The sequence below is a fragment of the Antechinus flavipes genome, chromosome 4 (assembly GCF_016432865.1).
Source record: "Antechinus flavipes isolate AdamAnt ecotype Samford, QLD, Australia chromosome 4, AdamAnt_v2, whole genome shotgun sequence".
Lineage (NCBI taxonomy): Eukaryota > Metazoa > Chordata > Mammalia > Dasyuromorphia > Dasyuridae > Antechinus > Antechinus flavipes.
The window spans coordinates 74,716,431-74,788,519 of NC_067401.1; the positions used below are offsets into that span (position 1 = coordinate 74,716,431).

Here is a 72,089-nt window from a genome sequence, read left to right on the forward strand (position 1 = left end):
AACACCACACCACAATTGTTAGTGCTTATACTCTGCTCCCCCCCATCTTGTGACAAACTCTGTTGAAGTTGAAGAAAAATTTTATGGGACCTGGAGACCCTTATCTTCAATGTGGGCCAGTTTATAATTCTGGATGACTTTATTGCTAGATTAGGCTCAGACTACCAGACATGGCAGGGAGTCTGTGGAAGGAATGGAGTCAGAAATAGCAATACCAATGATCATTAATTCAATCTCATGACCTTTTCATCCCAATCCCCAAATGCAATAAAACTTTGTTGCAGCAAATATTGGCATTGAAGAGATGATGGAATTGTAAAGAGAAGAAACAGAAGGGGTGTAAGAGTGACAAAAGCAACGTGTGGTGCTGAGTGCTGGAATGATCATAGACTTATCTTCTCCAAGATAAACAGTTGCATTTTCCAAAAGCAGTGGCTCCAAGCAAAATGATTGCCAGAAGAATTAATGTCAACATAATAGAGCACTTTCCTGAGCAGAACAGTTTGTTGTCAAATTGAAGGGAAAGTTGAGACAACACACAGTTAGCAACAGTGGAGCACAAACGGAGTGGACAACTTTCAGATATCTGGTGTACAGTTTTACATTTGCTCATCTGGGTTAGAATATTCACAAACGTTAAGGTTTGTTTGATGAAAATGATGGGGAAATTCAGAAACTGTTAAATGAAAAACAAGAACTCTACAGTGTTTACCAGAAGGATACTTCATCCACCTCTAAGAAGGAAGCATTTAATTTAATTAAAGTGCAAACAAAACTTAGAAAGATACAGGATTCTTGGTTCAGTTAAAAAAAAAAATCTCAACAGATGAGATTTTAAGCAGATAGTAACAACCCAAAGTGCTTTTATGATACATTGAAGACTATTTATGGGCCAAAGACCTATAATGCATTTTAACTATTCAGTGCTGATTACATTGATTAGTGATAGATGATCCTAGAAAGATAGGCTGAATAATTCCATTGTGTTCTCAAAAGACTGTCATCAATCAAGTTGAAGTCAATCCCTCCCTAGCTGAAGTTCCAACTGAAAAAAGGTTTTGAATACCATTAAACTCTGTTAGTGTGGCAAAGAACCTGGGGCTGATTCTATTCCAGATGAGATTTACAAAGTGTGTGTATATAGGGTTGGAGGTCCATTGCTCAAACAAAAGCTGACTGAACTTTTCTTTGGTAAGAGGAGGTTATCCCCTAGCAGTTCAAAGACACCTCCACTGTAGTTCAAAGACACTCCACTGTCCATTTCCATAAAGATAAAGGAAATAGATTGTCCTGTGACTATCACAGGAAGGTCTTGAGATCTCTTAGTATCCACTGGCAAGATTCTTGCCAGAGTCCTTCTTAATAGATTAATCCTTCACCTGGAAAATGGTTAGCTATCTGAGAACTAGGGTGACTGCAGAAAGGGCCGAGAAACAATTGTTACTCCGTTTGCTACTCAACAGTTCCAGGAGAAATGCCAGGAGCAGAATAAGATCTGTACACTAAAATTTGTAGACCTGACCAAGACCTTTGATACTGTCAGTTGTGAATGTTTATGGAAAATTATGTCAAAATTTGGCTAGTTGGACAAATTCATCTCATTTGGCTAGTTGGATCTCAATTTCATGATGGTATGCTTGCCTGGGTTCTGAATAATGGATAATGTTCTCACACTTTTCCAGTCACTAATGGAGTGAAACAAGGCTATATGCTTGCTCCCATTCTTTTAAGCACGATGTTTTCAGCCATGTTGCTAAACTTCTACACTGACTCCAAACATGACATTCTTATAAATGCTTCAACTTGAAAATGCTACAAGTCAAGACTAAAGTGGAAGGAGTGTTGTGTGTGATTTTTTTGTTTGTAGTTGATTGTGCAGCCTCTGAAGCTGAGATGCAACAAAGTATAGATCGATTTTCTGCTGCTTGTGCTAATTTTGGCCCAAAAATTAACACCAAGAAAATACAAGTGTTCTATCAGCTAGCCCTATACCATCCACATATGGAATCATTAGTTACGCAAATGGAGAAGTTTTGAATACTGTGGATAAGTTCACTTGCTTTGGCAGTATATCTTCCAAGGATGTACACACTGATAAGGAGGTTGACATATGCAGTTTTGGAAGGCTCCAAAGGAAAGTGTGGGAGAGGAGAGGTACTAGAATAACTACCAAACTGAAGGTCTGCAGAACCATTGTGCTGACTTCATTGTTGTATGCGCATGAAACCTGGACAGTATACCAGCACCATGCCAGGAAACTGAATCCCTTATATTTGAATTATCTTTAGGAAGATTCTGAAAATCACCTGGCAGGATAAGATACCATTCACTGAGGTTAATTTTCAAACTAAATTGCCAAGCATTCAAACTCTACTGCAGCGAGTGCATCTCTTATGGACTGGACATATTGTTTGAATGCCAAATGTATACTTGTTAAAAAAAAAAAAACTATTTTATGAAGATCTTACAAAGATCAAGTGCTCACTTGCCATGGTTGGAAAAAGTGATACAAGGACTCTCTTGAGGTCTCTCTTAAGAACTTTGGAATTGATTGTATCAGGTGAGAGACAGTGGCACAGGACTGCCCAATATATTGAGCATTCATCACAGAAGGTGCCTTATGAACAAAGCAAAATTGAAGTAGCTGAAAAAAACAAACAAACCCAAATCATGATGTGCAAAGTTAGAGAATCCACTCCAAATATTTGTGCCCAACCTCTGGTGAAACATTCTGAGCTTATATTGGTCTGATCAGCTACAGTCAGACACACTGTAACTTGACTCTAACATATTGATATCATTTTGGTCCTCTGATAATGAAAGACAACAACCAGCCAATCAACCTATTAAGCACAGTGAGTGGTACTTAAGTGCTTAATAATGCTTACTGACTGTTAACTGCCTGGTTATGTCTAAGCTTTCTGTCACTATAAGGTGGTGGTATTTATTGTCCAAGGATATGAGGTTCTACCTAATCAAAACTAGTTTCCATCTTCTGACTAAAAATCTCCTTTTCAATCTTTTGTATTTTAATGAGCCTTAGAAGAGTGACATATAAAAGGCATTGGTCCCTTCCTGAAACAGATAGACATTAGATATGAAAATGTTAGTAAAATTAGTAATTATGTTATTTATTGTTTTTTTGTAATAGTATTCCTAAAACTGATATCATCACTAGGGTAATTTGAAAGAAAGGTTGATGAGATGAATCTAAAAAATAAAATTGGGTAGAAAGAGTTTAAAAGGAGAAATCATCTCATAAGAATGAGGCTCAAAAAGAAGAACTAATAGACGAAGTGGGTGGTAGGGGGTGAAAGGCTGGTAATATTGGACCATTATTTTCATCTGGATTGAAGAGGAAATGTATATATCTGAAGAGGTTTAGAAGTCTCCGAACTTTTAGAGAGGTAAGAAAACCAGGGATGTGATAGGAGAGGGACTTTTAGAAGGAGATATTTCTTAAGATAAGGAGGGTAGGGAAAACAGATAAGGGAAAGACTCTTAGAGGGGAGGGTAAAATATGGAATAAGATGCTAAGGGAAGAAGATAAGGTAATAGGGATAGAGTAGAAAAGTTGAAAAGGAAATAGTGGATAAAATTAAGATAGAAGAAAATTCACAAATAGTAATCATAACTTTGAATATCAATGGGATAAACTCATCCATAGAATGGAAACAGCAGAAGGGATTACAAACCAGAACTCAACAATTTGTTGTTTAAATTTAAAATGAGAGAGCTATAAAGAGTTAACAGGGAGGGTTGGAAGAGAATTTGTTATGCTTCAGCTGATGCAAAAAAGGCAGGAGTAGCAATAATGATCTCAAACAAAATTATGACTAAAATAGACATAATTAAAAGGGACTTTAATACCAAAGGTTATTAGGGGAAGTGGAAAAGAACTTAATATGTTCTAGAATACTTATAGAAGTTCTCTTTATGGTGGTAAAGAACTGGACTTTGCAGGAATGCCTATTAATTGGAAAATGGCTAAACAAGTTGCAATATATGGTTGTGATGTAATACTACTGTGTTATAAGAAATGATGAGCTCAATGATTTTTGAAAAACATGGAAAGATTTACATGAAATAATGAAGAGCAAAATTAGCAGAATCATGAGAACAGTGTATACAATAACAACAATATTGTTTTAAGAATGACTTTGAATGAATAAATTATTTTGTCTATTATAAACACTTAAATGAACTATAATGGACATATGAAGAAAGATACTATCTGCACCTAGAGAAAGAACTGATAAATAGAAGCATATATAAAATAATTGTGTATATACACACACACACACACACACACATACCTATTTATGTTTAATGGTAGCCATCTTTAGCGTGGGGAAGAGAGGAAGGAAGAAAAAAGGGAAAAATTTACAAGATAATTTTTGTTGTATTCAAGTATACATTCAAGTATAAGTACTTGAATACCATGTTATGCGTAGTAGATTTGCAGTTTCATGTACAATCACTTTTTTATTGTACTGTTATGGAATGCTTGTTTTATCCCTTAAATTAAAAAGAAAAGAAAAGAAAGTGATGGGGAAAATGCTAATAATACAGATTGAACTTAAAAGTGTGTCCTGCATACATTTTTAAAAAAACCTGGTTGTCAAACATTTACCAGTATATTTTTGGCTGTATCAATCACAGATTAATAATGTCTGGAGTTAAAGTCTTTAATCACTTGTGATACAGGTACTGCAACATGGGATCTCGTATGAACTGAAACTTGGGAGGGTTAGTGTGACCCCATATGAACTATTTTTGTCTTTGTGGAGGGGATCTCTGTTTAGATTCTTTGCCAACTATTTAAGGTATCTTATTTCTCCAACTTGATTATAAAATCCTTGAGAGTGAGGTCCATTCTTATTTCCCTTTCCTATTGGGGAAAAAACTCTTTTGTCCTTTTGCCAAAGAGATTATAAACTCCTTGAGGGAAGGAACTCTCTTTTGCCTCTTATTGTGTCCCTATTGTTCAGTGCCTGGCACATAGTTGGTTCTTAGTAAATTTTTATTGTTGCTCACTACTTGGTAGGAGTCAAAGTTATTACTCTATGGGCAATTCCCATGTATTTTTGGGACTGGATCTGAGAGTTTTATTAGTATAAAGATTACAGATGAGGACACTCCCTTTAACAGAGCAGATGGGCACCTGCTCTACAATTTATGGTCTTAGAGAGTTATCCTTGGAAACTAATTGATTGAGTGACTTATTTAGGCACTATAAGTTACTTATGGTATCAGCTCATTATTGACACTGGACAAATGTGTGGAACCAATTTCAGACCCGAGGAAAGGCTGGAATTTTTCATAGTTCCTGGTTAATATCATTTTGATATTCTTGCTAATATGAAAGGATAATGTTAACTAGAAGCAAGATAAGAAGCAGCTTGATGTAATGGATAAGAGCTAAGAAGGCTTGAGTTTATGTCCAGTTTCTGATCCTTGTGAACTGTACAACCATGAGCAAGACAGGAGCATAGACAATTTTCTAAGATTATCAATGACAGACAACTGTCTTTTTTTATAGGGAATTTCTATACCAGGAAATTCCTGCACAGATGAAATCATAGGTCTCCATCAAAGAAAGTTGACACTGACATTGGAAGTTTGGTGACAAGAATTAGAGGAAGTCGGCTTTGAAGAGAAAATGAATCATAAAGCTGAGTTTAAGTCAAAGACAAGGAGGTCCTATTCAAGATCTTTTCTCGATATATCAGCATAGTCGACTACAAGGATAGGCTAGATCTAGATGCTAAGTGAGTGGGAATGGGACCAGTTAACCCAAGAAGCTATGGCAATAATAACTGGCTAGATCAGGGAATTTAGATTTTTAGATTCTCATGCTATGTAATTCAACAATACTCCATGTTTTTTTTAAAAATCATTTCAAATGTAATTTTGTTGTTGTTGTTTACTCCTGCCATAATTTTCATGATCCCATTTAGGCTTTCCTAGCAAAGACATTGGAGTGCTTTGCTATGTCCTTCTCTAGCTCATTTTACAGGTGAAGAACTGAGATAAATAAGGTTAGATGACCTGCCCAGGGTCACACGGCTTCTAAGGCAAGATTTGAACTCACGAAGAAAAATCTTGCTGACTCCAAACCCAGTTCTCTATCTACTATGCCACCAAGCAAATTTCTAATTTGATAATTAAGTCAATTTGTCTTGTTTTCTTTTCCTTAGTTCCCTCTAAAGTCTTTTTTTGGAGAAAAAAATCTTTTGTCTTGTTTGTCCCAACAAAAATAAAAGAAAAAATCTTATTGAAGCTTGGGAAACTGAAAGATAGAATGGGGAGTTGGCAAATTTAGAATCCCTGTAGCCCAAGTATAGCCAAGTGACAGTAGTAGAGGGACTGGAGGTGCTATAACACCAATAGCCCTGGGATTTTGTGACCTGAATTAAAGAAAGAATAAAGGGAAAATCCCAAATATGATTGAGATAATGTATGGCTGGAGAGAAGCTCCCTTTTTTAGGGTTTCATTTGTTATGTTTAGTTCATTTTAATTCAAAGAACACATATTAAGGACCTACTATATGGAAGGCAAAGCTAAGAAACAACACAGTCTGTGCCCTTAAGGAACTTACATTTGAAAAAATGCAACAGATACAGAAATAAATATTTAAGTCAGTGTAAGATGGAGGCCAAGGAAAGCCAGGTTGAATGCTCTGAGAATGAGATGCCAGTTTTAGCCAGGGGAGAGAAAATTTTTTTTTTGTAAACATGGAAATAAATACACACATTTAAGGAGACCTCAAATGGTTAAAAAGTCACAAAATAGCTTCAGAGAGGTCTTTAGGATGGGAGATATCACAGATTGGATCAGTTAATTTGCCCCGGATCTTGAGAAGCCATGTATACATATGCCTAAATCCTTGGGTCCCCACCTATTTGATGAATGTTGTTACAGTCTAATAGGAGATCAAGTGAATTTTCAGCTGTCTACTGTGCTATGACTTTAATGGATAAGATGGGTCTCATGTGTCTAGCTAATATAAGGAAAATTAGCAGAGATGCTGGCAGTTACATCAATGCCCTTCCCTAACTCCTTTATGTTATATAATGACATAGAACTAGGAATTTTGGTGTCGGGAAAATTCTCAGGGATTTACTCCATTTATTTTGTCCTGTGTTCATATTTACAAGACCATGCCACAGGTAGATAGTATTCTTCTGCTTTGATAGTGCTTCACAATTTATGAAACACTTTTATGTAATGAACATTAAAGAGGTTGTGTGGAAGAATGGAAGGATTATTTATTGGCTCTGGGCTTAGAAGACCTGTGTTCAAATCCTACCTCTTATTCTTACTACTGTTGGACTATGAAAAAGTCACTTAGGTTTTCTTGGTCTATTTCCTATTCTATAAAATGAAAGAGTTGGACAGATAGCCCCTGAAATGCCCTACATTTATGATCTCACAAGAATTCTATGCTGTGAGGACAGATGTTCTTTGCACGTTGCTCAGATGAGAAAATCAAGAATTAAAAATTACATAGAAGCATCAGTTCAGGCAACAAAGAAATCTAGATTTTAATTCAAGTTCTATTGATTACTATCTTGGATAAATCACTTAAACCCTTTATGCTTCACTTTCCTAATATATAAAATGAAGGGGGTGGACTAGATGATCTCTTAGGTTGTGTTCAATTCTAACATTCTAGGAGCCAATGAAACTTGGGTCAGACAGCCATTAAGTGGCAGAGTCAGGACTCACACTCAGATCTTTCTGAGTCTGATAGTCTTTTGTAGAATATCTGGCTTCTACACTACAGGTCTAAATGTAGGTAGGTCCATTGCTAAATTGTATAATTTTAGGTACAGATATTTTATCTGTCCCAAACAACAACTCCATCAACCTCTTCTGTGGCCAAAAATTCTTACCATTAGAAATTCATTTCTTTTGCTATAGACATATCGAAAAGGAAGATGGGAAAACACAAAAGATATAATTATTTCCCAGTATTTCCCAAATATATCTAAAATCTTCCTGCCTCCACTACCTTCTTGTAACAATAACTGCAAACTATGAAAAAATGCTAACATCTCAAATGAGAAAATGGGACAAGACTGACTTCAAGCAAAAGATGTGATATCTAGAAACAATGGACACAATAGTGCTTAAGTAGCAGCTGCTCCGCTTGCAATTCTGTAATTACTGAAGGCACTAATAACTTTTATGTTATGTATGAGCATACAAGATTTGGCTTGGTTTCAAGTCCAAACAGAATCTTATCAGGTGTTTGCAACCCACTAACAATCACTAAATTTACAATGTTGGTCAGATGTACTTCATAATATTAACTGAGACTTTAATAACTCACCATATTTTTCAAAGAAATAGTGGTTCTTCCATGATTCTGAATTCAGAGTGTAGATTGGTAATGGATCACAGGAAAAAAAATGATACTGAGTTTAATTCCCAGTGATGGGAAGGCATGTGAAATTTCTTTAAGAAGTCTATGGAGGGTTTCTTTGAGCCTGCAATGTACTCTTTTGAACAAGCTGCCCCACCTCCAACACATACATATATCCAGGAAGGTGATGAAAGACATGTCTGTTGAAAAGCTAGACTAGCCCATCTGCCCGAGAACACAATTGTAGTCTCTGAATGAAGCAAAGCAGAGAACATCTCAAAACTCATATTGGTTGCCCATCATCCAGCTCATTAAAAAAAAAAAAAAACATAAATTGTACAATATAGAGCTAAACCTAGTAAAGATCATATAGACTGAGTATTTTTATCCAAACTCCCAGTTACAGTTATGACTCAGATTCCCAGAGTAAGGTTCATGGTTAAGATTCCTATTGATAGTTTTAAGGATTCCTTGCAGAATTCTTCAATTTTCTTTATCATCTTGAGTCCCCATTGTAGTGTGTCCTCTCTAATACCAATTACTATCTCCTTTATATCATGGATTGACCCAGCACTTAGTGCCCCAGAATCATTTAAACAATTAATATCAATTAGTTTTTTACAAATGACTATATATTTTCTCTCAATGGGAAGACCAAGCAAAAACAGAAAAATAGCTGTTTCCCTCAACAGAGGTAAGCTCTCTCCTCTATCACCTTTGTATTCAGGAAGAGAAGCCTTTCTGACTCCAGAACAGTGCTCTATCCACTGGACCACTTAGCTTCCCACCTTTCAACTAGGTCATCTCTCTCTAAGCTTTCAAGTTCTAAATCTTTTGAATTTATAATTAAAATTTTGTCTCCAAAATACTTCTTGGTTTATTATGTCCTTCTTAATCTACCATTCTTCCAGCCTTCCAAGTTTATAACTTTGCTTTTCTTTTCAACTCTTCCCTTTCTCTTTCATCCTATATAACCAATCATTCTACTTCAACAGTATCTCTAAAATCTAACCTCATTTCTACATACATACAGGAGAGAGGCAGAAAAGTGTATTTGTACAGTACTACTCTGTGCCAGATACTATTACACTACAGTAGGTATATTTAAGTTCTATTATTAGCTTCTTTTTACAGTTGAGAAAACTGTGGCAAACAAAGGTTGAGTGTCTTGCCCAAAGGAATGGATTTTAACATTCTATTAACAGCCTGTTCTAGGCTCAATTCTCCATCTACTCACACAACCCACGATCTATATCCTACCATTTTAGTTCAGGTATTTGGCTTATCTGGAGTATTACGATATCCTCCTGATTGTTCTTCCCAATTCAAGTGTCTCCTTTCTCTAGTTCATCTTCCACATTGCTGCAGAGATGATTTTTTCCTAAGTGAAGATCTGATCATGTCACTCCCTTGTTCAATAAACTACCGCAGCTTTCTGGTATTAGTGCTTTCAGCACTTTTTACCTTTTAAAGTTCTTTATGACATAGTCCCAAGTATTTTCTTCAGTTTCAGTAGATATTTGCCTCCTCCCTGCCCTCCTCAATGTAAGGGTCAGGCACACACATACACAGACTTTCTCTCTCTCTCTCTCTCTCTCTCTCTCTCTCTCTCTCTCTCTCACACACACACACACACACACACACACACACACACAAGGCAGTCCAAATGGCTTTCTGTTCCTCACTCATAACATTCCATCTTTCATCTGTCTTTTACAACTGTCTTTCTCCTACCCATGTGTGAATTGCTCACATCAATTTCCAAAAAATCCCCATCTTCTTTCAATATGCAGCTCAAGTGTCACATCCTGTCTAAAATTTTTCCCCCTGATCTCCACAATTACTAATGCTCTCTCTCCCTAACACCCTTCTCCTTTTCAAAAACTATTTTGTATTTATTTGTAATTATTCTCGATATTTATTTTGCATATATGTATCTCTCTATATATACATATCCTTTCGTACTTCTTTTGAGAACATCCAAACATAATAGACTCATATCCAAAGATATCTGAGTAGATTTTGAGTAGATTCCCTCTTACTGTCCCAGAGTTGACTAAGTTCTTAGGGATTTCTTGAAAAATGATGTTTAAGCTCTTTTTCGTTGTTCTTCATGGTTTTCAGGTAGTGTAATATTTCTCAAATTGTCTCTCCTTAATTTATTTTCCAAGTCAGTTGTTTTTCCTATGAAATATTTTACCATTTTCTTTTTTCTTCAGTTTTATTTTATTTTGTTTTATTGTTTCTTGATGTCTCATGGAGACATTACTCTCCACTTGACTAATTCTAACTTTTAAGAAGTTATTTTCTTCAATTAAGTTTTGTACTTCTTTTGCAATTTGGTCAATTATGATTTTAATGCTCTTTTTATCTTTCAGCCAAATTTACTTTTTAAGGAATTGTTTTTCAATATTTTTGATGCTTTTTGTACTTATCTTTTCATTTTTAATAGCTCTCATTTCTTTCCTATCTTCCTCCTACCACTCTTGTTTTATTTTAAAAATAATTTTGTTGCCTCTTAAAATGTTTTCTTTAAATCTTCTAGAATTTTTATCAGGCTTGTGTCAAATTCGCAATTTACTTTCAGGCTTTTCTTTTAAATGTTTTAAAGTAATTGTCTTCATCTAAGTTGTGTCTTGAGCTTCTTTGTCACTATAGTAGATTTTATGGTCATGGTCTTTTATTTATTTGCTCACTTTTTCAGCTTAATTCTTAACTTTGGATTTTATGATAGATTTTTCTCACCTCTGGAAGGAGGAATGACCCGGATAAGTTTCTGTCTTAATGTTATTGTTGTTGTTGTTTTTGCTGCTTTCATAGCTCAGTTTGGGGGTCTGTAAGTTTTCATTATTTACAATGTGATGGATCTGATTACTTCCCTCTTCTAACGTTCTGTTTTTCATGCAAGTAGGATCTCTGTTCCCTCATGACCATAACCACTCTTCTCATTCCTGGAACTATGATCTGGAATTGGGAGGCGGGCAACAGAGCTGCTAGATGACACTTATTTTTGCTCCTTGACTCTCTTTCTGACTAGGTGTTCAGTTTTCTTAGCATCCTGGGTGCTGGGCTTCTCTATATTGCTGTTACTGCTGCCACAGCTTAGTGCAACTTGTGCTGATGTATTATACTTCTGATCAGTCCTCATCCATGTGTCTGCAGATCCCTCTATCTATCTTTCTAAACTGCTCTGTGTTGGAAAAAATGACATGCTGTGACTGTTTCTTAGTTTTGCCACTCAGAATTCAGTTTGATAGTTTTTGCTAAGTCATTGTGCAAGAGGTTTTTGGGGAACTTGGTCAAAGTTGCTATTTCTCACTTCACCATCTTGACTCTGCTCTCCCTTTTCCTTATTTATAAGCTTAAAATAGTTCACACACATTTTGCCACTTTTGTTAACCAACAACTTTTTATATTATCTAAATTGAAAGTAACACATTCAGAACAAAAGCAAACATGCAGAGTATGCTTTTTCTGGAAGATTGGAAAGTGACCTTAGGAGGAAATAGAAGAGGTCCTCAAGTTAGTCCAGTCCCCTCAATGAGCTTTCACTGCTTTGGAACTCTATGTCTCTGGCATTGTTCTTCCAGATCTCACTGCTTAAGGTCAATTCAGATTTTCTAATACTTTCCTCATAGTTTATCTCTTAGCATACCAATCATTTTCATGTTAGTCATAGAGTTCATTCTTCCTTCTGATCCCTATACTTGAGTCTTCTCTTCCCATTTGCAAGCCAAAATTGTCTCTTCCTCAAATGTCACTATGACCCCAAAGGCAAACTAAAAAGTTATATCTTCTCCCCACCCCAACTAAGTTGTAGCAGATAGTGGGTAAGAACTGTAAATCCCTTTTATCCTGACATACTCACATATAACTTTGCATGTACTATCAAGGTTAAGACACACTGGTATTGGAGGATCTAATGTCTTGCTCCATTTTCACTGATCCAGGAACTAGACTGGTAATAATTAAACTCTATCAGCTTACATCACGCTGGAAGAATATCAATATAGACCTAGCTCTGAACTATTTATTTGAGGAGCAGCTGGCTAAACTTGGAGCTCTTCAGCAAAGATTAACCAGGTGATGAATTTTTTTTTGGAAATAGCAATCCATTATACCATCTACTAATAGATGAGGGAGCATTGTTTTGTGGGCAAAGATGCACACTGATGACATCACTAATGTTTTAAACTATTTAAAGTTTTTGGAAGAGGAGAAACTCAAGTATTATAGAAAAAAAAGTATCAATGAAATTTAGATAGATGTCCAAGATGTCTGTTAGTAAAAATTATAAGGGATTTATACTGAGTGAATAACACACTGGAGAGAATATAGTGGCCTCCTTCTCTCTCTTTATTATTTTCACTGGGGAAATATCCACTGTTAAACAAAATCCTGAGAGTTTCTTGTGAAAACGTTAAGTAAAATACACAGTGGTCAGAATGGTAAATACTTAGGCTGAGCTGACTGTAATATTGAAAGAAGCAAGAAAATGTTCCCACAACACACTGGACTCTTCAATCTGATTAGGTTCTTTAGCCAGTTATAAAATTTGCCTAACTGGATATTAGACTGATTTTTCTCCCTGATGACACACAGAAAATTATCAGTGAAAATTCACAGATTTTCAAACTTCACTTTGAAGATGTGATGCTGCATATAGGAATGACTTCACTTCAGGCAAAAGCAGGTGAGATTGGAAGAGGGCACTGGTGGTGGCAGGAAGCAATTGCATGGAAAACAGTCCAAGTATAGGTATCTGATATCGAGTTATTGGACCTGTGAGTATCAACCTGATTAGTAGCTATGCAATATGGTAGCATGGGCTGATGGGGAACCATAAGGAAAAGCCTGAGACTGGTGATCACAGGGAGGAGGCATGCTTCTTGGAATATTGGCATCCTGGGATAAAGCTCCATTTGTCCTGTACTATTCACAGAACTCCTTCTGTTTCATTAAATAATGATTTTCAAGAATTGATGCATTGTGCCATGAGATTGTAAACTCCTTGAGAGTGTTTTTATTTAGAAAAATTTCAATGCCCATAGCAATAGTTAATACATGTCTTTTGGATTGAATTGAATATGAATTCTTTGATACCCTATTTAAAAAATAAAGAATGAATCTGTGTTGTCAGATGAGGAAACAACTACTGGTCACAATTAATTTTAGATTCTCTTCTCTCTCCCCCTCCCCCTCCCCCTCCTATCTCCACAATTTTTACAGAAGGAAAAGTGAGTTTTCATTATCTTCTGGGAAAGGGTATTCCTGAAGGATGTTTTAGAAAGCAACCAGCAGATGTCGCTCAAGAATCAATTTCAGTCATAGACGACCTCTTTCTTAGTCCTCAGCTGGATGAAGAAAGACAGATGAGATGGGCAGACCCCTGCTGTTGGTTCCAGAGAAGTACAAACCTGACCCCATTCCCAGACTTAATGGGGCCAGGGGCCCCTTTGGGAATCTAACAAACTCCCCCTAACAAGCTTGGTTATTGCTAAGCTCTGAGCTGTGTAGGGGGTGTAGTCAGTGTGGCCAGAGGCTAAGCAAGAATAGGGGATTAGAGGTTTTAGAAAGTATATAAAGATTTATTCTGATCTGAAGGCAATGTAACTGCCCACTCCCCCAGGGAGAAGAGACAAGGACTTAGAAAACTGCTCTGTCACAGGCTCAGGAGTGACCCCACTGCCTCCAAATTCTCCTTGTCTCCTATTCTAATACCTTTGGTCTCTGTGCTTTCTATTATCTCTGGGTCTTCATTACTTTTTTTCTCTCACTCTCACAAGACAGCTGCTGTCCCCTTACCCTCCATGATGTTTCCTCTCATTACAACTTTTCATCACTCTGGATTAGCCAGCTTCCTGATCTCTTTCCTTTTTGTCAAGCTTTCTTGATCTCAGATTCTCCTTAACTACCAGATGGATTTCGGGGGGGGGGGTGTCCCAAATCCAATTCTGGGAATCTTGTATGGAAAAAGGAAAAAAAGAAGGAAGAAGAGAAGAGAGGAAGGTACAAAGGAAAGAGAGAAGGAAAGAAGGAAGGAAGCAAGGAAGAAAACAAGAGGAGGAAAGGAGGGAGGGAGGAAAGAAGGTAGGACTTTTTTTTCTCCTTATCATCCCCCCCCCCCCCCCCACCGGAAATTACTTTTACTTCTTTCCCTCTCCTAAACATTGGCTTCTCATTCTGACAGAAAGTATTGATCAGCAATGCCTTCTTCTTAACATTCAACTTGGTGGTTCAACAGGTGACACTCACTAAATGCAAAACCTCAGACTCTCAAGAAATCAAGTAACACATCAAAGTTTAAAGTAAGCAAACCCTCAGGATGGTAAGGGAAAACTAGTATTAGGTCAAAAGAATGAGACCTCATAGGAATACAGTAGAAAACTTTATAACTGACTTTGGGGGAGGAAACTAACACCCACCATGCAACCTGCATCAAAACTGTGTTTGTTTCTGTGCTTGTTCTTTGGGGAGCATGATTTAACAGACAATATATCTAAATCTGTAAAATTACAAGCTTTTTGTTATTTTCTATAGTAGTTTCCCTTGATGTCCAAACTCCTTTCTTGAACTCAGACGATCTGATCAGAACAAAAACAGCCTACTTTGTTTTCACCTTTCCACACCCTAATGGCAAACTCAGAGAGAGGGGAAGAAAATATGATACTTCTCATAGTGACCCAGCTTCTGCCCCTAAGAGTTAGGCTGAATTCTTAGTTATTCTTCAGGCAGTCAGATAAATGGTGGACTGGATTAGAGAAGTACACCTGGTCTGGAGGACCTGAGCAAACATTTGGTCTCAGGAGCTTATCAGCTCTGTAACCTTAGGGAAATTACTCAATCTTTCTATACCTCAGTTTCCTAAGATGAAAATAGGGATAACAAAAGCACTTACTTTCCAAAATTGTTGTGAGGATAAAATGAGATATTTGTAAAGTGATTTGTTATGGTTGAGTTGTGCCTGACTCTTTGTGATCCCATTTAGGATTTTCTTGACAGAGATCCTGGGAGTGTGTTGCATTTCCTTCTTCAGTTTATTTTACAGATAGAGGCAAAAATGACTTGCCCTAATTCACTTCACCACTCAGCTGCCCCTGTAAAGTGATTTGCAAACTTTAAAGTGCTAGATGAATGCTTGCTACTATTATTATTAATAAGACAATTCAAATACTATTTCCTACATGAAATCTTTCTTGATTTTCTTTGGTCTGTGGCAATCTTCTTCCTTGGATCCTGGCTAGCATGTTATCTTGCACTTCTCTAAATATGCTCATCAGATAATTTTGATTATTATAAAACACGAGTATAAGTTTTATGAGGGGGAGAGCACATGCATGTCTCATCTCAACTTTGTCCTTTCCTCATAACGGAGCTCAATTTTTTGCAAGCAGTAGGTATTTTTTAAATTGGTGAATAAAGGCATAACACAGGGGACTAAAACTCTGTGCCAGAGGAAAAAGGGGTGAGAAAAAGGAAAAAGGTCAGATCTAAATAGGTATCTGAAGCTCTGGAACTATGCACACAGAGTAGGAGAATAAGGATCATGCCTAATGCCATGTGAGTTTTCATTCCCCTACTCCTAAGGTGCATGCACCAGAGCCCCACTTTGAGTTTGGAGCAAATAGGATATGTCAAATTAGAGTTCAATCTTCCTATCCATACTTTGCCATTCCCTTGCATTCAAACTGAAGTTTGAATTAGAATCCCAGGGGGAATGTAGTTGATTCTGAAATTTGCTTGTGCTATATTTTGGATTTGAGATAGTCTCTTTTAGATTTTTCCTAGAAGGTCACAGTGTAACTATATTTTAAAGGACCCCAAGGGAACAAAGAAATTGCTACTTTTGCGGAATTTATCTATGTATAACCGGGAGACCCTAGACACATTTGGCAATAAACAACGCGCAATAAAGGCATGAGGCAGGGAGATATGTAAAGTGCAAACAGATTACTGACATTTGACATTTCAGCCAATCAATCAGTAAACATAACAGATTCCTCCCATTCTCCCCCTCCCCCCAACATATACTTGTTCTTGGTCTTGTTCTTTTTCCTAAGGATGGTCAGAGAACTGGCTGTGGAGCCTGGAAAATCTGAGTTCAAGTTCTGCTTCGGACACACACTAAGTAAATTATTTAACTTCTAAGTACTCCAGGAAACTTTCTGAGACTATGGGTTGCAAAGAATGAACCGATTTACCTTGGCAGAAGGAGCTTTTTTATCCAAATAAAATACCAGTTCTAATTCCTACATCTCTCCCTAGAGACGTTGCAATGATTTTGTTTGGTTCGTTATTCACATGAGTGTTTTTAGATTCTTTTAAATTAGTATCGTTATTTTGAAAACACACGTGTAATGTGTCCAGTTTAAGCCTCGCATGCTAATGGTTGGGAATAAATACATCAGTGAATAGAATACTAGATTTACCCTGTGTTCTTTTGGGTCTAACGCATATTCTGTACCTCATTTGGGAGACAAAGGGAGCTGGGAATAGCTGTCGAGGGAGTCGCAACTGGGGAGGGAAAATCGCAATAATCTTTCTAAATGCAGGGTTGATTTTTGTATGCTAAACTTTAAGATGTTTCATCATGATCCGTTCCATCCCTCGATACTCTTTTGCTGTGTCTCATAGTCAATTGATTTGGAAGATGTATGTACGTACAATCCATTAGTACAGTTCATTTCTCCCCAATGCATTTTCTACAGTGTGTGGGGAGTGGGACTGGAGGGAGTTGCTCGAATTATCCAAACTATTGTCGCACCTCTCATTTTCAAAGACCAGTCTCGGGAGAAATTGCATTCTGAGACTCAACTTTTCCTATAATAATCTCCACTCTGTGTGCTTCCGCATTGTGGAGCAATTCTACTTCCCAAGTTTAGAGTCCGCGCCGTCTAGACTGGTGTAGCAGATGATTCGGTTAGGTAAGGTTCTCTTTCTCTCCGCTGGCTTCCAAGCACTTGTCGTCTGGGCCCGCACTGGCTCTCTTCCCTCTCCCCCTCCCCCGGCGCCCCGGGGGTCTCCTAGCCCGTCTAAATAGCTCCCCGCCAGTTCATTTCTCCGCGGCTTGGAGCCGCTCGGAAAGCGAAGATTAAAGGGGAAAGTCACGGCTGTATATTTATGCTTTCATTACTAGAAGGGAATTGATTTCCGTGCATTTATTTTGGTAGTTGTAATACACAAGGGCGGATTTGCGTCACCCGAGCAACTTGTCGGTGGAGATAAAGTTGCACAAATATTGAAAGGGGAAGTGCTAGGAGTCATTATAAAGTTTTTTTTCCGGAAGAAATAAGGATTTCTGCTGTATCCTAAAATACTAAAGCCGCTTCTATTTTGGGGAGCAATCTCGCAGGCACATCCGCTCATTTAGTCCGAGTTGGAGCCCATCAAAAAAACAGGAGATGACCCGAACTTCGGCGAGCTCGGAGTTTCCTGCAGCATTCTTGCGCCTAAATAAAGGGAAGGGGGGAGGGAAGGGGAAAGGAGGGAGTGACTGAGAATGGTGATGGGAGGGGCAGTAAGATTTTTTTCTCTCCTCTGTAGGGAGAGTTAAAGTAGGGGCCAGGAGAGTGGCTTAGGTCACCGGGATCCCTGACCACGGGGGAAAAAAGAGGGAAAAAGGGAGAGATGCATACAGGCCCCCCTCACCCCAACTGGGAGAGGGACAGCCTCTGACTTTCATCTGAGGGTGAGGGTCGTATCTGGCCCTCAGCTGCGCCTGACTTGAATCTAGGGAACAGCGTGCAAGAAGAGGGAGCCTGGGGCACATGGGATGCAAAACTAGTGGTCTAGGAAGTTAGCTTTCTTTCCTCACAATCTTCTCCTGAAAGTTAAATATAATTCGGGGTACGGAGAGATTGAAGTGCTTGGGTGAGGACTGGATGTGGAAAACTCTCTAGTAGTTCCCGCACGGGCTGCCTGCCTGGTCCCGGGCAGAAAAGTCACGCTTTGGAAAGCTTCTCACACTCTTTTGGCCCGTTCAGTTCGCAGCGTCCCTCTGACCTCTTTCCTCATGCACGTGTTGACTTGCGAACTCTCTTCCTCGGAGAAAACTTTGGCCCCAGAAATCTGGGAGGTCAATCAAGACCGAAGGAGCATAGCGACTGGACTGGGGTGGGAGTGGGGGGCTCATTCTACTGGACTGCAGTATCTCACACGTCTGTTCCCACTCCCAAATCCCCAGAAACCTTGGCATCGAGGGAAAAGGGGAGAATTTTTTTTTTTAAACGGAGGGATAATTTCTTGTTTCCCTTCTTCCTGTGCGGGTCCGAGCTTTCCAATTAGTGTGTTGTGGCCTGGGAAGATTTCTTCTGCTTAGGGCTGGGGAGGTCGCCTTTAGAGCAGTTTCCAGTTTCGGAAGCAGGCAGCGGTAGACTACCCGGGCCTGGCACAACCTGCGAAAGAGCTAGCCTTGAGTGATTTGTGTGTAGTCAGGCGGAGCATGTAGTTGGGGGACAAAATTAATAAATGAATGCAAATGACCGTGTCTAGTCAGAGGGGGAAAAAGTGAGTTTTTTCCTTGACATTCGACTGCCACATCTCTGTGCGAGCTGCAGGCAAATTCGCCCCTCTGGAGACCGAGTACAAAAGGTTCTGTTGCTACCTGCGTGGAGCAACCTTGTGTGTTCCTGGCTAAGTGTACTTGGTTTGCTTCCAAAGAGAATGCTGGACCACAGTTCCCTGGCCTGTCAGCTGCTTCTTTCAGTTCGACGCCCTGGTGAAGGGAGCAACTGATTGACCCATGAGCGAATAAGTCCCGTGTAGTATCTGGGATTTGCTAGTATTGGTTTGTTCCCAACTTGGTGCTTTTGGCTCTGGCTCTGCATTTGCAAACCACCTGGCAACCCAATAGAAAACAAAGTCGCGTTCTTTTCCCGATGTCAATAGCTGTCTACCTATACCCTATTGTTCCATGATTCCTGTGTTTGGAAACAAAGTCTGGGCTCCTGTGTGAAGGGGGAAAAAAAAAGAAACTCAGTTTAAAAAATACAAAGAAACAATTCTGAGGTTTAAGGGAAGGGGGATAATAAACGACTGCTTCGCTGGCAGATCATCCTGTCAGAAAATAAAACATACGTTTTCAGTACAGGAGGGATTAGAATGACTTGAAATGAATGGGCAAAACCCAAGCCTGACCCTGAGAGGGATGTATCAGGCTTAACTGCTTTCTTCTTTTTAAGAAGATTTTTCTAACTTTGTGGAAGAAAAAAAAGTCACGAAATTTTTGTCGGAAGATGCTGGAAAGTCAATTAATAGTAAATTCGAAAACCAAGTCTGTTCTAGGTTTTTTTAAAAAATTATTTTTATATTTATTTATTCCTCCAAAAACTCTATAATAGATTTTTTCGAATGGCCTATGATTCATTTGAGGGGCAAGGGATTTTCTCATAACTCAATTTCGGAATGATTTCGCAAAAACGAACTAATAAAGACTCCAGAGAAAGATTCCTCCACCCCGCCCTGTACTCTAGAAACAGAAATCGACTATGGGAGACATAAACCTCAGATATATATATATATATATATATATATAATATATATATATATATATATATATATATATATATGAGTCATCTCCTTAGGTAGAGTAGACATGCACATTGTTTCTTTCGGGAAGTTGTCCGTGGAATGCGACACTAGCAATAATCAATCCAAAATATATCTGCTTCTGGGACTTGGAAAAGCCCAGGTAAACTCAGTTGAGAAGCGGCGGATCTATTTCCTTAAATCTACAACAGAAGAGAGGAATAGGATGTCTAGTTTGGGGGAAATTCGAGAGCTTTCAGAGTACAGTTTTTCGTAGTTAGGGCGAAGGATTTGGCTTCATCTCAGGGAGATATTTGTAGCCATCCATCTTACTTTGTTTGAAACCTCACTAGTTCAAGTTGTCACCGAGTGACAGTTCTGAATAGAACCCAAGTTGCAGTCGCCCCGCCTCCTTGTTCTGGGGATATCCCCGAAAGCAAAGAGGAGCGGTAGGTTTAAAATTCCAGTGTCTTGCAGCAGCCTAGAAAACAGCTTTATTAATGTGTAAAAGAGAAGAGAGCTTCCCGGGGGACAGGCTAGCTATTTATAAGGCACAGTCCCTGTTTCTTAGGAGACATTCCGGCTGAGGGAAGGAGGCATGGATGAGGAAAGGAAAGAAGTCAGGTTAGCGCGCCTAAAGGGAAATTATGCACTCCACTGGGAAGTCAAGGACTGGCTGTCGCACTCCGAAATAGATCGAGATTCCCCTAGGAGATCGCTAGGGAATTTAGAGGGCAGAGTTTGGCCCTATTACCAAACCTTTCTTTCATTCCTATGTTGATGATGATATAGGGGTGCTTTGGGGCCGAATCGGCCAGAGTTACCCCTTTAGCAACAAAAGATACAAGAAGCAACAGAAGCAAACTCCAAATACTGCAGCCGCTATTTTGGCGTGGTCTGGGCGTGGACGACTTCACTGGTAACGCCCCTTCTTCCTAATCCTCCCTCCCGGCCATTTCCCATTGGCTACGAGTAACACCAATGAGCATCCAGATTGAGGTCCTACCCCAAGGCTGACTCAGGCACTCCTGCCAAAACTTTGCTAGTTTTTAGAGAAATTTTTTTTTTAAAATTATAATTGTTACTGTTGTTTTAAATTTAGCTGCTAAGGTTTAGTTGTTTGGGTTTTTCATTTTCATATCTCTTATTCCTTTTCTCTATACTCTTCCCAAGAGTTGCGTGTTTGTTGGAGGTGTGTGTGGGGGTGAGCAGTCTCCCTCCCTCCGCCCCCGCCAACCCGCACCTCCCCACCTCCCAGCGGCCCCTCACTCGCCTACGGCCAGCGGGGAGCGAGGCAGCGCAGAGTTGTTCTTAAAGTGGGTGGAGAAGCAGTTGGGGGTAAGGAAAGTGACTAGTCCTGGAGCCTGGTCTTAGCCTCCGGCTTGCGAAGTTTCCGCTCCTTTCAGTCTTCACTCTGGGCTCGGAGGAGAAACGAAAGCTATTTGTTTTGTTTTGTTTTTTCTTTTCCTTCTCTGGCCTTCAGTAGACAGCGCCACCCCTGCACCCCACCCCTCCCCATCCCACTCAACCCCCGGCTGCCGGCGCCGTAGCGGAGGCAGCGGCCAGCGAGCGAGGATGTTCGCGGCGGGGCTGGCTCCCTTCTACGCCTCCAACTTCAGCCTCTGGTCGGCGGCTTACTGTTCCCCGGCCGGCGCAGCAGGCTGCTCCTTCTCCCTGGATCCAGCCGCGGTCAAGAAACCCTCCTTTTGCATTGCAGACATCCTGCACGCGGGTGTGGGGGAGCCGGGGGCAGCGGCTGAGAGTCCCCTCTCTGGGGGCTCTTCCACAGCCCTCACAGCTCACTTGGGTTCGGTTCACCCCCACGCTCCATTTCAAGCTGCCGCTGGATCCCCTTTGCGACCCACTCCAGTGGTGGCGCCCCCCGAAGTCCCAGCCGCTTTCTCCCAGAGGTTGTCTCCGCTCTCAGCTGCCTATCACCACCACCATCATCACCAGCAGACTCAGCAGCAGCAGCAACCTCAGCAGCAACAGCAACAACCCCAGGCGCCGCCGCCGCCACCGGCAGCACATCGGCCTGGGGCCATCCAGCCCCAAGCCCCCGGGGCGAGGCTGCTGGTTAACTCCCATCACCATAACGGTTCAACTCCAGCCCCCTCCAGCAAGGACCTCAAGTTTGGTATTGACCGAATTTTGTCGGCGGAGTTCGATCCCAAAGTGAAGGAAGGCAACACATTGAGAGGTAGGTCCCCGATCTAGAAACCCTTGTCAGGCCTCTCCTTGACCACTGATTCTCATATTCTCTCTCTCTCTCTCTCTCTCTCTCTCTCTCTCTCTCTCTCTCTCTCTCTCTCTCTCTCTCTCTCTCTCTCTCTCTCTCCTCCTTCATCCTCTCACTTTCCCTCTCCTCCTCCCCATCCCAATCTGATTGCAAGTCTTCTTGTTTCTTTCTTAGTAGGAAGGCTTTGGGGAAAGGAAGAATGGGGAAGAAAACTGGCCAACTTTACCATAGCATAATTCATTTTAGGCTTAAACCTTGCCTTCCTTTAAAAAAATTCTTTCATAAACATTTTTTAAAAATCATGCACGACTCATACTCCGTTAGTACGGTTGTGTTTTCTATATTATATTTTGGATATACTCATTCTATGTTCTCTGTTTACTTACTCTCCTATCTGTAGCTAGAATTGCTCATCTTTGAAAGATTTTCTGTTCCTTTTTCTCTGTTCTCTAGTAAAATTCCCCCTAGAGAATGTGTAAAAACATGATCGTAGAAGGTAAAAAATTTTAAACCGGTGAGCCTCTTGTTCAGAGTGTAGAACGAATTCCCCCATTTATATTCTGGACAGATATTTGACAGGTGACTTCGTTGTGTAATTTAAACTTAAATACTTTCTATATACTTGCGTGTAATGAGTGCTTTTACACGCCTTGTGTTGTAGAAGAGGGAGAAACATAAAATATCGAGTCTTGATTTGAGGGTGTGGATTTACTGGAGGTGTAACGGGTTCTCCTTGTTCCTGTGCACACAGATCTTACCTCCTTACTAACTACGGGCCGGCAAACTGGGCTTCACCTTCCCGCTTTGCAGCCTTCTGCGGGCCACTTCTTCGCGTCTCTAGATCCTATTAACGAGGCCTCTGGTATCCTGAGTCCCTTAAACTCAAACCCGAGAAGTTCAGTTCAGCACCAGTTTCAAGACACTTTTCCAGGTACAGAAATCCTGTTTATGGGAACTCTATTCCATGCTGAGAATATAGATCTTATCCCTGGGGATAAGAGGTGGCACAATCAGCTACAAAACCTAATTGAACCAAAATGTCAAATACGAGATTCTCCCTCCTTGGGACGCCTCCTCTCCTTCAACTCTCCCTTCCCTTCCTCTCCCCCCCTCCCCCCACAACATATACAGGTTATTGAATCCAGGGAGCCCCAATCAACGTTTTAAAAATTCTTTGCATTAATGGGTAGATAAGGGATTTAAATGATCTAAAGTGAAAGGTTTCCCATTGAGTGATTGAGGAGCAGCTTCACATTTCTAATGTCCTCTTTCGGAGAAGGAAGGGGGGGGAGGGGGAAAGGTGCACTGAATGTAGGGTCAGGAAATGGAGGAACTTTTCCCACTCTTGGTGTGTGAGTGGATCAGCTGAAAGGAAAATATTTTAACACAACTATGACTGTAAATTGATTGTAAAGTCATTAAGAATTATGTAGTAAAAGATCAAAAAAAAAAAAGGTGGGCCTTTTTAGAGAAAGAGAGAAAAGAAGGATGAGAGAGAGAGAGAGAGAGAGAGAGAGAGAGAGAGAGAGAGAGAGAGAGAGAGAGAGAGAGAGATTTGAGGTAATTATCTGGATCATTGAGACCAAATTATATTTTTGCCCATACCATTCAGTAGAAAGGTAAATACATTTTTTCCCTTTTAGTTTACCAGATAACAGCCTCAATTTTCCTTTCCATTTAGCACGCTTTTGCTGACAGATTTGTTGTATTCAGTGTCTCAAACTTACTCTGTCGAGACAGAACCGAGAATCCCTGTGTAGAATTCTCTGCGGAGCTCTACAATCTATTAGAATCAATATTTTCAAATTTATGGTACCTGCTTTGTCAGTGCACCAAACTCCCCTCCGCTTTCTAGTGTATTTATCAATAACCTGTTTTCTCTTCTTTCTTCCCTTCCCTTCTCCTCTTTTTGGCTTTCTCCCCGTTTCCTTGCTTTCTTCCCAAACTCACAGGTCCCTATGCAGTTCTGACGAAGGACACCATGCCACAAACATACAAGAGGAAGCGTTCTTGGTCTCGCGCGGTTTTTTCCAACCTGCAGAGGAAAGGTTTGGAGAAAAGGTTTGAGATTCAGAAGTATGTCACGAAGCCAGATAGAAAGCAGCTAGCCGCGATGCTGGGCCTGACAGATGCACAGGTAAGATTCCTTAGCTATAGGTCTGAAGAAAGCTGGCCCTCTCCGTAGGGATATCCGAGTTTAGACTCTGACTTTCTTTAGCTCCCTTCCTCCCTGGGTTCTTGCCTTTCGAATCCAGGGAGACTTTTTTTTTTTCCCCTGTTAGTTTTTGCTATTTCAGAGTAGTGCTGCTCTGGAATATGTAAGCGCATTTTAAACGTATTCCCATCCTTTACTGGAGAAAATTAAAACATTGAATTTTATGAGACTTAATTGAAACTCATATCTGGTTGCAAAAGAGCAGAGTATGGAGGGGTGGGGGTAGGGAAGAGAGGCAGGGGAAGAAAAAGACCTTAGCCCAGCCCTAAAGATTTATGTCAATATACCCTGCCTGTTTATTTTGGCCAATAGAGGAAAGTACAACCAAGAAAGCCAATAGGCCGCGAGAGATAATAATTATGTACTCGACTGAAGTGCAATTCTCCGTAGGAGGCAGATTATTTCAAAGGAGATAAAAATTCTTAAATCGAGAGATTTTTTTCCCCTTCCTCCTTCCCCGGCCTCTGTTGCTGCTGGATTGTGAAATCCCTCGTTGGGAGGAAGTGAAAACCTCTTTTCAAACGGAATTATTTACCTCCCCCCTCCCATCATTCCCCCTTTCTCCCCTCCCTTTTCCCTCCCCCCCGCCCCCCCTCGCAACTGGGCGAGGAGGACGCTAGCTGTGGACACGCAGAAGCCAGTCGAATTTTCTAACTCTGCGGTCTCTGAAGAAAGATTCAGTTTCCTGAACAGAGAGAAGAAAACTGTTTCTTTCTTTCTTTCTTTCTTTTTTTTTTCCCCTTCCGTAAAACACGCAAGGGCTTTTCAGCAGGTTTTATGCATTTAAAAAAAATCTCCAACACAAAAGGAAATCTATGAATACACTAGATTAAAACAGTCTGAGGAATTAAGAATTCTGGGGGCTTTAGATTTTAAAGGGGACTGTCAAAAGTCATCATTGTTCCTCGTCTTCGTAGATGAGCAAGGGAGGGGGTTGGGAGAAGAGGGGAGGAGATTTTTTTTTTTCCTCTTCTTATTCTTCCTTTCTCCCTTCCCAGCTCAGATCACAGGAACAGACTCAATCATCTACTCTTTCCTTCGTTTTTCCTGTCATTCTGTCTATAATTCTGCTCTTACTACCCCCACCCCCCAACATACACCCCACTGGCCTGCCTTAGCCGTTTTCCACCAGCTGCGGATGTTATTTTTAAAAGTGAAGCTGGAACTTATGTGAATGCTGTGTGTCCCCCAGGGGATCATATATATTTATATAGCTTCTCCTTCTTCCCCCTATTATTCCCTTTTTATTTTTCACGTTTTTAAATTCTAACATTTTTTGAATCCAAGAAGAATTGGTTTATTTCCTATTAATGGGCGGGGGAGGGGGATAGTCTCCTTATTAACCACTTGGCACAAATAGGCCCAAGGACTGCACTAATTCTCAGTGCTTACTCAGGAGACTCTTCTTGGTGTCCCCTTGTTATGATTCTTCTCTCTCCTGTTCCCTTCTCTCTACCCCCAAACTTCTTACTAGATTGGTTCACGGTGGGTGTATTAAAATTTTCCCGTTAAAATAGAATATAACAAGGTGAGAATTGGTGAGGGAGAGATCTGAAAAGGTCCAGCAGTCTGGGTCTTTGGGAATATATTTCCCTCCAAAATAGACCGTAAAACTCATAGTTCCTGCCCCAGTACAATCCTAGTGCCAGAGATCGAGGACTTAAATGGGGGAAAAGACCAGAAAGAAAGCAAAAAGGACCGAATTTCATCCCTAGTTTTCCCGCAGGTGAAGGTGTGGTTCCAAAACAGGAGAATGAAGTGGCGCCATTCCAAGGAAGCCCAGGCCCAAAAAGACAAAGAGAAGGACCCGACTGAGAAGCAGCCAGGAGTTGCTCCGATTACGGAATGCGAGAGAGAAGACAGGAGCCCCAGCCGGTCGGAAGGGGATAGCGAGAGCAGCGATTCGGAGTCCCTGGACATGGTCCCCAGCGACACGGAAAGGACTGAGGGGACTGAGCAGCTATTACACCAGACCAGCGTTATTAAGTCCTCATCTTCTTCCTCTTCCACTTCCTCATCCTCTTCCACCAGCCTCAACACCACAACCACCACGACCACCGCCACGAGTAACGGCGGAGGCGGCGGCGGCAGCGGCAGCGGCGGCGGCGGCAGCAGCAACAGCAACAGCATCAGCAGCAACAGCAGTAACAGCGTGAACAGCAGCTGCAGCCCAGAGCTACAGACGCCGCTGCCTCTCCACTGCCCGGCTAACGAAAGCGCAGAGCCCGCTCCGCTTGGCGGCCTATAGGCCGGCTGGCAGCTAGTCCGCTGGCAGAAGGGAGAGGTGCATGGCGTGGAGGGTGGAGGGATCCTTTTTGTGAACTCCCTGGCATGTGGGCCTTTCTTGCTAATTTATATCATGGACCACTACAGGACCACAAGGACGCAGGCAATGGCGGAGCCCCTTTCTGTATATATGCTCTCTGCTTTATGTGACTCTCACTAACTACCCCGGAGCTTTCTCCTTATACTAAAAGGGACTCTCAGATATTGATTGGTATTTTTCCCTCCAACATGATCCAATGCTTACTCGACCCAAACAAGCCTTAAAAAATTTTTTTTGGGGGTAAAGGGGATTGGAGAAGGGAGGCGGGAAGAAACACTGCGAAGTGTTTGACAAAACTGTCTCTCCTCCCCTCCCCCCTCCCCACCAAGTGGTCGCGTTGCTTTCTGTATTCTGGCCCAGCACTTGCTGCACTGGGAACGACTCAGTCCTGTAAATAAAAATGTTTATTACGGTTTGTAAAGCCCGCCTGGCTTTCTGGGGAGGGGCGGCTGCCGAAGTCCAGATGGACTGCAGCTTGTGATCTCGGTCTTCCTCTACAGCTTATCAAGGGAGAGGAGCTGAGTTAAGAGTAACAACCCAAAGCTCCTGAAACGATTGTGTTTTTCGAAAGCCTAATACCTGAGAAACGCTTTTTAAAGGTGCAGTCAATAACAACCACAACGATAAAACAACCATTTTACTTTCTTGCACAAAAGGTCTGGGCTTTCGAATGATTCTCAGTGAGATCACTTCTTGATCTTGAAAGCCGGTGAGTCTTCTGAGAACCTAGGCAGAAGAAATGTAGGGAGAGGGAATGGGCACTAGGCAGCCCAGATGAGCTTTTAATTGAGAAGCAGATCGATCGACTTTCACTAAGAACTTTAACAAGTTTGCACCAATTTCCCCTCCGCACCTTCCTTTGCTTGGAGTATCCAGAAGCTCTTGGAAGGGACTGTTGTTAGCTCAGCTGTTCGAATGAGTAGGGTGGTAAGGCCTGGAGGATTCCAGGAACCAGCTAGGACAGTTTATGTCTTTGTGGGTGGTTCAACCCAGCCCACCTCCAGTTCTGGAGAACGCCAAGTTATTGATGTCAGAAGAACGTACAGTTAGATGGAGATGTTAGAGAATTCCTATCCCCAAGAATTCCTAATCCGGGGAATCTATAAAGGCCCAAAGGGATAAATAGATTTCGGAGTTCCTTGAACTTACACAGGACAAAAAAATCTTTATTGTCATTAACAATTAACTGAAATTTAGCTTTTCTTTCAGTTATTCAATAATTCTTTCAATTCAATAATGAATTTCAGTATGCAATCAATCCAATTGATTTATTATTCATTTATTTTTAGACTATTTTGAGATGGTGTCGCCTATGTTTTACTAAGCTACCAAGGGAACCATGATTCAAAAAGATTAAGAATCTCTACTCTAATCGAATGTGCTTATTTTATAGATGGGGAAACTGAGATCTCAGAGGTGAAGAAGCTATTTACATAAAGTCACACAGCTGTAGAGTGTCAAAGCCTGAACTAGAACGTATGCTCCATAGTTTCCAATACAATGCTGTTATTCCATGAGAATCTGAAGGCAGTAATACATCCCACCTCCACATGAATAAGAAAACTTGAATTTAGTTTCTTTTGTTAGTGGGGCCCCACGCAAGATTTTCTTGGAAGGCAAAAAATATCAAGCCCTTATAATAGCTGCAGGCACTTCCGATCTCGCTGTCCAGTGTGTAGGCCATCAATTGGAAGTTTAATCAGACCTAATAGAGAGAATTAATGAAGTTGTCAGAAAGAAGAACTAAAGGACTGGCGAGTATGTCTTTGTCTTATCTATCTGTCCTTCTCACACACTCATAGGTTGAAAAAGAGTAATATCTAATCGGCTACAATTAACTGATTGCTTTGAGCTAGGTGCAGAATTGAGTGTGCCCTCAGGACTCCAATTTCCAGAGCCAGTTTTCAAGAAGGTAGAGAAAGTGAGAGTGCGGGCAGATGAGTAATTGAGAAACTGAGGCAGTTGCCACAAGGAATCCGACACCACCTATTGTGTTCAGGATTTAGAATTTGCTTCTCTCATTTCTGTGGCTACAAGAGTGATGAGCGAGAGAAGACAATATTGAAATTTCTTTTCTGCTTCAAGTAACTGGTTCTTTCCTTCGAAGAAGTTAAGGTCTGTTTTGCCACCGTTCAGTTTCCGGTCTCGCACTTTTTTTTTTTTTTTCTTTCCACGCTTGATAAATTTGCTTCAGTAGAAAAACCCAGCTCAATACTAGGTTCTTTTCTATTCGACACCAGTTCTTTTAAATCAGAGACTTTTTTAGGATCTTCGGAAGAGAAGCTTAGAAAGGGAAACAGAGGTCATGGAGGCAGGTGGGAGGAAGAGATGGGTAAAGATAAAAGGCCCAATAAAGCCTTACAGATTAGCTAGGAATAAAACTCATTTTAAAATCACCCTCAAGAGCCTCAAGATACTTGCGATTGATCGGGAATACACTGTGCAATGATCAAGTTGCAAATTAATTTCATTGCCCTTCTAGGGCTTCAGTTAAGGCCTTTAACTACCGATCTGAATACTGGAGGCAAGTCTAGGATCATCTGACTACGGTAACAATTAGGATGATAATCATTGCTATTCTATCCACCGAACTGCTGACTATTAATATATGAAAATTAACAACGTCAGCAGCCTAAGGCACTTTGATTTTTTTTTTATAAGCACGTTCTATTATCCTCCACTGCTGAAAATCGTCTTAGAGCCTAAAAACTTTTCCAGAGTAAAGATTTAGTAACTTAGCCTTTGGTTTATGAGACAGTTGAGCCGAACTTGAACCAGGATTTTACAAACGCAATCTGTGCTCAATCAGAGCTTAAGTCAGCCCCAGCCCCAGCTCCAGCATGTATCCTACTCTCCCCTCTTTGAAAAGTGCATCGGTTGGCTACCTTGCGGATCAAGATTTCTCATCCTTGTATTTTGATTTCTGATCGAATCCTGAGAAGACGCAGCCTCGTTTTTTGGGGTAGGACCCCCTAGATCCCTGGAAAGGAAGGAGTTTTTTAAGCGCAAGCTTTGGCTCCGGCTCTCGGGACCAAGCCAGGCACTCCACCAGCTTTTAGAAAACTAATCTTCCAGGAGATTTACCACCAGGGATTTAGCCATCCTTCTTCTATGCCCGGAAAACGCCCTCCTTTTCCCAATGGAAATAGAATTAGATTTTTAGTTTTGGGGGAGGTAAGAGAAGAAGCAGAAAAAGACGAGTCTGAGTCTTTAAATTTTATATATCTTAATTTAATAACGTAAAAGGTTCAGGGTGGTGTAATGGAAAAGTGCACTGCTCTGCGTGGGAGTGAGGAGAGGGGTTCTAGTCAAGGATTTGTCTTGTTGTGTAGCCTTGGAAAATTCACTTTCCTTTTCCGGACCCCAGTTTTCCCATCAGTAAGATTGGGTGAGATGAGCGCTGATGTCCCTCCCAACTCTAAATCCTGTGATTTTTATAGTTTTAAGGTTCAGCTTCAGTCGCGTAATTTCAAATCAAGAGCCACAACTTAAAGGTGACTCGAACCAAAGACCTCAGGACCAGGAGTTGGCAGAGACTTGGAAGGGGAGTAAATTAGAGAGGAAAACCTGTCTTTCATATCTGGACCCGAAACTAGTCTTCCCATCTTGTTCGCTGCGAAGGCTCAATAGGCTAGCTGTAGTAAACACACCACAACCTTTGAGAGAGAGTGAGATATTTGTTCTTACTGCTTTTTAGTGATTAACACTGATATTTCTAATAAAAGGAACAAAATAGAGAATGTCTACAATCAAAAAGGATTCCGCCATCAACTAAGAGAGACGCATCGGTGTGAATGTGTGCCCCAACTTTATTCCTATACAAAAAAAAAAAAAAGTGGAGGCAATGTGTGTGTCTCTATAGAATATTAAGCCAGCTCGAGGCTCGGGCTCCTGCAGCCTGAAGCTGCCTTGTTTAGATTAGATTAGAATGGGTAAGAACAAAGCTCCAAGAATTCCCTCTTCCTAGCATAGAAATTCTCCTTCCTTCCTTCCTTCCTTCCTTCCTTCCTTCCTTCCTTCCTTCCTTCCTTCCTTCCTTCCTTCCTTCCTTCCTTCCTTCCTTCCTTCCTTCCTTCCTTCCTTCCTTCCTTCCTTCCTTCCTTCCTTCCTTCCTTCCTCTCTCCCTCCCTCCACCTTTTCTTCTTTCCTCCCTCCTCCTCCTCCTTCTCCTCCTCCTTTTCTTCCTCCCTCCCTCCTCGTCCTCTCTCCCTCCCTTTTTCCTCCTTCCCTCCCTTCCTTCTTCCCTCCCTCCCTTCTTCCTTCCTTCCTTCCTTCCTTCCTCTTTTTTTTTGTTCTTTCTTAAAAATCAATAACACAAAAACCATACATTTCTTAGCTAGGATTTTCCTTTCCCTGTATATATCTCTTCAGCTGGGCAGGATCCAGAGGAAAGGAAAAGAGAAGTATCCGTGAGCACAAAATGTTGTGGACGATTATCCTAGTCTTTAAAGGACTCTTCCTTTTCTGAAGAGCCTTCTCTCTTTCTTCTACTACCTGGCTAAAGTACAAGCTAAAGTACTTTTTGACCTGTGTCTTTAGAACATTATAAAGTCTCTGTATGATGATGTCTATTCTGCATTTAACTGTCCACACACTCAGAGTGAATAGTCTAGACAAAGATCTAATCCCGTTAGGAAGGAAACGAATCTTTATAATCCCATTGCTCAGCTTTATGTATTTTACGTTCTAGACTCGAATTTTTGCATTATTCTGACCTTCCCGGTCTCTCCGCCTTTGCCTCAACGCCTAGTATGGCTTCTTTACCTTCCGCTTCTTCATTCCACCTATGAAAGTATTTTCCTCTCAAAGCCTTCTTCAGATTCCACTCTTCCACGAAGACTTCTTTGGCTGCCACACCCTGACTCCAGCTGAAAGTAATCTTTCCCTCTACAGAATTCTCATTGCGTTGTATTTCTTCGCTCCTACCTCCCTCTCCCTTGGTTCATATTTATTTGGACACGTTCTTTTTCTGCAGTCAAATTGCAAATCCTTGAGAGATTCTGCATCTCCTCTGAGAGGAGGAGGGACTGTATTTGGAGTTGTGGGAAATTAGGTTCAAATCCTTGGGAATTGTGAGATATATCTTCCAGTTTCATTTTCATTATCCACAAAATAGGCTTAACACCTGTTGTAGTACCTGCCTCGCAGGTCTGTTGTGAAGCTGAAATAAGATAAGTTGTGAAATATAAATGACTTGTATTGTTTGTCTTAAGGATTGCTGAGTTCTATTGGAATTGATTGGAGTCAATAAAAAATACCAGTGTGCTCTACTGCAGGTTTTCCTAGTTTAGGACACGTTTCAGCTTCTCTTTTCTATTATTGAGCTTTAGTTGCAAAAACAAGTGACAACATTAAACAAATACTTAATTGTCACAGTAAGCGAATTTTCGAAATTTCAAAGTTATACTTTTGTATAATTTAATATTAAAACCCGCTCTACTTCTACCTCTTTTGCTTCCTAGATAATTGCCTCCCCCAGTCGTCTTTTATTCTCAGGAATCACCCAGACCTGCTACCCATCTTCAGTCAAATGCCCCTCTCCTCACTTCCTTTTTGTTTGCTTGAAAAGGCTCATCCTCTGATGCGGCTCAGGTTCAGTTGGCTTGAATCCCAGTGCCAATTTACTGGTTTTCTACGTGGATCACATGTACTAGGACTGCCAGGAGAGCAGGTTTCTTTTAATTTTCTTCAAAGCAAACCATACATATCCAATCCTAGGAAAGTGGCTATTTCTAGCCTATTTATTTACAGGATTTACAAACATCATATGTCTCCCCCCCAGTTCTCCACACTCTCCTCCCTTCATCTCTCCCCTTTCCCCATCCCTCCTGTTCCCCACGGAAGTGCTGCAGAAGATCACAGTTGGAAAAGCTTTTGCTTCTTGACTGGGAGCCGAGTTCTTATTTGTACCTTTGTAGGGATACGGCCTGAAAAGTTTTTTCCCTCCTCCTTCAGGTAAAAATTATTTATTTAAGCAGTTCTTATCATAATCATAGTAATAAAAAAGCAAAATATTTTTCTTCATCAAAAATAAAGGAAATGATCTTAGGATCCCACACAATTTTTTGAAAGTACCTCTTGTAGTTCCCAAGATTTGCAAAGCTGAAGTCCAGTGTAAGTGGAACCTCATAGAGGCTCGATCTTGAAACCCTCCACCAGCTCTAGAATCTGGTCTTCTTCCAGACCTCTAACCACAGTCCCTGTTCTTTCATCATTGATTCTTTGGCAACAAAGCTGAAGAAAGGATTCTCAAGGCAGCAGAATGTTTGCCAGGAGATAGGGTTGGGCCTGAAGATGTTTGTCCACTGGCCAGCAAAGGGGGACCTCGGCCCCGAAGACAGTTCAAAAAATAATGATAGCATTCAAAGTCACCACAAAGCACCGCCACATCCATGATCTCATCAAAGCCTCACCACAATCCTTTGAGGTAAGTGGCTGGATCTTAGAGTTTAGTACTGAATCCGACCTTAGAGATCATCTAGTCTGACCCCACCCACCACCTTAATTGAGAAGTGAGGATTAGGAGACTCCCAATTTACAAATGAGGGAACTGAGCTAGAAAGCCACAAAACAAGGCTTCAAACTTCTTCTCTTGACGTGGTCCAGAGAACTATTATACCGCTCTTTTCTATAAGTAAGTTGGTGAAGAGATTTTAAAAAGGGGAGGGGAAAAAGAGAGACAGACATGACCTTTCCATTAAAGGAAGGGGAGATGAGCAGAAAGGCCATTAGCTAGTATAGGGTCGCATTCTCTCTCTATGTCTCTGTCTCTGGATCTCTCTCTTTCTTTGTCTCTCTCTGTCTCTCTGTCTGTTTGTCTGTCTGTGTCCCCCTCCCCCCCTCCACTCCTATCCCTCCTTCTCTGGTCTGTTTTTCATTGGATTTCATTTGGGCCGCTGACTTCCTAGGGAGGGATGGAAGAAGGCTGAATAAGTCAAGTTCTCCAAGGAATCAGGATGGACTTAGATAGGTGGATGCTGCAAAAGCTCACCATACTCAGGATGGCACTTTTCTCTCTGAGGCTCTGCTCCTCTGCAACATTTAGACCAATTAGTCTTCGGGGTCGGTGGGAGTGCAGTTCCCACCTTGGGCCAAGGTGAAGGAAAGATCTTCTCTGAATGATTTAGTGACCTGTTTCTTCACTGCTGCACTTTATCTAGAAACTTGAAGACAACAAATTTGTTGCGAGTTACTCCTATATATAGACTTTGGTGAGGGAGGGAGATCTGAAGGATCAAGTAGCAGCCAACATTTTCTCAGTGAGGCTATATTCCTACTCCTTCGGTCTCTCTCTCTTTCTCTTCCCCTATCCCCTCATCTCGGTTTGGGAGTTTGTTCATCTCGTGTAATATGTAGACACCCAAATAACTGGGGAGCTTTATCCTCCTTTTAAAAAACAAACAAAAACTCCCGAATTTACCTTTTTAATATATAAATATGTTGGTTTTGCCTTAAAGCATTTCTTTCCCACCTCCGTGCTTTTGAGCATTATTCAGGTTCGAAATCCGTATTCTCTTTCTCATTAATCTCTTTCTGTTTAAAATTCTCCCTTTCTTCAAAATCTAATTCAAGGGCTATCTCCTCCTTGAAGCCTTTCTTGGTTCTTTCTTAGTTACAAGATCTCTCCTTCCTCAAGTCTTATAGGTACTTATATCACAGTAAAATTTATTGTCATCAGTGACTTATATACACTACTCTCACTTGCCCCTCGAAATAGGATTTTTCGTCTTTGTACCTGACTAAAGGCTAGTGTAAAATGGGCGATTAATGAACAGTCGAATTGAATTTAAACCAAACGTCTGTACATAGAGACGTGCAAACTTAGAGGGTCAGAACACCGTATGTTTGTATACACATACAAACACACTCACTCACTCACACGCTTCTTGCTCACGTCCCTCCACCTTCGAGGTTACGCCCCGGGACTGGCTGGCGTCCATAAGACAAATTGCCTTCCCTTAAATGCCAACTTTTGCCACAATCTCTCCTTACATGCATGGCTATTAAAAGAGCGGGCTATTCTCCCCACCCCGGTTCATTGCCATTGCACGCTCATCAGAAATAATGGTTGTTTACACAGAATCTTTATTCACATTCTTAAATAAACATGCACGGATTGAAAGAACTAGGAGTCTCAGCTCCGATTCCTGGACTGGCCTCTGGGAAGAGAACTCTTTAGACTACCTACCTCTTCCTCTACGTGAAAGGTGCTTTGAAAATGATAGAGCTTGAAGGAGCCTTAGAAATCCGCTAGCTCAACGCACCAAATATCTTACTTGGCAGGAACCCAGATGCCTCTTCCCCTTCTACATCCAAAGCTTCTTTTACTCTACACCTTGGAATGTTTCAGATCATCACCCCCACTCCCCCATCCCCGCCTTTGCCTTTCTCAAAGAAGCCAGTATTTCGACCTGCTGGGTCTTACCTCGTCAACAATTAATTATTACTTAGTGTTAAGAAAAACAAAGGCGATTTCCAAGTTGTTGGGCAGCGATGACGGTCAGAAAGAAGTCTCTGGCAATGCTCTCCTTCGATTTCTTCATCCATGGGATGGCAATACTAGCAGAGAAGTTAATTTACCTTCCCCTACAAGCCAGAGATTCTTTTGCTGGTTCACTTGTACAGAGCTTTTATAAATACCAGCTATTGTCCTTAGTTTGTGAGCTAGCCTCGGTTTTTTTTTTTTTCCCCCACCAGAAGCAATCGGTAAGGGAGCCTACGGCTCTGGAAGCTTCCTACTACTCCACTCAACTCTCTCACTCTTCTCAGTGTAGCGACTTAGTTTTCAAGGAATTTCCCAGTGTCCTCGGTGGAAGAAGAGAGGAAGGGAAGGTAAAAGGATCTCATGCTAACGGAAAGTGGCCTGAAAGAAGCACTGGACACTTTCCCCTTGGCTTAGTGGTTGGTAGGAAGAAGACCTGCAGTTTGGAGAGAAGAGAAAAGGGGTGATGGAGTTATCCGATGGTTTGGTCCCTCTGTCAAGCACCAAATTTGTCTCATCGGCTTTCCCAGCCTGGCTCCAGTTTAGTTTACTAAGCTGATAACTGTCTTCCACTTGTACTCCAGTCCAACTGGTTTACAAACTTTTTTTTTTTTCTAATGGGCACATCTCTACCCTTAATGCCTTTGCACAGGATATCTGCCTTGTCTCTCTATATTAATGCTCTCCCTACTAATTTCAGACTCTGGAAATCTTGGTTTCCCCCTCTAGGCTCAGTTCAATCCTTTTCCTAATTACTTCAATGATTTGTTGAATCTTTGTGGAGATTATCTTGTTATACACATGTGCATGTGTATAAATATGTTCGCATATATACATATACATGTATAGCTACACTGATGCATAGACTATGTAGGTGTATGTCCACTCCCCATAATAATAGCTAATATTTATATAATATTTTAAAGTATGCAAAGTACTTTGCAAAATTTGATTCTCACAACAACTCTGGGTAGTAGATGCTATTATTGTTCCAAAAGATGACCAAATAGGTGCACAGAGAGGCTAAATGATTTGTTCAGGATAACAAAACTGAGGGCAACTTTAAATTCAGATCTTACTGACGCTAGGTCTAATGCTGCAAACTCCTTGACAGAAGAAGGGGAGGGATTTTTGATTTTATATTTTCAATGCTTAGCACAGTACCACACTATCCAATGAACACACTATCCAATGAATTCTTGTTGAATTGAATAGCTTTGTGACCAGTTACCCATCCTCATCTGTCTGTCTTTCACGATTCTAGTGAGAGTTTCCAAACATCTAAACAGCATCCCACCTCGTACTCACCCCAGATCTCCTTATTCTCAATGCTGTTAGATGTTTGCTTATTGACCGGAGGCATTGATTTCAAATAGCAATAGCTGCTGATCTGGGAGCAATGAATAGGAAAAGGGATTCTGCAGGATCAAAAATCAGCCTGAAGAATTTAAATTGGCAGTGGACAATCTGATTCCTCTACTGGAGTCCCTATCTCCTTGACATCTCTCTTTTCTTAGTGAGGCTATGAATTGAAGAATAAATCCAGGTAAATCCATACTTGTTTAGTAACTTATTTATTCAACTTACGAGACATATTAAAGTATCTTTAGCCAAGAATTGTCCTAGGATACAAAAAATGCTACACAAGAGATACTGACTTTAAGCAACTGGCAACCTAATTAGAGAGGTTAGGAATTGCAGAGGAGAGAGGCTAAAACAATAAGAGAGATCCAGGAAGAAAACTCAAAGAAAATTTGAGGAGAGAGAATGGGAGACCTATGTGAGCTGGGCAAAGGCTTTCAATTAATCAGCAGACATTTATTAAGGACTTAAAATATGCCACGTATTGGTTGTCCGAGGAGGAGGTAGAGGGGAGGCGGCAAAAAAAGTCCCTTCCTTCAAAGAACTTACAAACCTAATGGGTGAGACAATATTCATGTAAATAGAGACAAAGCACACAAAGAGTAGAAGGAATATAATCTTAAAGGGAAAGCATAGTGTGGTTTAGCGAAAAGTTATATTGGAAATGAGAAAATCTGGGTTTTAATTCAGTTTAACATTTACTCTCTTAGTGATTATATGCCAGTCACTAAGCCTCTCAGCTGTCAATAACAACATTAACAATGGTAATAATGAAGGTAATAATAACAACAATAATTAATGTTACATTACATAGCACTTTAGGGCTTGCAAAATATTTCACATTTATTTATTTTATCCTCACAACTGATCTGAAAAGTAGGTACTATTTACTCCTATTTTACATATGAGGACCTTGAGGCAGAGAAATTAAGTGACTTGCCCAGGATCACACAGCTAAGTAACTGTCTGTGCCAGATCACTCACATTTCAAGTACAGGACTCTATCCACTCCACTATCTGGCTGTAAAATGTAAAATTTATGATTCTCATGCTCCTCTCCTCCCCCCCCCCCCTCTAAATTACAGAGTCTTGAGGAAAGTGGTTTGCAAAATATCTTGTGTGCCTGTATTGGAACCTGTGAATTCAATTGGGTTGGGAGTTTCTGATGATGAACTTTTCTCTCCCAATTCAAATCAGCATCTTCTCTGTAACTTTTTTTTTTAGTTGGGGAACAGAGAAATGTGGAGATTTTAAGTTTCTTGCTTAGGTCACTTGCCTGACTTATTTCAGAAGAGGGAATTGAATCCATGTTTTTGTGTCTGTGAGGTCAGCTCTCTAAACACTATGCTGCTTCTTTTGTAAAATTAGCTAGTATTGCAAATTGTTTTTTGTTTGTTTTTCCTAGAAGAGGATCTTGGAGAAAATCGAAGTCCTTTGCCCAAGTCTAGGCACAAGTTTCCTGCACATCTATCTCAGTTATCCCTGAACTCCCCGTCTTTTCATATCTTTTCTCTTCTCTCTCTCTCTAGCCTCTTTTCCTGGATAGGACCCAATTGTACTGACAAACAATTCCACTTCCCTTTTCTTCTACCTTGTCCCCCAATCCCGATCAACTCCCTCACAACTCATTGGTTCACTTAAAGCCCGGATGTGTAGCCCTTGGCTCCAGGGAGGTCCATTAAGTAGTTATTGATGTGAGAAGTTTTCTTGGGAGGACTCTTGAGCTGAAAGGGGGCAGAGAATTCCCGTTAGAGAGTTTGGAGGTCTGATTTGCACCACCTGGTTGAAATCAGAGCCCTCTGCTGCTTCATTAATGGGTTTAGCCTTTACTAATTGGTGTTTTAGGAGATGGGCCAAATTATGCTCTGGGGCTGTCAAGTTATTTAGCTTGGCTTTTCTCTTTTTCCGGTGATACTTGCCCTTTGAGAATAGTCAGTGAATCCAAGGTGCAGCCTGAAAGGCACATACACAAACTTACACTTCCAACCCTCCCTCCCCGGCTGCCTCATTTGTATAGTCCAGTACACTTTAGCATTTTAACACCTTCCATATAATTTACAAAGCTCTTTTAGACACTTTAGGCTATGATCTACTGAGCCGCAGGATACTGCCACCTTTTTTCTTCATGACCAGATGTTCTCCTGTGAAGTTCCAAGCTATAGTAATAGATTAATCTAGATCTCTAATGAGATAGTATGAAAAGAGCATCTGGTACTCCTGGGTGTAAGCCCCAGCTTCACTATTTATACTGTGTGAGTTGGGGAAGCCATTTAATCTTCTTTTAACCTCTCTTTCATCAGCAGTCAAATGGAGGTTAATGTTCCCTAATAACTCTCTTGTAAGGACCAAATGAGAAAATACGAATCCCTAAACTTTGGTGTTGCTGTGGTGTTGTTTCAGTCCTCTCTAACTCCAACAATTGGGTTTTTCTTGGCAAATTTTCTTTGCCATTTTCTTCTCCACTCATTTTATGGATAGGGAAACTGAAATAAACTAGGTTAAGTGACTTGCCCAAGGTCACACAGCTACTATGTGTAAGGTTGAATTTGAACTCAAAAAGGGTAATCTTCCTGACTTCAGGTCTGCTTTGTCACCTAGCTTCCTCTTTGAATAACTTTGTTGATTATTAATCCCCTGCTTCAAGATCTCTATCCCTCCATCATTTGTATTCCCCCTCTTTACCTGAGGCAGGGAGGGATAACTTTCGTCTACTAAGCACTGGGACACTTAAATACCTGTCTCTGAGTGGCGCTAGACAGAATTCTAGATGTGGCTGAAAGTGAGGGAATGGGCTAGAATTAAAACATTTTGGAGAAAATGCAAGAGAGTTGGGTAAAGGAGAACCTTTCATCATCAACTTTTTATTGAGTGACTTCTATGTCCCCATGTTTATGTTAAGTGCTGATTAAATTAAGTTCATTGAAAGGGGTAAGAAATAGTCACTACCCTTTGTTAAAATTACAGAATTCTAGAATCTTAGAGCTTTAAGGATCTCTTCTTTGGCAATCACCTATTCCGACCTTCTACCCCATGGAGAAATCTCGTCTTGACTAATGTCCATCTAGATTCTGCTTGACACCTCCAGTGACCAGACTTTCATACCTAACAAGGCAATCTATTCTGGTTTTGAGTGGTGATTATTCCTAAGAAATTGTTCTTTTGTATCTAGCCAAAACCTGCTTTCCTGTAACTTCTTCTCCCCATTTCATATTTTTGCATCAACCATTATATATGCTTGGAATGTACTCCCATTTCACCTCTTGGAATCCCTGTTTCCTTCAACACTCAGAACAAATGCTACCTTTTGCTTGAGACACAAAGATCTCCTGACTCCTTCCCTCAACCTGCCAGGGCTGTACCTAAGATTACCTTGTATCTGTCTTGTGTGTATTTTTAATTAATTTTAAATTGAAAAACAAAATAGGAAAAGAAAAAAAAAATATATCACTATGTGCACAGCAGAACATAAGAAAGGATTCAAAATATAAAGCAATAAATTTATATTTCAAGGAAATATGTAATAAATACCACACATATTCAGAGCTTTCTATTCTTTGCTTCCTTTTGTTTTCTTTTCTTCTCTGATGTGCACTCTTTGCTTTATTCTTTCTTCTCCTCCATTCCCCCTTCTCCCAAGAAGAGTACCATCAAGTTCAGGTCTATATCTATATCTATGTGGTTATATGTATATGTATACACACATACATATACATAGATAGCCATAATCATACAAATATATACACATATACATTCCTATGCATCTAGGTATGACTGTATTATGCTTATTTATCTTCTGTCTCTCTGAAGGTGGTTAACATTTTTCTTCATGAGTCCAAATTTTTTCATATTTTTCTAACTCTGCCAACTCATTTCATACACCACAGCAATAACCCAACCTTATATTGTCCAGTTATTTTAAATAATCAAAAATAATATTAATTAATATGGCTGACATGATATGGTTTCCCCATTTTTCTTTTTTGACCAAATCTATTTTAACTTTAACTTTATATAAGTACTTTTTTTTTCATTTTTTTTTTTTTTTTTTTTTTTTTTTGCTGAGGCAATTGGGGTCAAGTGACTTGCCTAGGGTAATACAGCTAGGAACTGTTAAGTGTCTTAAGTCAAATTTGAACTTAGGTCCTACTGACTCCAGGGCTGGTATTTTATCCACTGCATCATCTAGTACATTTTTTACATACTATAATTTATCCCTCATCCAAATGGAAGCTACTTGATAGAATATTAAACATTTTTGCTTTTGCTTTCACAAATCCTTGCACAATGTCTGGCATATAATAGGCTCTTAAGCCTTAAATTTGCACAAACAAATCCCTTCTTCATACTCAGAAATTAGCTATAATTTCCCACCAAATCTTTCTCTTTTCCTGGTCAATCATATTCTGGGGTATTTCCTCTAAAGCTTCTGCTGTTGTCCAGACTTAATCATCATATATGCCAGCTCATCTATATTCCCCTTTTAGAAAAGGATCCCCAGCAACAAATATTTATTGATTCCCTACTGTGTGCAAGGAGCTGAATTCTGCTAGCAGCTGTTTGTCTTCTACCTCCTCTGGCACTTAGCATGTGCTGTTCCATGTTGCTATTTTTACATTTAGGACTGTATCTTGCCTCCCCAAATAGGACATGTGTCCTAGGGACTTTGTACTGCAGTGCCCCAGGCATAACAGGTGAATTGAGGCAACGTGGTTTTGGTGGTTGTTGTGGGATTTCAGGGAATGAGTCAACTTTGGTATTTTAAACAATTTTAGTTTGAGAGGAAGGCATTGAACCTTGGAGATTTGAAGAAAGAGCTTTGTTAGAAGAGATTGGGGAAAGGGGAAGGAAATGTGAATGTCAGTGTATCACATAGATGATATGACACCCTCCACTGTGTTGGGGATATAGCACTGTTCAAGTTCAACTGACTTGAGTTTGCCCTGTAATCACTGTCTATAAAAAAGGTCCTTTCTGTACTTTAATTATAATATTTTTCTAAAAAGATGTCTTTTTGAACTTGCACTTCCATTTCAAAGCTTCCAATTTTATTCTAACTTCCATTCTATGGAAAATAGTTTTACAATGAAGGGCCTGGGAGTTATGACATTTTGACTTCCAACTACAGATTTATTATATTTCATGATACAAGAAAACTACAGAGAATCTTCAAAAATCAGTGCTCCTCTAAGGACTGAAATTATATATATAGCTGCCAGAAAGATGAGGTAGACAGGTAATATCTCTGTCTCTGACACATAGTTAGCTGTCCCTTACCTTGGAAAAATTAGTCTTTGAAGTCAGAGGACTTCAAATCTCATCTTTGATCCTTAATATCTGTGTTACATCAAGCAACTTATTTCTCCCTGGGCCTCAGTTTCCTCAAGCTCTATTTCTCCTTCAGCTCTATTTCTCTGATTCTAATTTAAAGTTCCCTCCTCTACCCCAAAAGCAGAACAAATATTCCTGTCTAGGGGTCCATCAAGCTTTTTCTATCAACTTCTTCAAAGAAATGAGAGATGAGAGTCTGTATCTAGGGTCCAGGTCTTGGCTCCCCTATAGGCAGCTCTTCAGAGCCCCATACACTCCACTAACCCTGAAGGTCAATATTAGATCCCTCACCCTGATTCTTTACTCTCAGAATCGTGAGAAAAACATGAGAGAAAGTTTGCTCTTTCCACCATCCCATGCAACCCTTATCATGGGATCTCACCAATTCCCTGGCCTGGAAAATGACTGATAGCAAAGTAAACTCATTCTTGCTCAGACTTACCTAAACCCTTTGGTTGCTCTATTGCTCCAGACACAGAGCTAGGGGATTACAAGTAATACTAGGAATAAATCTGAGCTCACATTGTGGTTATTGTTGGTCCTTTGTTTTTAAAGAGGACCAAAGATACCATGGAGTGATGTCTTGACTTGTGCTTGATAATTTTAAAGTAAGACAAAATTGCAAAGTGTCATCAATATTCTTTCAGAATTACTTAAATCCAGTGACATGTCAAGAGTCAGGATATACTAATGGTTTCTTGGCATGTAGTGGATGGCATCTTTAATAGTCTGTGCAAACTTTTAGGGCTCCACATTCCACCAAGAAAAGTCTTCACATTTTGGAGCTGGACATTCCCCTAACTCACTAATGGTTTTGAAACTTTTTGGTTACCTGCAAGCTGGTTTAGCTTGCCCGCGGAGATGATTTTTACCAGGATGTGACCACTATTCATGTTACAGCTTCTTGGATACCTAGGTGACCAGCTGGACACCAAAGTCGTATAAGCAGTCCTGAAAAGGGCCTGGCAAGCCCTCACATTAGAGATGCTAGTCCTTCCTGAATACAGTCAAAATTATCCTGTGGGTAATTACAAAGCAGGACTGCAGCCACCACAAGTCATATTTCAAATAAGTGGTTGCAACTTCTCTTACTTAGAATAAATATCAGTACATGCAGGAATTTTCATGGAATTTTTTAGAGATTACAGAATAGAACTATTGGCAATATGTACTGGGAGAAGTATACTGTGAGTTAGGCAGATAGTGAAGGTATTTTGATCTTCTTTTTACAGATGAAGCTGACACTTAGAGATATCCTGAAGTTAATAAGTTTCAGATCTGTGATTCTGGTCTTTGGACTCAAGTTCTGTGTTTTTCCTACTATATCATTTTAGGACAACAAGTAGAAATAAAAGTTTAATTTAAAAAATAGTGTTGGTTACTTACCACCTAACTTAACCTTCAGTGCTCTAGTTTGACCATTGGTTTTCAGAAGACACCTTAAAAGACAATGAGTCTTCATTTTACAGAAGAATAGACTAAGGTACAGAGAGGTTAAGTGAATTTCCCAGTATCACAGAGCTAGTAAGTATCTGAGGGAGAAGCTGAATCTAGGTCGTCCTGATTCCATTCCAGTACCCCTATCATTATGTTAGACTTCCTTACCCATTCTCTATCTCATCTCACCTCCATTTCATACTTTCATCTATGCTACCTTTAAGTCTCCACTAGTTCCTCATTATTGTTTTATTTGCTTTTTCTATCTCTCATTTTCTGAATTCCTGATTATTTATAGTAAAGCATTAAGACCATGTTTCCTAGTTCTGTACAGAAGTGATAACTGCAGCCATCAAAGACAATTATGGGAACTTTTGGTGGCTTCCAGTGACAAGGCTTCCAGATTGGGATGTAAAGTAGGAAGAAGAAAGGGAACTTCATCTCTGAGGGGAGAGAATCTGCCTCTCTGTTAAATCAATTGCACTGAATACATTAAGAAATTAAAAGGGTTACATTTTTCCACAGAAATTTCTGAATCCCATGACTGGGTTTCGTTTAAGTGACTTGACTCTGCTAGTAGCTTAGCTGAAGAGGGATCTCACAGAGGGATTCCTTCTGGGTTCCACTCCTCTCCACCCAAGGGTAGCAAAAAGGGAGTATTTTCTTCTTCTGTATCTTCCTTTCCTTTCATATGTTTCTCAACCCATATTGTTTTCAATCCTTTAGTTCTCAAATTCCAACCTGGGTTGGATATGGATTTCACTCCTTCTAACTGTATTACTTTGGGTAAGATGCATAATCTCTTTAAACTTGTTTCCTTGATTCAACAAACAAACATTAATCATCTACAAAGTACAAAACAAAGTTCTGGGCTCTGGGAATATAAAGCCGTAGAATGGACACAATAATACCTATTTTCTTACCACACAGTTTTGCTCTAAGTTGTAGACTATAAAGTCTTTGTGGGCAGGGACCATTTCCTTTTTGTCTGTATATCCTGAATCCCAGCCTGAGTATAGGGCCTTATACTTTAAAAGTAAGCCTTTAATTAATATTTGTTGAATTGAATTATTATAAAGAACAGATGAGATAATATATATGAAAAGGCTTTGCAAATGAAAAAGGATCACGCAAATATTATTACCAGTACTAGTATTTCTAGTACTTTACACAGGAAGTTAAGATGTTTTCATTTAGAAATCTGTGTCACCGGCCAGGGGTAAGTGAATTTGGTATGGTGAGAGATCTAGTCACATATAGATTATCTAAAAAGCAAAGTGAGACAACAGAAGACTTGGTAGCAGCATGCAGACAACTTCTTTCCTCACTTAAACATCACTGGCCTGGGATATTTACAGAATGTTGCTTTTTCTACAGGAATTATCCAGGTAATTGCCTCATCTCAACTTCACATTGTTAGTATTGATAGAATTGCAAATCAGCAGCCTACCTTTGAACATATACATTGAATATATCCTGTCAGTTCTATTTTAAAAACATCAAGCTAATATTGTGAATGGGGGAGGGGAAAGTGCAGTAAGAAGGCTAATACCACACACATATATAGATAATGCCTCCTAGTAGATTCTCTGTCTCTCTGTCTCTGTCTCTGTCTCTGTCTCTGTCTCTGTCTCTGTCTCTGTCTCTGTCTCTCTCTCTCTCAATCTTTCTCTCTCTCTCTCTCCCTTACCTGTCTGTTTGTCTGTCTGTCTCCCTCCCCCTCCTCCTTATCTCTCTCTCTATTTCTATCTTTGTCCAATTCTCCACATACATATAGACAATGCTTCCTAGTTTATTCTCTCTCTCTTTCTCTGTCTCTCTCCCTTTCTTTCCTCCCCTTCTCCTTCTCTCCCTATCTTTCTGTCTCTCCCACCTCTCTGTCTCTGTCTCTCTGTGTTTTTCCTCGCTGTCTCTTCTCTGTCTCTGTCTCTTTTTCTCTCTCTGTCTCTCCCTCTCTCCCCCTTTCTCTGTCTGTCTGTTTCTGTTTCTATCTGAGTCTGTCTCTGTCTGTCTGTCTCTGTCTGTCTCTGTCTCTCTCTCTCCTTTTTCTCCTCCCTTCCCCTTCCATTCTGGCACGTGGAGAGGAGCCATCTCATTCCCTCCCCTCCCTTTTCTCTTCCTTGGAAATGAACAGTGATGATTTTAAAAGCATGCAGGGATCTGCGCCCTAATGCTAATATTATGCATCATGTGGACAGGATAACGATGCCACCTTGTCAAGCTCTGCGCCTGCTAACACAACCCATTTGCCGCCCTCTGGAATCATAAGGGCTTTGATGAATGACCGGGCGATATCTCCCCGCTGGCCTGACTCCCGCAGCAGCTGCCCCTTCTCCCCTCCCTCCGCTTCATCCCCCCTCCTCAGCTTGCCAGCTTCGGGGGGAGAATGCGAAGTACTGGGGGAGAAAACTCCAGTGCAGAGCTTGCAGAGAGCACGGTCCCGGGAGTAAAGGGAAAGGGGAAAGTGGATTTATGGTCTGTGTATACTTTCTGGCTCCAGATACCAGCAAGCTAAATGGATGGGGCTATTTTCCGAACCCAGGGCTGAGAGTTGTGGCTTGAGATGCTGCGGCCATGTATGGTGCACTCTAGTCTCTTTCTTGATCCGGCCCACAGGCAACAAACATCCCAGTTAAACACCGTGCGATAACAGTTTTTTTTTTTTTTTTGGCCTGGAAAGCCCCAGAACTCCCTAACTCCTTCCCCTCCTCCCCCCCTCCCCCTTCCCCGTGACCAACGACTGCTTACCCAGCGGTGACGCGGTTCTGAATCTGTTAACTACACCCTCCTAGCCACCCCTTTTACAACAAGGAGCCAGAGCTGCATTCGCGATTTTGACTCTGGACTTTTATTTTCCGAAGCCAGAGACCAATAGATGTGGGAAGCCCGGAGTCCCAGATTCATGGTTAGGCTAACTAATGAATTTAAGGAGTGGGCGAAAGACTCGAATTTGGAAGTTTGGAAAATAAATCGCTAGGAGCCACAAGACTCTCCTTTACAGGCTCAGTCAAACCTGACTCCGAAGCTTCTGGTCGGATCTTGCCCGAGCCCATACTACCTCTACTGACTTTTCCAGGGTGCACTTCCTGTGTCTTTTTCAACACGGAATTTTGCAGAATTTCTGGCCGTCAGCGTGGCCCGCTGCTTACACTCCTTTCAGTAAAGATTCAAATCCCATTAGATATTTTGGCCCAAAGCTAAAGGGCTGTGACAATGATTTGGGCAGATGACCAGAGCAGGTGTTGCTTTAGTTTCATCGCGGCAGCCGGTGGTTCGCACCAACCAGCATAATTTCAAAGTTTCTGGTCACTGCTTTTCCTCCGCCCACGACCTGCTTCCATCCCGTAGTTCTGCTATACATTTGGTGGCTCACAGGTTCGTCTTTAGATGGATCTCGGATGATCTCTCTCTCTCCTTCAGTGAAATGTTCTTCAGTATCTCAAGTATCCCTGATTTTCTTGTTTGTAGGTACTTTCCTCCACTGATCCTAAGCCTGTGTCTTAGTAGATGGTTATTTTTTTGTTGTAGTGCCTGATAAAGTTGATGTCCCGATAGCTAGCCTTTTCCTAATCTTGACCTTCGTTGTCCCTTAGCTAGATGGGACTTGAAGCCCTTGCAGTCTGGTGGGACCCATCAGATTATGCACTTCTTAGTACTAAAGACTTCAAGAAGCTTCATGCCATTATAAGGCAGCTGGAAGTAGGACTTGAGGGTCGATTGAGTGTATTTCCTACATAAAAAAAAAAAAAATCACGTCTTAAAAACAATTCCTATGTTCAAGGTCCCAAGCGAGGTTTGGGGCATTCACGAAGGATATGTGATTTCGTCAGCGTGGGAGACTCTATCCCTCTATATTCCAGTAAGATCTATTTGAGGCTTATTAGTAAAAGTCAGAGGAGGGATGTGAATGCAACTTTTATTCAGTACTAGCCTAAAGCTTTAGTCACTATCCCAATCTGCCATTGCAGTAGCGGGATCTGGGCAAAGAAACAAAGGCGAAAAAAAGACAGTCCTAACTCTGGAGAAACGTCCTATCTAGTAGGGCGAAGTCCCACAAATCATTGTAAAACTATTAATCCCAAGCGGGCCAAATAATCAAGGTTCTTGAATTGTTACCGACCGCATCTGTGAACTGCAATGAAGTGCGCGTATGTAATTCGTAGGCAGAATAGGGGAGAAAGTCTAGCTTGGTTAACCACCAAATAACGGAAACTAGCCTCTATTTTCCAGATTATAAATTAAGAGCAATGCAAATTTTTGCCCGATATCATCCCTTCCCCACCCCCCAGTAATATTTATGTATTGGTTTAAAAAACAAACAATACAGCAGCCTCTTGCTATAGGCTGCCTCTGTTAGGTCTTAAAGGGCAAAGAATAACCCAAGTTTTGCAGAGGTTGTGTCAACGTCAGCTAAAAGTAGGAGAGGTGAGACTTCCCAGAAGCCTCAATCTGGGCTGGGTTGGGTCGAGTTTTGCAATTCTCGCCTATTTCACTCAAACCTGTAATTTCCATACCCTAGGGCCAGCAGATCCCCCTGGGTTTATTCAATTGGAAAGTTCAGTGGCAACTCTCTAGGTTTCCTTGACTTCAGCCCTTCCTGTCTTTCAAGCTTCTAGCTTGGATCAGGGCTCTGGCACCCTTGTAGGAAGGAAGGAATTGGGTTAAAATAAGCCAGAAGAAAAGCGTCCCAATTATCGATCTGACACCTTGATTTTCTATCTTCCCTTCTTTAATCATCTGCTTATTGCTCTTTTTTTTTGGGGGGGGGGATGGAGGGGTAAGTGTTTATAATTACTCGGGATTGGACCTACTCGAAGGACTTGTATCGGTGTAAGCATGTGATCATCTAGGTCTTTGAGAGCATTTTAAAAGATTCATTAATATTTATTCTATACTCAACGAACACCAAATATAAAGGAGGTTTGCATTTTGTGGTATAGAAAAAGACGATTGTAATGAAACTATCCTTATTTTGTACATTTGGCTTTTCTTTTAAAAATATATATAACACATTTAATATGCAACTTTCAAAGCTGCCCTGCTTGTTTATGATTTTTTCCCCCCTGGTTTTCTGCTCTCTGTATTTATTTATTTTTATTTTTTTATGTTTGAATAACCCTTTTTGACTTTTTTCTTTCTTTCCTTTACAGCCCGTTTTCCCTTCCTACTGACTACAAATTAAAAAAAAAAAGATAAAAAAGAAAGCCTATATAGCAAATATGCTGCATAAATAAATATCTAAACAAATCTCTAAATTGGCCCCTAAACACACGCACATCTTGTTTTATATTATATCTTATATGGTGTGCTATCAGTTAATAAAAAATATTTTGTAATAACATAAGGAAGATATGTTTTTAAAGAGCCAATTTAGAAATTTGTATATCTCAAGAGAATATCATCTCTCTGCTAACATGTTCATCATATGATCTCTGGAATTGTGATTGGTTTGTTAATTAATCAGAGTTGTCTTTCAAAGTTGGTTGTATTTACAATGTTGCTGTTAATGTCAGAAATTATTCTTCTGCTTTTTCTCATTTCATTCTTCCTCTGTTCAAATAAATCATCTCAGGTTTCCCTGAAACTTTCATATTTTTTATGGTGCAATAATATTTTGTTATATTCCTATACTATAATTTATTCAGTCATTCCCCAATTGATGGTCATCTCCTTAGTTTTCATTTCTTTTCTACATCAAAAATTAGTTGCAATAAAGATTTTTATTCCTAGGCATATCTTTAACCATTTATCTTTTGGAAAATGGCTCTAACTCATAACTTTGAATCAATCTTTATGTATTTTGGATATATGACTGTACTTTGAGTCTTTTTCAGAGGGGCAGTAATATGTTTTAATAATTAGAAGAGGAGACAGTAAAAGAGAGAAGAAAAAGGAAAAGAATTAAAGAGGAAGAGAAGAGAAAGGAAGAATAAAGAAGGGGAAAGAAAAATAGGAAGAAAGGAGGATAAGAGAGCAAGATTAAAAAGGAAGAAATAAAGAGGTGGATAAAGAAAAAGAAATTAAGAAATAAATGATATAAATATCTGGCATTCCTAACTTTTAGAGGGGTGCTAAACTTGGAAATAATTTTTGTACTATCATAAATAGAGAGATGATTTATTCTTCAATAAGGAAAAAGCCATTAAGATCTTGGCTTAGTCTGTGGGAAAATAATTTCTTTGATTGAGTTTCCCCTGAAGACCCCCTGAAGTCCTCTCTCCACTCTTTAGAACAGCCTGCTCTTTCCTGTCTCCTGGAAGGAGAGGAGAAGCTGAGAGACCCTGGGAGAAAAGATGATTTCCATCTTTTTCCAGCTTCTTGAATTTCACTTTGCATATTTTTGCCTACTTGTTGGCTTGATTCTTCTTTTAGAGATGCTTTGAATGCCAGAGAAAGAAAAATCTTTGGAAGAAACATTCATAATCAAAGAGTACTCTTATAAGCAGTTATAATCTTTGGCCAGGGTTATAAAATGAGCCAGAACATCTTCCCCTCAACTTCCACCTCTACCCTCAAAGATCTCTTATCCTGAGAATAAGAGATAAATAGAGCAGAGGGTAGAAAGAAACATGAGAAATGGAATGGGAAGAATGAATCCAACAGCAAGTCAAGCGATGATTTTTTTTTCATGGCTGAGACTAGAAATTGAGGCACTTCCCCAAGGTAGATCCTGCCCTCTTATAGCCTTGGGCCAGCAGCTGTCTTCATTCTGAATGAGGCACCTCTGTCCTGGGTCTCTGAGGCTTTCCTCTTAAGCTTTTTTTTCACTGCCAGTCTTCCTGTTCTTCAGTGTTTCCTCAAACAGATGCTGGATGACAGACAGCTTGAGTTTCAAGCTTCCAGTCAGATCCAATTTAGCTTCTGAAATTGGAGGTAGAGTCTCATACTCTCTGACAAGACAGAGGAAGCACCTTAGGATGGGTTGGGATTTTGGGACAAGACAGCAGTCCCTCATCTCCCTGAGAATACAAATAACAAAGGGTTCTTCTCTTAAGGGGCCACTTTTATTTGACTATAGAATAACATCATAGCTCTCTGTTTAAACACAATCAGGTACTTCTTAGGATTATGATAGTTGTCTTCTGATGAGAATGCTACTAATTACATTATTACTGTACTGCTTTCTGTGGCTGAAAGCAGTGTTAAAGGTCCATTGGTAGAAGGTGAGACACTTTTGAATAGTGTTTACAGAGGAAGAGATGGATTTTATATATTCTCTATTTTGATCTCCCCTGTGAGAAACTGTGTACATCTGTGAGAGAGCTAAATGGGATTAGGTGTAGTGTCAATGGTCAAGACAAGATCAAAGTGTTAATCAAGCCCATGTTCCAAGTCTCATTAAGACTGCTCTGAACTAATGTTTCAGGGACTGGATTTGGGGATAGTGTTTGGTGATTTTCTTTAATCAGCACTGGCCCTGACTTCCTAACTAGATCTTGGTCTTTTTAATGAGAGATGCTGGGCAAGCAATAATAATGACAACTAATGACATTTATACAGAGGATTGTGATATGCAAACAGATCTCATTTGAATCTTATAACAATCTTGTAAAATCCTTGTTTTAAAGAGGCAGAGATCTGGAGGCTTAGAAAAGTTAAATTCCACCACTGTACTGAGGACAAATATATTCCAAATTATCTTAGGTAATTTTCTGACCAGGGATCAGTTATTTCTTTGTTATTTGTAAAGACTGATTTTAAGACATGATAGAAAAAAGAAAAAGTTTAAGAACTTGAATGTTAAGTCTGACATTCTTGAGCACTCTGAAATTTTTTTTTTCAAAGTCTGGATATCTAACTTTCTTTCAGAAGAAGGGCCTCATACAGGCATAACCTCACCCCAGCAAAGTAGGCCCCTAGAATTTTCCTTCTGGGGATACACATTGCTCTAGTGCCTTGGAAAGAAACAATGATACCTCAGATACTTTAGATTCTGTCCCTGGGCAGAAATCCAAAACTTTTCACATTGGTTCTACTATCATCTGAGGCCTGACTTCATTCATGGTGAACAGATCACACTATGATGGGTCTTTAAGACCAAAAACCTCTTGGGCTGCTAGAACTCAGTGCACATATTACACAGTTCCTCTGCCTCTATTTCATCTCCCAGGAGGTATCATTTCTTCCCACCTCCTCCCACTTTCCTCCCCAAAAGCCCCATTTCAGCTGTCATCATTTGTATCCTTCAAACTCTTCTCCATATTCCATTCCTTCTACCAAAGTGCAACTGCTTTAGGGATGTCATTTTTTTTCAGGAATTCCCAGGGCTTTGGATCAAATTTTAAATTTTTATTCTCTTTTTCTCTCTCCCTTCCTCTCTCCTATCTTCCCTCCCTCTTTTCCTTCATGCTTTCTTTCCCTCCTTTCCCTTCCTTCCTTCCTTCCTTCCTTCCTTCCTTCCTTCCTTCCTTCCTTCCTTCCTTCCTTTTTTCCTTCCTTCCTTCCTTCCTTCCTTCCTTCCTTCCTTCCTTCCTTCCTTCCTTCCTTCCTTCCTTCCTTCCTTCCTTCCTTCCTTCCTTCCTTCCTTCCTTCCTTTCTTCTTCCCTCTCTCCCTCCCTCTCTCCTTCCCTCCCTCCCTCCTTCCCTTCCTTTCCTCCCTCCCTTCCTTCCAAAGGTTTCGGGAATTATACATAGACATGTTTAAATTTCTGCTTACTGATGATAGTACTATTTTTTTATGTTGACATTTGAAACTAAAGACAAAACCAGCTGTTTCTCTGGGAACATACACAAAAAAGCAAAATATAAAAACATGAAAGAATCCCCATTATAGCCTGCTGTCCCCCTCCCCCCAAAGCCCAAACCAATAAACCAAGAAGATTCAATAATTCAAACTTTCAGGGCCTTGTTCACTAAGGGAGGCCAGAGGATCACAGCTTACAGTGCTCATTGGTGAGGAATTTATCATCGGTAATTTTATTAGCTTTAATTCAGCCAACAGGAGCTACTGTTACTTACAGGGTTCTTTTCCCTCAGGCACTTTCCTTCCAAGAGGGCACATATTCTACAGGCTGGCATTTCACTAGTATCGTCTAGCAGGACTTGGGACAATGACAAAAACTTCTTAAACATACTCTAGCAAGGGAAATAATATCAATCTTCCAGGAAAATTCAGAGTAATGAAATATATTAACAACCATTTGTTATTTTCAGAGTGAATCCCAGACCGGGGATGTGGTGTTAGCAAGATCTGGTTTGGAATTTTATTTTAGATTCTTAGAAATTTGTATTCCTAGGTACATCAACTAATTTCTATCTACCTCAGTTTTTTCATCTATTACATAGGGATAATTATAGCACTTATCTCATAAGACTGATGATAGGATCAAATGAAAAAAATATATAAAGCACCTGAACACTATATAAATATGAGTACTATTGTAACAGTCAAATAGGGCTTCTTAAAGTCTCAATTGAAGCATATTAGTTACTTTGCAAACTTTAAAGCAATATAATAATAATAGCTAACATATCTGCCACCAGGGCAGCTAGGTGCATAGTGGATAGAGTGCCAGGCCTTCCAGAGTTAAAATCTGGCTTTAGATACTTCTTAGCTGCTTGCCTCAGTTTCCTCAAATGTAAAATGAAAGTGATAATTACATCTACTTCTCAGGGTTGTTATGAGGATAAAATGAGAATATTTGTCAAAAGTACTTAGAATTGTACCTAGCACAGAGGAGGAGGAATCATAGAAATATTTATCGTTGTTTAGTCATTTCAGTTAAGTCTGACTCTAACCCCATTTGGGTTTTTTTGAGCAAAGATACTGGAGTGGTTTGTCATTTCCTTCTCCAACCCATTTTAAAGATGAGGAAACTGAGGCAAACAGGGTTAAGTGACGTGCCCAGGATCACACAGTTATTAAATGTCTGATGCCCAAATTGAAGGAAAGTTTTCCTTACCACAAGCCCATTGTTCTGGACTCTGTAGCACCAACTGCCTTTAATGAATGCCAGTACTCATTCTGGTGAGGTCAGAAGTCACAAATTCATCTGGTAGGAAGAGATCCTTTTTTAATTCCTTAGGGCTAGAAGCAGAACTGTAATTTTAATTGTTTTTTATAAAATGAACACTATTAATCTGTTTTAAGTAGTTTTCTCAGTATACACACACACACATATACACACACATACACACACATATATGCAAATATATATATATATATATATATATATATATATATATATATATATATATTTAATGACTTGGCTTTCCATTATTAGGTGATAAAGAACCCCATAATAAGCTATAAAGCTGAATGGTGTAAAGTCAGGTGACTGGGTTAATTGGTCTTTGCAAACTGAATGTCACCAGATATGAGCTCACTGTTCCTGAGGAACCCATTAAATCACGTTGGTTCAGAAGGTGGAGGGACTCAATGCACTCCTACTGTTTCAAGAAAATATGATGCACATACAGATTTAGATCCAAGTATGGAAATTAGACGGCGGGCCCCTCAGGCTTTCTGGCAGCCACTGGGTTATTAAGGAAGGAACAACAGCTGCTCCAGCTATCACTGGAAAAGATGACAGGCAGGGATTAGACCTCATATCCAGTCCAGCTCCTCTTGGAGGATCGACCCAGGCCCCCGACACTGACTGTACCCCCGGTCACATGGAATGTCCCAAACTGAGGCAGATGGAATTCCTGATGAATGAGTTGAAATGGTAGAGGGATAGGAGGGTGGGAGTTGAATGGATTTACTAAGGGGCTTTTCTATGGCAGGCCAACATGAGGGCAGCCAGGCTGCCTTTAGATGTTAACCAGAGGCATTTGTATGCTCTGTCATTCACCCTTCAAAGGAAGGTGTCAAATATCTTGATGAAATTCCTCTTCTACTTATCCAGACACAGAATCAGTCACTCTGTTGACAAATGACAAAAGGTGAAACTGTTGAGTGGGGCTCAGAATACAAGCGATCCACAGCCACTGGAAGACAAGTTCATGTTGGCAGGAGTTATGATGTCATAATTAGTGCTGGAAAATCCAACTATCAGATCATGGTCAAAGTTTAAAGTGAGCATATGGAACTGGAAGATTGTAAAGGTAGGAGGGAGGTGGGGGAAACAAGAAGTGCTAAAGAGGAATGAACTCAGACACAGCAGCTTGCTCTTGCCAAAACAACTTAATACAACAACCCAAAGCGTTACATATGGGATATCTGGAAATAAGCGCCACTAGAATTACCTGATGATCTCACTGGAAAATGAGCTTCCTCCAAAGGGTAAATGATATAACAAGATGGAAAGCACAGTCATTCATTCAACAAGCAATTACTAAATGTGTACTCTGCTCCAGATATTGTGCTAGGTGCTGGGAATACAAATAGTCCTTGTCCTCAAGAAACTTGCATTTTATTGGGAGAAAACAATATGGAAACAAAAAGAAATATACCTCAATTAATGACAATATTGGAAAAACTCACTTGAATCAATAAAATTATTTAAGAAATTAGGTAAAATACATAAAAGATGAAAGGAGAAAAGACAGCTCTAAGACTTTACAAAGACACTAACTTTCTACCTTGTGAGCCCAGCAGAAAACTGAATTTAAGGGAAACTTTATGTGGAATCAACAAATGCATAAAAAGTCTTCCAATGCCCAGGGATTGTGATTTTATCTTTTGGCCACAAGCACTCTCTAAATTTGAGTCCACTTGTTCCCATAATGCACAAATATGCAAGGCATGAGTGTATCTTACTTTGGGGGGGATGTTCTGTAACAACAGTGATAAACACACATATGTGTACATATATGTGTGTATATATATCTGTTTAATCAATGCCCTCTCTAAAAACTAATTAACTCTGGCTGATATCAACAGGGAGCACAGTGGTGGACACTTATGAAGAAAGTAATAGAAACTCTATTGATCCATAGAGTTACCCTTGGATCTATGAGTAGTAATATCAGCTGTCTTCTGAGGAATCCATCCTACCAGGGTGAGTGGGAGTAGGGAAAGATTGTGTAATCTGCATTATTATTACTTTTCCCATCAAAAATCAACAAGACAATAAATTTCTAAGTTATAAATACTCATACTAAAAATTAAAAAACCCTTTCTTGGCCATTATGAGCTGGCTCCAGCACACCACTTGAGTCAGAGTAGTAACCACAGAGAAGTTACACTATCTATAGGAAGATACAAAGTAATTTCTGATAAGAAATTGTTAGATTATTAGCAACTGAAGAGCTACAGAGAAGCTTTTTGAAGGAGGTTCTACTTGTGTTGAGCTTTGATGTTGTATTCTATGAGATGGAAGTAAGGAAAGAGTGCACTCTCAAAATGGAGGCAATTTAAGTAAAGGCGTGGAGATATATGCAAGGAAAAGCAAGAAAATCAGTTGGGTTGGGATATAGCGTGCTTGAAGGAGAGAACTGGAAAGTTGGGATTGTGAAGGACTTTAAAACTCAGAAGCAAAGAGTTTATATTTTATTCTGAAGGAAAGAGGGAACCAAAAGAACTGACCTCTAGCTTTTAGTTTTGCCCATGCCATTAATTTACTTTTGGGTTTTTCTAGTCCATTTTGCTCATTTTTTATATGCTAGATTATCCAGCCTTAGATCAAGTTTTTCTGAAAGAAATTAGAATGTTTCAAGCAAGTCATACCATCACCATCACCTTTAATATTACTATCTCTAAGTCCAAATGGAAACTTCCCAGAACCCTGAACCTAAGAGCCTTGGAGATAGCAATTCCACTATTTCCCTCCTCACTCTACACCTGACCTACCACCTGCCATGCTTCTGGCCCAAGTCTTGCAGCCATTATTAAAGGCAATAATTATTGTGGAGAAGGAGGCTATCTTCCTTGTTAATGATTAGTGATTACTGTTGCAGTGAGTAAACCCTGGGAATAGAAGCACTCCCTGCCTCTCACTTCCTAATTCCAAACTGATCTTGCTTCAATCAGCCCTTTCTCTCTCACAGCCATCATCTCAGAAAGCAAATTCTGTAGTGATGAGTCCTAGCAACTGGCCCAGAAAAGAAAGTTCTTAGCACCAAAAGCCTTGACACTCTCAAATGGTTCAATAACAAAAATTGATTTTGATAAAGAAGTGTTACCATTTTCTTTCTTTCTTTTTTTGCTTCACCCTAAGGACCATGAGACCTTTTCATGTGACTGTTTCTAAAGTCTCGAACTGAAAATTTAACAATTTACTCTCCTAAGAATTGATTTGATACCTGTCAGGTAGGGGAGGAGGTAGAGGGAAGAAGTGGAAAATTTGCAACAAAAAGTTATGCAAGAGTCAATGTTGGAAAAATTACCCATACAGATGCTTTGTAAATAAAAAAGCATTAATAAAAATTAAAAAAAAAGAAATTACATTAAAAAAAAGAATTGATTTGATAAGGCTCCAGTACATCCCTGGAAGCAGAAGTCACGACTTGCACATCATAAATAATTGCCAGGATAGAAATACTTGAATACATGATGGTAATTCTCATCAAAGAAGCAAAAGAGTATGAGTGATAGAAAACAAAAACCTCCATATACCTCAATTTATTCAGTTATTTTCCAATTGGTGGGTCCCCATTTAGTTTGTGATTCTTTATCATTACAAAAAGAAAAGCTGCTATAAAACTTTTGCACATGATAATCCTTTTCTTTTATCTCTATTTTCTTGGGTATAGATTTAGTATTGGTATTATTACTAGGTCAAATGGTTTGTACCGTTTAATAACTGTTGGAGCATATTTCCAAGTTGCTCTCCAGAATGGCTAGATGAATTCACAGTTTCAACATAGGCACATTAGTATTCCTGTTTTCTCACAGTTCCTTTATCATTCACCATTTTTCTTTATATCGACTTTGCAAATCAGATGGGTGTGAAGTAGAAATTCTAAAGTGTTAAAAGGATAAATATTGAACAGATAGAAAAAGAAACAGTGATCATAGAGAGCCAGAATGAGTTTCTCAAAAATGGGCTAAACTTCTTTCTTTCTTTTCTTTTGGATAGGGTTACTAGATTAGCAGAGATGAGAAATCATATATTTCACCTACATTTTATTAAAGGATCTGGAAGAGTTTCTCATTCTATGCTCATAAAAACAAACAAACAAACAAACAAACAAAAAAAACAGAGTTGTAGGGGCTATCTAAAAGGCACAGTGTAAAAAGGACTTGATTTCATATTTGACTTCAGACATTTAACATTTACTAGCTGTGTGACCCTGGGCAAATCACTTAATCTTAATTGGATTGTCTCCCAAAATGTATATATATTTGAAGGGGCTCAATGATAGTTGTAATTAGGGAGACTGAGAACTGATTGGCTATACCCAAGATTAATTGTTAATGGTTCAGTACAAACTTGGAAGGAGATATCTAGTGGAGTGTTCCAAAAACCTGTGTTTGAACCTGTCCATGCTCTTTAATATATTTTTTTAAATTTTTATTTAATAATTACTTTATATTGACAGAATCCATGCCAGGGTGATTTTTTTTTTTTACAACATTATCCTTTGCACTCGTTTCTGTTCCAATTTTTTTCCCCTCCCTCCCTCCACCCCCTCCCCTAGATGGCAAGCAGTCCTTTATAGCTCTTTAATATTTTTGTTAATGACATGGATAAGGGAGTATCTTAGGGAGTAGACATGAAATTTGCAGATGTTACAAAGATAGGAAGGATAGCTAACATATACATTGATAGACAGGACTCTTAAGACCTTGACAAATTAGAATATTGGGTTGAATTTATTAAAATGAAAATTATTAGGGAGAAATGTAAAACATTATATTTGTTATTTGAAGAAAATCAGTTTCATAAATTCAAGTTGGGAGAAGTGTGACTGGATGGCCATTTGTCTGAAAAAAGATTCAGATATGTTTATAAGCTGAAATCTCCATATTAGTCAATTATGCCATGACAGCTAAAAAGAATTAATGCAATTGTAATCTGTTTTGAGAAAACATATACAATCTAGGACCAGGGAAATTATAGGTTCACAGTACTTTGTCTTAGTTTTCACATAGAGTTTTGTGTTCAGTTCTGGGCAGCACATTTTTGAAAGGACATTAATTAGCCTTGGACTTGTTAAGAGATGCACATTTAGGATGATTAAGAACCAAGAGATCACAGCAGAAGAACTTTGGTTAATGGAAGGGAATAATGGTTAGCCCACTGGTGAGAAGATTTAGGCCATCCCACAGACTAGACTTATTAGATTTAGACCATCCCATAGACTTAGCCCAAGACTAGACTTTGACAACACATTTAAAATAATGGAAAAGAAAGAGAGAAAATATTCTTCAGACTTTTGACAAGAATTTATGGTAAAGTTAGAATTTGCCTTTCTTGGTTGTTCACATGCTAGTAATGTGATTACTTGTGATTGCTTGTGTGTTGAACAGACACCTGGCTTATTCATCTGTAGATTATGCCAATGGGCTCTGGAGTAATTACAGCTAGTTCTGAAATAAGAGGCAATGTAATTGAGTGGGAAGTTTAAAGGTTCAGATTCAGGAATCTTGGGTTCCTACAACTATCAGACAGGTGATCCTGGCCAAGTCATTTAAGCGCTGTGAGCCCCAGTAAAATGGTAACAATAACAGCTGCACTTTTTACTCCACAGAGCTGTTGTGAGAAAAAGATCTTTATAACATGATTATCATTATTATTCCTCCTTCTTCTTTCACTCTTCCTTTTCCTTCTCTTGCTGCAACTACTACTACTGTCACTACTATTGTTACTCTTATTACTACTGGTGCTGCTGCTACTGTTACTACTACTACTATTGCTGTTGTTATTACTATTACTTTTATCATTCCCACCACCATCACTCCATTACCACCACTACCATCACTCCTCCTCTTCTTGCTACTATTGCTGCTACCACTGCCATTACTACTACCACCACCACCACCACCACCACCACCACTACTACTATTACTATAACAACTACTACTTCTACTGCTGCTACCACTACTGCAACTATACTACTAATATTACTATTACTACTACTACTACTACTACCACCACCACCACCACCACCACCACCACTACTATTACTACTACTACAAGAATTACTATTACTACTGCTGCTACTACTACTGCTATTTCTATACTACTACCACCACCACTACCACCACCACCACTACTACTACTATTAATTTCAGGCTCTGGCACTTATTACTTCTATGATCAGGGACCTAATTTCTTTAGGTCTTAGTTTTCCAATTTGTAAAATGAAGAGGTTGGCTTGTGTGACTTCTTTGACCTTTTCTAACTTTGATCTATGGTCCTAAGATACTATGACCTCATATTTGGCCAAAGTACACGTGCCTGAAGAATCTTAGCTGAGGCATTTCCTTTTCCTCTAGTCAGTGAACCTGACTCCCAAGGCTGGGTGAGATCCTGAGGGATCCTTGAGCACCACTCCCTTTCCATTACCACATTCAGATCATTCCAAGAAGAGAGCTGCCTCCTTATTCATCAAATTCAACAGAGAGAGAGAGAGAGAGAGAGAGAGAGAGAGAGAGAGAGAGAGAGAGAGAGAGAAAGAAGCTTCCCAACTTCTTCCCTCAGGATTTTGAACAGGAATGAAAATAACAAATTTATTACTAATTTGGTTGTGTGGCAGCATCCTTATCCCCATTAATCTCTTGTTATTTGACCTAATATATCCTCCCATGGATGTTCCAATCTAAGCTTGTCACTAAAATCATAAAGCAAACCTTTAATATTGGTGCAAAAGTCTGAATTTTTCTAAGACTCATTGCCACATTGATTTGTATAGTCCATCTCATTACTCTTGTTGGCTTGCCATGCTTGATGATGAGTGTGCATGTGTGTGAGTGTGTGTGTATGTGGGTATGGGTGTGTGTGTATAGGTATATCAACCTTTTTCCAAGTTAAAATTTTGTACAAGGCTCTACACTCTACTTAAGTTGAAGAAGAGATTTTAAAATTTCACAAATCACATGCTGGATGCAATGGGCCTGACAAAAAGCATGTAGCTCTAATGCTACTAAAAAAGAGCATCAGGAATCTCATGAATGCCTTATACAAACAGGTAAAAATTGATAGGATAGACTGAGGGTGGGAGCAATCTTTTCTAGAGCTTAAGAATGTAAAGGGCACTCAATTTTTTAAAAAAAAGTTTTTTTGTCTAGTTTTAAAACTAGCAAACTATTATGTATATCTATGTATGACCATACACATATTTGTTTACTGAATGCTCTGACCATTTTCTTAGTAGTCAATGAATGACTGAATGAAAAAGCATATAATAATCATTTAATATGTTCCAAGAATTCTCCTAAACTTTAGAGATTCAAATGCAAAAGCAAAATCAAAGAAAACACTTGTTCTCAAGGAGCTTATTTTCTAATAGGGGAAAGTAATATTTGGGTTTGGAAAGTTATAGGGATGGTAAATGGAGTCCAAGGTGAAGTGGATGACACTTCTTTTAGCATGGCAATTCTAGTGTTGATTTGATTCTAGAACTGGAAATTGGGGGAAGACTTGGCAAAGTGAACCTACTAATCAATCAAAAAACATTTATTAGCGACCAGGCTGGCATTCACAGTTTAATGAGTGAGACAACGTACAAACAAAAATGTACAAATAAATAACCTATAGGAAAAATAGCAAATAATTAACAGTACTTAAAGAAGGCACTAAAATTAAGAGGTGTTGGGAAAGGCTTCCTGTAAAAGGTGAAGTTTTAGTTGGGACTTGAAAGAAGGCCGGGAAGTCAGGAAGCAGAGCTGAGGAAGCAGTGTATTCCAGGCATTGGGCAGCCAGTGAAAATGCCCAGAGCTGGGAGAATAAGAGTCTTCTTGTTAGAATAGCCAGGAGATTGGTGTTGTTGGATCAAAGAATACATGTTAAGAAGTAAACTGAAAAGCCTGGAAAGGACTAGATTGTGATGGGTTTTAAATGCCAAATGGAGGGTTTTATATTTAATTCTGGAGCCAGAGGCAGCCACTAGAATTTATGTACTGTGTACCTGGGTGTATGTAACATGGTCGGGTCTTCAGTTTAGGAACCATATTCTTGGCTGAATGGAAGACATATTGTAATGGGGAAAGACTTGAGGCAAGTAAACTTGAGGCAAGAAGATTGTTGCTATAATCAAGATGTGAGGTGATAGTGATCTACATTAGAATGATGGCAGTGTGAAAGGAGAAAAGAGATTTTTTAAAGGCTTTGGAAGCAGATTGGATATGGGAGGTGAAGAGACTTTTAGGAATTGAGAATGACTTTTAGTTTATGAACTAAAGGATTGGGACAATGGTGTTGCCCTCTCCAGTTATTAGGGAGGGGTGTGTGTGTGTGTGTGTGTGTGTGTGTGTGTGTGTGTGTGTGTGTATTTTCCACTGCTTAAGAAGTTGTGATTTTGATGTTGTAGCTTCAATGTTTCAAAATAGATGGAAAAATATGGCTAATGCAGAAATAGGTTTTGCATGATTTTACTTGGACAATCAGTATCATATTGCTTACCTTCTCAATGGGTGGGGAAGAAGGAGAAAATTTACAATTGAAAAATTTAAAAAAAGAATGTTAAAAATAAAATAAGAAAAGAAAATTAAAAAGAACAAAAGAGAAGAAAAATTGGGGTGATCTAGTTTGATCATCTGAAAACATGGAGAAGAGGAGAAACTGAAAGGGTCATAGTTTAAAAGTCTGAAGAACCCTGGAGGAGAAGCTCTGACTCTTCATAAGCTGAAAACCAGCTTCCTTAAATGAATCAAATAAGCTTTTAAAAAGTGTAGACCTCCAATAGGACTACATAGAAAAATTAATTGATATAACTTTCTGGATCTTCTTCATGTATTCAGATGACATTACTGAATTGCTTCTTTTAGGGCAAGGAATTGTAATTAATGTTTCATGTAGTAGAGATGTGTGTTGTTAGGAAGTCATCTTCCTCCATCTGTATTTTGTAAGGGATAGGCTGTGTGAGGATCACAGCTGAGAGTCAGAAAATGCTTTTTCTTTCTTTTTTTTTAATTAAAGCGTTTTATTTTCAAAACATATGTATGAATAATTTTCAACAGTCACTCTTGCAAAACCTTTTGTTCCAAACTTTTTCCCTCCCTTCCTCTAAAGCCCTCTCTCCTAGACAGCAAATAATCCAATTTATGTTAAATATGTGCAATTATTCTATACATTTTCCACAATTATCATGTTGCACAAGAAAGATCAGATCAAAAAGGAAAAAAATGAGAGAGAAATCAAAATGCAAGCAAACAACAACACAAAGAATGAAAATACCATATTGTATTCCATATTCAGTTCCCACAGTCCTCTCTCTCTTCACCTCATAGTGCAGATGGCTCCACTGGAATTGGCCAGAATCATCTCATTGTCGGAAAAAGCCACATCCATCAGAATGTTGTTGCCATGCAAATGATCTCCTGATTTTATTTGCTTTACTTAACATCAGTTCATGTAAATCTCTCCACACCTTTCCAAAGTCATACTGCTTATCATTTCTTATAGAACAATAATATTCCATAACATTCATATGCCATAACTTATTTAGCCATTCTCCAACTGATGGGCATCCACTCAGTCTCCAGTTTCTTGCCACTACAAAAAGGGCTGCCACAAAGATTTTTGCACATGTGAGACCCTTTCCCTCTTTATGATCTCTTTGGGATACAAGCTCAGTATAAACACTGTTGGGTCAGAGTATGCACAGTTTTTTTTTTTTTGTTTGTTTGTTTGTTTGTTTTTTGTTTCTTTTAGCGCTTTGGGAATTGCTCTCCAGAATGGTTGAATTAGTTCACAACTCCACCAACAATGTATTAATATTCCAGTTTTCCCACCTCCCATCCAACATTCGTCATTATCTTTTCCTGTCTTCTTAGCAGATCTGAGAGTTGTATAGTGTTATCTCAGAGTTGTCTTAATTTGCATTTCTCTGACCAATAGTGACGTAGAGCACCTTTTTATGTTACTAGAAATGGTTTCAATTTCTTAATCTGAAAATTGTATGTTTATATCCTTTGACCATTTATCAACTGGAGAATGACTTGAATTCTGATAAATTTGAGTCAATTCTCTATATATTTTAGAAATGAACACTTTATTAGCACTCTTGAATATAAAAATTAATTTGTTCAAAAACTTAAACTTAATATAATCCAAATGCTTTTTCTTTCTGCTTTTTGCTTAGTCCCAATTTGTATTACCTCACTTTAGTTTCATTTTCTAACTAACCAAGCTCAGATAATATGGATATCTTTAATTTTAGAAATACTGAAAGCAGTGGTGTCTCTTCAATTCAATTTAACATTGTTGCTGCTGCCACTGTTCTAGGCTAGGTGTCAAAGTAGATAATGTGTGGGCATTTTCCTTGAACTCCTTACTAACTGTATGATACTAAGCAAATCACTTAACTCTATTGCCTCAGTTTCCTCATCTATAGAATGATTCATAGAAGGAAATGGCAAACCACTTCCAGTTCTTTGCCAATAAAACCCCATTTGGGGTCATGGGGCCATGAAGAGTCAGGTATGACTAAACAACAAGACTATCCTAGGTGCTGAGGCTATCAACACAAATATTTGCTATCTTAAAGGAACTTTCATTCTATTTGTCAGTTGGGAGTAGGAATATAATGATTATTTGTATTGTTCTATATCTACCAACTAACCAAATCCCACTTATTTCAAACTTGTGAATCAAATACTTGTTATCTTCAAGAAACTTAAATTCTATTTGTGGGATGGAAATGAGAAAAAAAACATTTACACAAATAGGCAAAATCAAGGTAAACTGAATTGGGAGAAATCATTAAAAACTACAGAGGTAGTTTATGCTGAATTCCAATATAGCCTCAGACACTTACTTTTTTTTTCTTTTATTAAAACTTTATTTTCAAAGCATACGCATGGATAATTTTTCAGCATTGACCCTTGCAAAACCTTGTGTTCCAATTTTTTCCTCCCTTCCCTCACCCCCTCCCCTAGATAGCAAGTAATCCAATATATGTTAAACATAATAAAAACATATGTTAAATCTAATATATGCATACACATTTATACAATTATTTTGCTGCACAAGAAAAATCAAATCAAAAAGGAAAAAAAAATGAGAAAGAAAATAAAATGCAAGCAAACAACAACAAAAAGAGTGAAAATGCTATGTTGTGATCCATACTCAGTTGCCACAGACCTCTCTTTGGATATAGATGGCTTTCTTCATCACAAAATCATTGGAATTGGCCTGAATCATCTCCTTGTTGAAAAGAGCCAGATCCATCAGAATTGATCATCTGATAATCTTATGGTTGCCGTCAGACACATACTTGTGACCTTGACCTTATTTAAATGCTACCTGCCTCAGTTTCCCCAACTGTAAAATGAGGGTAATGACAACACCTATCTTCCAAAATTGTTTTGAGGATCAAATGGGAAAGTAATTGTAAAGGGCTAATTGTAAAGGGCTTAGCATAGTGCCTGGCACAGAGTAAGTGCTATATAAACATCAGCAGCTATTGTTATTATTATTACTATTAAAACCTCAGCTGAGTCCTGAAAGAAGATAAACATTCTGAGAGACAGTGATGAGAGAGAGTACACCATAGGCATGAGGAATGGCTTGTGGAAATAATGTAGAGATGAGAAGTGGAATGTTGTTTTTGAAACAGTTACAATTTGGCTGAAACACAGAATGAATGAAGTAATTTGGGGTAAAACTGGAAAGATCAGCTGGCTCTAGATCATAGAGCTCCTTGAAGCCAGGTTAGGGACTTTGCAATAAGCAAGAGGGAACCACTGAAGAAGTGTGAGCAGGGAGCCACATGGTCTGATCTATACTTCAGGAAGTTGATTTTGTCAGTTGTGTGGAGATTGGATTAGAGAGGAAAGACAGGAAAGTGGGAATTTAACTAGGATGCTATTGAAAGAGAGGGGAGAGGTATTGAGAGCCTGAATTAGAGTAGTGGTCATGTGACTGGACATAAGAGGATGGAGCTAAGAGTCCCTGAGTTGGCCACTGATTGCCAGAGCCCTGATCACTCATCATTTTCCTTTTGCTTGGTTTTGAATTCCTTCTGCCTTATTCCTTGGCGAATGCCTTTTGCCATGGGCAAAAGGAAGCAAAGGGTGGAGGAAATGTTCAAAGGAGGGGCTGGTTCTGAGGAGAGGTTTGTCCCATTTAAGCCTAAAGCAGGGAGGGCCAAAGTGGCTTAGGCATTTACCAAAATGCTTCTTCCTCTAACTGCAAAAAAAAAAAATAAATTCTTAGGATCTTTCTTCAGTAAATCAGCCAGGCTGTGAAGAAGTGTTTATGGAGCATGAAGTCATTGCACTTTCTTGCTCCCATGTCAGTACTTGGTATGCTGTTGAGGGAGAAGGGCCTCTAGCAGATGGAACACCTGAGACCAATTTAACAATTCAGGCAAAGTTCCCACCTCCTGTCCAACTTAACTATTTAATAAAGTCTTCTATTTGCACATCGATGTACTTGACTAGCCACGGGCGCTTTACCAAAAATGTCCAGATGTCTATAAAACAAAGATGGGCAGACATGGTTTCCTCAATTTTACAGATAGGGAAACTGAGGCTGAGGTCATCGAAGAGGCTGAACATTAAGGAAATGATATTTAGTGCAGGGAATTCAGGCTTCAGGCCAATGTTGCTTGGTGTTAGTGTGATTAATGTATGAGCACATTATATATATAATTAGAGGATACATATAGCATATCTTAGAGAATAAAGCCATGAGCTCATAAGACTGATGAAGAGAAGGAAGAAGCCTCAAGCAGTAGCATAATTAATAACAATAGTTAGCATTTATATAGTGTCTACTGTGTTCCAGGCACTATGCTAAGTGCTTTACAATTGTTACTTCATATGATTGTCTCAACAACTTGGGGAGGAAGTGCTGTTATAAATCCACTTTTACAGATGAGGAAACTGAGGCAGACATGTTAAGTGATTTGGCCAGGGTCAAACATCTGGCATGTGAGGCAAAATTTGAACTCAGGCTTTTCTGACTCCAGGTCCAGGTCTCTATCCACTGGACCAATTAGGTTAATAAGAAGTTGAGAGTATAATTACACCCAACCGCTAATTTAGCTCTAAGTCTATGCTCTTGTTATTGCAATAGATACTTGTTTCAACATCACACTCCCTAAAATAATAAGACATTATGGGTAAATGCATGTAATAATCACTTGTATTGAAATAGAATCAGTATCTTGAAAATCTTATATATGTTTACTTTTGGTAAAATACCTATTGTTTGCATTGGGGCAGGGTAGTGGAGGGAATAAGGGACTGGAGCAAAAGGTAGAGAAAAAAGCATAGGGCACAAAGCTTTGGAGTTGGAGGACCTAGTTTCACCTCCTACTTCTGATCTAAATAAACTAAATGTGTGGCAGCTAGCCACCTTGGATGATAGAGAGCTGAGTCGGGTAGACCTGAATTTAAATCTAGTCTCAAATACTCACTTTGTGGGGACCCTAGATAAGTCACAACTTTTGTCAATCTTAGTTTTTCTCATCTGTAAAATGGGTGTAATAATAGCACTCCAATCGGGTTATTGTGAGAATCAAATGAAATAATATTTGTGAAGCCCCAAATTTTGAATTTCTACATAGAAAGTGCTAAATAAATGCTATTACTACTAGCTAAAAAAAAAAAACTTCAAGTGAACAAGGCCAAATTTGAATTCAAATCCTCCTGACTTTAGGGTTGGTGCTCCATCTATTGTATCATTATACCTATTATAAATATTTTTGATTATGCTTCCGGTTTTAAGCCCTGACCTAAGCTAGGGGAGAGGGATTCAAAGAACTTTTTTATATGTTCCTCTAATAAGTGGGATGCTAATGGCTATCTATTGCTGGTAGGGTATTTCTCTAGAAAAAGTGGCCTTGTGGATAAGTCTCTGAGATTTTCCTGTGGTGGAATGGTAGAGAGTGTGACTGGATTCCTAAGTCTTCCCCATGTTGCCACCATCCCTTCTCTGGGCAGAATCTCTGGGCATCCCCTTTAAAGGGCAGAATGAGGCCCTTTAAAGAGCACACGCAATCCTCCAAGAGCTTCTACAGAGTAGATAATGGCAACATGAATGGACTGAAGGACCAGACAGGGATTCTTTCCAGGAAAAAAGAGTACATGCATAACCCCAATAAGGTATCTCTGTTCACATTGGGCAACATGTAAAGAGTTCTCCCATCAAAATGGAAAATTATTTCTCTTATATGTTAACTACTGTCTTCTAGAGCAAAGCTTCTTAAACTGTGGGTTGTGATCCCATATGGAGTCATGTAACTGAATGTGGGGCCATGAAAAATCTGGCAACCACAAGAGGTTTCTGAATGTGACAACCAAAAATTAATTCAAAATCAAACACATAAAACGCATAATGAATCTGAGGTGTTTCTGGCAGGACTTGTCTGTGTTGCCTCCCCTGAGTTCATTATAGCCTATAACATGTCGTGTATTATTCACTGCACATGCATTGATGCTTCTAGAAACACCTCATCTTAGTCTCAAGATGGGGTCACAAAATTTTCTCTAGCAAAAATGGGTTGTGAGTGGAAAAAATTTAAGAAGTTCTGCTTTAGAGCAGGGGTTCCTAATCTGGTGTCCTGATTCCTCCCCTTACCACAATCAAATATTTTGACAACTCTATTTCAATATAGGGACTGCTGGGTGGCACACTGGATAGAGAGCTGGGCTTAAAGTCTTTCTGACTCCTTTATTTGAGTTCAAATCCAGCCTAAGGCACTTATTAACTATGTGACCCTGGACAAGTCACTTAATTTTGTTTGCCTCAGTTTCCATCTGAAAAATGAGCTAGAGAAGGAAATGGTTAAGCAGTCCAATATCTTTGCCAAATAAAACCCAGATGGGGTCACAGGGAGTCAGACATGAGTGAAATGACTGGACAAAAACAAATTTTAATTTATCTAGGTTCCTTTGTTCTCATGTATTTTAACTTATGGATTTAAAAACATTACGTCAAGAAGTGGTCCGTTAGACTTCCAAAAGATTTATGAAGGTTAATAGGTGTGTGAACTCATAGGGTTTGCTAAAAAGGTCACAAAGTCTGATCTCAGGGGCTTTTGGAATCTATTAGAATGTAAGTTTCTTGAGGGATGGGATTGACCCACTTTTGTTATTGTATCTTCAATGCCTAGCATCTAGTAGGTACTTAAATGTTTTTAAGAATTCATGTATTTATTCAATGAACTACAGATGGCTTGTTACAAACGATATACCTAAACGCCATAGAGAATAAACATTCCTGATATTAAAAACATGTGCATTTGTAAAAGAGCAATATTCAAAAGCATCCCTCTTAGGCTCCATCTCCGTGTTTATATCCTAGGTGGTTGTCTTCCTTTCTTGTGAAGTGAAGTTGACCAATTAAGTTCTACTTGCACAAAGCACTGTGGATCACCCTCCCTTCCAAATCACCTTGTCCAAAGGAAAATTAGGATGGAGCGAGGAGTATGAGGTGGGTGGGGCTGAAGGATTTGGGTGATTGAGTTCCACCATTTCCGTTTTGTGGGTGCAGGGGAGAGATTTTTCAGAGTTCACCCTGACCTTTTAAACTCCAGCCAGCCCACTAAGCTGGTTCTCACTTGAGTTCCTCTTCTAACCACAAAAGTCCTTTTCTTTCTCCTTGGAAGTATGGAGCTTTGCCATTAGCCACATCTGCCTGAAACTCTACTTTGTAAACTCTGTTTGAATCTGGGTTCAGCTCATGTATTGAGGTAGCTTAGCAAACAAATAACTCCACCAACCGTTAATAATCCTGTCAGTTTTGCCCTGAGGTATTTTATATTCACCTCACCCATCCAGTTAAATTAAATTAAAATCACGCTCTTCTCTGCCTGGCTGAAGATTAATGGGCCTACATCTCTCTTCTTTGAAAACATGTAATCTTCATGTCCAAGGAAGAAATACAACAGCTTATAAATTATATGCACTCATTAGAGAAGATGGTGGCTACATCCAGAAATCTGCTCTTAACACTGGGGGGTTTGGGTGGTTGAGCTGCAACATCAGAAGGTAGGTATCTTTTGGGTTAACAAACAACAGAAGTTCTTGGAAACTGTCAGAGTTAGGGTTAAGGAAGAGTCTAGGAGACTGAATTGAAGAGAGGAGTTATTTTAAACCACTTTTTAATTATTTTTAACCACTTTTAATGGTTTCTTTTGTGCCCTTTTAAAAATGTTTCATAGATACTACTCTTTTTTGAAACACACTGTTACCTTCACAGTCTCCTCTTCACTCCCCTCCCTCCCACATATTGTAACACTCCTTGTAATAAATAGGGACAGTCAATCAAAAAAAAAATCAATGCATTGTGTTTGAAAATGTATGTTTAAAAATGACTCCCTACTTATAGTCCACCTCCTCTTTGCTGAGAGACAAAAGATGTTTCTCTTTCATTCTTCTCAAGTTTGTGGTTTTCTTCTATTGGAGAATTTTTTGGAGACTAAGAAACAGATTGTGATATTCTCCACAATGCCAACTGAGAATATAGCCAACAGTATAGCTTCTAATGAGCTGGAGAAGGAAATGGCAAACTACTCTAATATCTTTGCCAAGAAAACTCCAGATGGGGTCATGAAGAGTCGGGTACAATTGAGATGACTGAACAGCAGCTTCTAAAAATAACTATAATAACAATAATCAGCATTTAAATAGCAATTTAAAGCTTGCAAAAATCATTCTCTCTCTCTCTTTCTCTCTCTCTCTCTCTCACACACATCTCATTTGATCTTTACAAAAACCCTAGAAGATAGGTGTTATCACTCCCATTTTACAGATGAGAAAACAGAGGCAGACAAAAAGTTAAATGATTTGCTAAGGGTCACAGAACTGTCTGAGATTGGATTTGAGCTCAGATCTTCTTCAATCTTATTCCAATGTTCTATTCATTATTCTGGCAATTGTTGCAGACTTCTCTGAGATTATGAAAGACTTTGAATGCTCTTTGAATAGAGGATTTTGGATTTGATCTGGGTAGTGATAGAGAGCCACTAGAGTTAATTGAGTATTTGGGAGATGTGGTCAGACTTTAGTTTTAAGAAAACATTTGGTGGCTGAATGGAGGATGGAATGAAGTGGGGAGAGACTTATGTGGGCATAGGTACTGGCAGGCAATGCTTACCTGCACCAAGATGATGACAGTGTCAGAGGAAAGAAGGGGTCTGAGAGATATCACAGAGTTAAAATTGAGAGGCTTTGGCAACAATTTGGATTTGGGAGGGGTGTTGCTAAGAGACAGGGAGGAGTTGAGAGAGACTAGCATGATGGTATTGACCTTGCCAATTATAGAGAAGTTCAAGGGGTGGGGGTAATTTTAGAGTTTACTTTTGAAAATGTTGAATTTAAGCTATCAATCAACATCAAATTCGAGATATTTGAAAGGTACTGTGAATTGTAAGATTGGAAATCAACAGAAAGATTAGGGTTTGTGGGTGTCAGCATAGTCATGGTAATTAAATTCATAGAGCTCATCACCAAATGAAATAGTAATACTTTACAATTAAATTAAAGACAAAAGATCACTGGAAATTTTGGAGAAGCCGTTTCTTGAAATAATGAATTAAAAGCCAGATTATAAAGAGTTAAGAAGATAGTTTGAGGAGAGTGGAGGCACCTGTTATAGATGAGTTTCTCAAGGAATTTAACTTCAGAGGAGTTATCCTGAGATGTGAGAATGACTGGTGATGATCCAGGATGCAATGGATGATTTTGGTATCTTTGATGTTTGATCGAGTACCAAATGCTCCATAATGCCCCATTGTGCATGTTTCAGCTGTCAGCATGGCCATTGAAACAAACTGTTTTCATCCTTCCATTGAGTTAGGGGAAATCTTCATCTACTTGGAATAAATATTCCATTACCTCACCAAGAGATTTGAAGCCTGTTGATGATCTTCAACCTGATTTAACTCAACCGACAAGACACTTTTTACTGGGACTTGGCTGCTGTGCATGCTGTAGCTTCTTGAAACCCCAGGTGAGAATTGGGTGTAAGTGAACAACAAAGATGGATGAGCAGCCCTGAAAAGGGCTGGTAAACCCTTAGACCAGCAATGGTAGTGTTTCTTGAATGTCTCATAAACTCTAGAGAGTGGAAAAGTCAGGTAATAAAACAGCAATGAGGGCCAAGTTAAGGTTGTATAACATGTATGTATTTATAGTGGACCTAGTCAGAATGGTTGTATGTTTCTCTCTACCTTCATTTAGTACATGTGTAGAAATGAATACAGTGTATTGTGGGAGTGAATCCAAGACTGAAGTTTGGCAGTGTGAGTTTAATAATATGATAAGTGGATCAAGTACTCCAGAGAAGAGGACAGTGTAGAGTTGAATTACTTCACCAATGGGTCTAGATGGGGAAAAGAGGAGAGAATGGCTAGTACAGGGGTGATAGCCAGAGAGAGAACTGAGGCATCTAGAGAAGGGAAGTTATGACATGGATCAAGAATAGGATTTAGTATGGGAAGGTGGAAGAGATGGAAAGTTAAAGATCAGAGTCAGAAAAGGATATTTCTGAGTCCTTTATTGGGCAAATTTTTCTAACTCAAACTTCAGCATTACATTTATTGTACTTACTTAATCTTGCATACTCTTAGGGAAGTTATCTATTTTATTAGGTCTTCTAAAGAATCTTAGCAATGGGCTTAGGAGAGCTGTTTGTTAAATTTGCAATGATGAACTTTTATACATTGGAAATAAGAAAATACTACTAACCAGGGGTAGAATTATTGTTTTGTTTATTATCTAGGTTTAGGAAAATGATAGAGAAAATGTTAATAATTCAGTTTAACTAAAATTTTGTTGACTATATTTCCTCCCAGCCCCAAGA

At 39.5% G+C, this 72,089-nt stretch overlaps 1 protein-coding gene across 2 annotated transcripts; it reads left to right on the forward strand.

Moving 5' to 3' along the window:
* Nucleotides 1-20,975: 20,975 nt before the first annotated feature.
* Nucleotides 20,976-27,099, forward strand: HLX (H2.0 like homeobox). 2 transcript variants are annotated; one of them, XM_051993338.1, is made up of 4 exons: nucleotides 20,976-22,098; nucleotides 22,889-23,068; nucleotides 24,090-24,274; nucleotides 26,079-27,099. In XM_051993338.1, the coding sequence occupies exons 1-4, from the start codon at nucleotides 21,474-21,476 to the stop codon at nucleotides 26,598-26,600; spliced, it is 1,512 nt and encodes a 503-aa protein (XP_051849298.1). In that variant the 5' UTR covers nucleotides 20,976-21,473; the 3' UTR covers nucleotides 26,601-27,099. The 2 variants fall into 2 exon arrangements, with proteins under 2 accessions (XP_051849298.1, XP_051849299.1); XM_051993339.1 differs by lacking the exon at nucleotides 22,889-23,068 and having other exon boundaries at nucleotides 20,977-22,098.
* Nucleotides 27,100-72,089: the final 44,990 nt, after the last annotated feature.

Bases quoted from the DNA above. Each gene is read 5' to 3' on its own strand.
- HLX (XM_051993338.1), top strand. From the start codon at position 21,474: ATGTTCGCGGCGGGGCTGGCTCCCTTCTACGCCTCCAACTTCAGCCTC. The intron at 23,069-24,089 runs GTACAGAAATCC...CCAAACTCACAG, and splicing joins GTTTCAAGACACTTTTCCAG to GTCCCTATGCAGTTCTGACG. The intron at 24,275-26,078 runs GTAAGATTCCTT...GTTTTCCCGCAG, and splicing joins TGGGCCTGACAGATGCACAG to GTGAAGGTGTGGTTCCAAAA.